The sequence below is a fragment of the Solanum lycopersicum genome, chromosome 5 (assembly GCF_036512215.1).
Source record: "Solanum lycopersicum chromosome 5, SLM_r2.1".
Lineage (NCBI taxonomy): Eukaryota > Viridiplantae > Streptophyta > Magnoliopsida > Solanales > Solanaceae > Solanum > Solanum lycopersicum.
Window position 1 is genome coordinate 25,969,605 of NC_090804.1, and position 72,089 is coordinate 26,041,693.

The following is a 72,089-nucleotide window of genomic DNA, read 5'->3' on the forward strand; positions in this document are numbered from 1 at the left end:
ATAATGTAAGACTTAAGTTCACATTCATCAAGTAAAAAAAGGGGTGATAAGTCATCCATTGATGTACGTTAAAGATACTCATATAAGAGGGTGTTAGAAATCGTGAGACAAGTCTCATTAACACCATGATGCTAATGTAAGGTTTAAGTTAACATTCATCAAGTAAAGAAAGGGATGACAAGGTATCCATAGAGTTAAGTAAACCACATAACTAGAAGCAAGCTTCCATAATGTATGAGTCAACTCTAAAAGTTATAAAGAAAAAGAAATTGAGCAATGCACTGATAGACTAGCAATGAGCTTGTGCAAGCACGTGTAGGACTCATGAGTTGAGGCTCCACCAAGGTGGATAAGAGTTTCCAAAAATCTCATAGTCTTCAAACTATGTTGCCAGCTTAGGAACTAGCCAGTAGATTCCACTCAATAGAGCTAGGTAGTATGTGGTTTCACTTTGGACGGTGAAACCACCCCTTTTTGGTGTGGGGCAGACACTGGATTTCACGTTTAGCTCACAATATCTATGTCGGTTAAATGCTCAAGAAAGTATTAGGTTTCAATTTAGTCGTGAACCATCTCTTTTCGGTGAGGGGAAGACACTGGACTTGGTTTCATTTTAGCCGGTGAACCAGCCCTTTTCGGTGTGGGGCAGACACTAGATTTCATGTTAACTCACATGATATAGGTTCACTTTGACTGATGAACCACCCCTTTTTAGTGTGAAGCAAATACTGGATTTCATGTTAGCTCACATGATCTTAATTCTAAGGATTTCTTTAAGAAGGTAAGAAAGAAAGTAGAAATGTTAGTTCAAAGTGAACTAAGAAAGTAAGAGCTTAAGAATATCAATCATCATTTTTGATAATAATGAAGTTGTTAACAAGTTATAGGCATAGCTAATAAATATTGACTTATAATGACCTCTTATATCATGACAAAACATAATGGCTAATCAATGCCACATAATCTTTATATCATGCATGTGATCAAGTAATTGGCATGGCCAATAATCTTTATATTATGTCAATGATCAAATAATGGGAATAGCCAATAAAAAGAACAAAACATAACGACTCAATCATTTGATGTTTGAATATATGCCCAACATCTTTATATTATGAAAATTATTAAATAATGGGCATGGCCAATAAAGATTGGCTTATAAAGACTTCATGCCCAATTTAATAAGAATGGAAAATATAACTTGAACCTAAGGTAGCCATATAATTTCCTTAGTCTTTTGGATTACTTACTCGATTCATTGTAGGTATGGAACTACAATGAAACATTGCAATTGTAAGTAAAATATAAGATCAAAGGAGATCATTGAACTAAACAACAGAAAGAGGAAAAAAGGATTGAAAAATAAACTAAGGCTGGAAGAAAGAGCTTTCGGCCTAAGGAAGCAATTTTTTAAGTTTTGTTTAAGTTGTTCTAAAATTATGTTGATGATACCAACGTCTTATGTTCATATAGAAAATGAGTTGTCTGATATAAATGCATGACAACATGTCATATTCATAGCATGAAATAGAAATAATGAATTAAGAAAGTAAAGTGATTAAATTTTTAGAAACGACATGTTGCTTTAGGAAGAGCTTTACTTGATCATGCATAGTCCTTATGTGTTAATGTGCATGCACCCATACTTAGTACAAGTGTGTACTTGCCCCATATATTATTACTATTTTATAGGTGCAGGTTCTAGAGAAGATTAAAAATTCGATGAAGCAGTTTGGATTAGTAATCTCCAGACTTTGGTAGGTCCTCATGAGTTCGGGGATGCTACACTTTATTATTCTAGCTTTAGTACAATAGACATAGCTGGTAGATGTAGTCCCTAGTGTTTGATTTCAAACATTTGTTCAAGCGTTTCTAATAAGGCCGATTGGCAAACTATTATTATTATTATTATTATTATTATTATTATTATTATTATTATTATTATTATTATTATTATTATGATGATGATTCTCTATTTTGATTGTTTAATATTTCATAGATGGTTGCTTTAGTTTGAGTCGTAGCATATAACTCTTCTGTAGTAATTATATGAAGTCTAAGTATACTTCATTAAGTTTAAAAAGTTTTAAATTTTCTGCAAATTTAATTGTATGATTGTGATGAAAGCTAAGAAGAAGCTTATCTGCGACCTCTAAGAGGTTAATGACGCCGGTCACATTTGGTTTCCAGAATCTGGGTGTGACAAACTTGGTATCAGATCATGAAATTAAATTATCTAGGAACAAAGTCTTAAAAAAACCAAGTTGCATAGTTTCTAAATTAAGATTGTGAAGTGCACCACAATCATGACTTAGAGATTAGGTGATTTTCAGAACCATCCCTTCTTGTACTCTTTACCGTGTCGTGTAGAGCTTTGACATTTGTGTCATTCTAGTATCAAACTTCCTTTTTTTTTGTGAATGTATAAAATGAACAGAATAAGATACGCATGCAGGAGAGTTGGAGAAGCAGCTGCTAGGGGAAACCAAGCTCCTCCTCAAGCCACAGTTGCTGGAGTGCAAGTGCCCGTCAACCCAGCTGCTTTGACGAATGGACTAGTGAGAGATGCACTAGTTCAGATGGCCCAAACCATCACTACTCAACCACAGTCTATCACAGCCCAGACACTAGAGAGGGTGCTCCCAAGGAGAACCCAGATGCTAGCACCATGGCTAGCAGACTGAGGGATTTCACCAGAATGAATCCTCTAGTCTATTTTGGGTCCAGAACTAATGAGATCCCTAAGAGTTTGTGGATGAGGTCTACAAAATATTTTGTGACATGGGTGTTAATGAAAAGGAGAAGGTTGAGTTGGCTGCATACCAGTTCAAGGATGTGGCTCATGTATGGTACAAAAATTGTTCAGATGGTCGAGTTGGTCTAAGGCTCCAGATTAAGGGTTCTATGCTTTGAAAGGTAGAGAGTAGAAGGAGAATTCAGCTGATGTGGTCACTGGTACCTTGCATGCCTTTTTTTTCCTATGTATGAATTGTTAGATCTAAGATCCACCTTATCTTTTGTTACTCCTCTAGTAGCTAGTAAATTGGACTTGCTTCCTGAGATCTTGCATGAACCTTTTCTAGTAAGTACTCACATAGGAGACAACATTAGAGCTGAAAGGGTATATAGTGATTTCCCCATAAGTGTTCTTGATACAGTTACCCATGCTGACCTAATAGAATTAACAATGCTTGACTTTGATATAAATTGGGTATAGATTGGCTCCATGAATGTTACACTACCATAGATTGTTGAACCATGGTAGTAAGGTTTTAGTTTCCTCATGAGTTAGAGCTTGAATGGGAAGGGTGTATTTCAAATCCAACATGCCAAATAGTTTCCCATCATAAAGCCAATGAGATGTTATCTAAGGGGTGATTATACCACTTAATCAGAGTCGATGACTTAGAACATGAAGTTCCTTCCATAGACTCTGTGTCCATAGTGAATGAGTTTCAAGATGTATCATGATCACAAGGAGATATATTGGTGGGAAGGTATGAAGCGAGATATTTCTAAGTTTGTGGAGGATTTCCCGAATTGCCAAAAGGTTAAGGCCGAACACCTTAAGCCTGGAGAACACACCCAGTCAATTGAGATCCCGTTACCCTCACTTTTTAAGTTCTTGAGGTTAGATATACTCTTCCTAAGTCTGATTTTGTTTATGAAACTCTAAATTTTAGTGCATTAGTCGGTTTTGGTATTTTAAGTCCATAACTGTGTGTTTTATACTTGCACTATATGAATTAATATTAGTTCATGCTTGCATTCATGTTGCTATTTTGTATAGCGGTGACATGATTTTGTGTTGCATGAGTTGTGATGTGCTTTGAGTTAAAGTGAGATTGATAAGGAAGTTCCTCAATCTCATAAATGAAGCTTCAGATAAGCATTGAGTGATGTGCATCATCAAGAGTAAGTTGTTAATCAGATATTCACAAAGAGAAAAGTTTCAAGTATGTTGATGTGTTTTTTCGAAAATACCCTCTTTGATTAAAAATAATGTGTAGTGTCATTCCATGATAAATGTTCCTAAGGGGGGATAATGTAACATTCGAGAAAATGTACTCCTCTAGTGAAGAGTCTATTTAATTTTTAAGAATGCGTATTGGGGTATATAGGCATCCCAATTTCCAAAATTGAGAAATATTGGGCATATTATAGAATATTGACTTAAGGGTGTTAGCCAATTTCTATGTATACACAAGTAGTTAAAATATAATCCAATCTTGTCTAACAATCGTACCTGCAATGAAGACCCTAAGAGAAAATATTGATTAATTTAACACATTACGTACAAGCATCCTGGTGTCAAGGCTAGGTACCATAGCACATGATTATATAAAATGATCATGTAGAGTAAGCAGTGCCCAAGGATATAGTGAGGATCCTTGGGACAACATAAATGGGCAGCAACACATGTGCAAGCACATGTGCTAATCGGCCAAGAGACAAGCCCAACCGAATTTGGTTAGGGCAGTTAGGGGAAGGCACACATGTGGGGGTCAATCCATATGGGGTTGAGCTTCCTAACCAACTCTAGGCTATAAATAACTTACCTAACTAGCTAACTAATCTAGGACAAATCAAAATTAACTAACTAGTGCACCCGACAACCTAAAACACTTAATTAATTAAATTAGCAACTTAAATAATTAATTAAAATTCATTATGTTAGTCAAGACACTTAGGAAAATTTCACATTTGACTAAGCAGAATGTTCTCCTATATCTAGTCAATTTAGGAGGAGGGTTTTAGTAATTAAATAATTGATTTATTAATTAAGCTAATTATTCTAGATTTGAATTATTCCATATTAGTTCTTAATACCTAGAACTCACGATTATTCACTTAGAAATGCGGCTGAAAGGCAGTAAGTAAAACGTAGAAAGACAAAACTTCTCTTAGGCGATTTCAAGGTATTCTTCAAGGTTTTCGTGCAAAGTGATCTACATAGATTCAATTCTACATAAGGTATGGGTTTTATATCTTGGTTTCCTTTCCCCAAGAGGCTTTTTAAACGTTTCAAATTCAAGAGATCTGAAACTAGGGTTGTTCCCACTGAAACTTTCGAATGTTCATCTCCCTAGTTCTCCCTATTTTCGATTTCTAGTAGTATGTATAATGCAAAATCTCGAGCATGTTGTTGGTATGTGGTGCTAAATTATAATTATGTGTAGGTTTCTATGATTTAATAATGTCGAATGACACATATAGGTTAAATCCATATAATAAATACCCAATTGTGTTTGAGAAGATGAAATTGTTATAAGTTGTTTATGAAATTCAATTTACTGTTGAAAGGGATGAAGATTTTGATTACTAATTGTTTTTTAAAAAATATGTGTAAGTGTTTAGAATGCGATGTTTCCAAGAAGAAATAAGAATGAGAATCAAAACTAGATAATGAATCTCCAATGCCAATTTAACATAGTAGATTAGCCAAAATAAGCACTCAATTGTTCTGATGATCTAATCAAAACAAATGTTAAAAGTTGGCTTGCTCAAAATAAACGTATAGATTACCATAGTATATGAAATTTTGGCTTATGCCAATAAATTGGCTAACAATATTTTAGATTATCATAATATGTGAAAGTTTGGCTTATGCCAATAAATTGGCAAATAATATTCTAGATTACCATAATATGTGAAAGTTTGGTCTATGCCAATAAATTGGCTTGCAATGTTATTTCCAGAATATCATATAAAATTGGATAATAAATAAGTTATACCAAATTATGCATGACCAATGTAACTTAATGAATTAATAACCAATGGTATTCCAATCATCGGGACAAGTTCCAACATACCCTTTCCAAATGAACTATGAATATAGACATACATTGAATAAGTTTATAACTTTCATAAAGAATTGTATAAGGCTGCCAAATGACATTGAGCAATATAAGGTTAGTAATGACATATCTAAAAGCTTATGAGTTATGAAATTGATATAGAATGGGGTGTTAATGGAAGTGAGAAAAGTTCCACTTACACCTAAACAATTATGCTACAGATACTCACATAAGAGGGTGTTAGAATTAATGAGACAAGTCTCACTCACACCATAATGATAATGTGAGACTTAAGTTCACATTCATCAAGTAAAGAAAGGGGTGACAAGTCATCCATTGAGCTACGTTAAAAATTCTCAGATAACAGGGTGTTAGAAATTGTGAGACAAGTCTCAGTAATACCATGATGATAATGTAAGGTTTAATTTCACATTCATCAAGTAAAGAAAGAGATGACAAGTTATCCATAGAGTTAAGTAAACCTCATAACTAGAAGCAAGCTTCCATAATGTTTGAGTCCACTCTAAAAGTTATAAAGAAAAAGAAATTGTGCAAAGCACCGAAAGACTAGCAATAAGGTTGTGCAAGAACGTGTAAGCCTCATGAGATGAGGCTCCACCAAGGTGGATAAGAGTCTCCGAAAATCTCCTAGTCTTTGAACAATGTTGCCAGCATAAGAACTAGATAGTGGATTCCACCTAAGAGAGCTAGTTAGTATGCGGTTTCACTTTGGCCAGTGAAACCACCCTTTTTCGGTGTGGGGCGGACACTGGAGTTCATGTTTAGCTCACATGAACTATGTCAGTTTAATGCTCAAGAAAGTATCGGTTTCACTCTAGTCATAAAGCACCTCTTTTCGGTGTGGGGAAGACACTGGACCTGGTTTAACTTTAGCCGGTGAACCACCCCTTTTCGGTGTGGGGAGAACACTGGATTTCATGTTAAATCACATGATCTAGGTTCACTTTGAATGGTGAACCACCCCTTTTCAGTGTGAGGAAGACACTAGATTTCATGTTACCTCACATGATCATAATGCTAAATATTTCTTTAAGAAAGTAAGAAAGAAAGAAGAAGAATTTTTTGTTCAAAGTGAACTAAGAAAGCAAGAGCTTAAGAATATCAATCATCAGTTTTGATATGAATAAAGTTTTTAACAACTTATGGGCATAGCCAATAAAGATTAGCTTATAATGACTTCTTATATCATGCCAATAAAGGGAGAAAAACATAATGACTAATCGATGCCCCATAATCTTTATATCATGCAAGTGATCAAATAATTGGCATGGCCAATAATATTTATATTATGTGAATGATCAAATAATGGGCATAGCAAATAAATATATGCCAATAAAGAGAGCAAAACATAATGACTCAATCATTTGAAGTTTGAATATATGCCCCAACATCTTTATATTACTCAAATGATCAAATAATGGGCATAGCCAATAAAGATTGGCTTATAAAGACTTCATACCCAATTTATTAAGAATGGAAAATATAACATGTAACTAAGGTAGCCAAATCATTTCCTTAGTCTTTTGGATTACTTACGCGATTCATTGTAGGTATGGGACTACAATGAAACATTGCACTTGTAAGTACAAAATAAGATCAAAGGATATCATTGAACTACACAATAGAAAGAAGAAAAAAAATAAAAATAAAATAAGGCTGGAGGGAAGAGCTCCGGCCTAAGGGAGCAATTTCTTAAGTTCTGTTTAAGTTTTTCTAAAATTATGTCCATGATTTCAAGGTCTTATGTTCATATAGAAAATTAGTTGTGTTCTTTAAATGCATGAAATCCTGTCATATTCATAGCATGAAATAGAAATATCAATTTAAAAAGTAAAGTTACTTAACTTTCCAGAAACAACATGTTGCTTTAGGAAGATCTTTCCTTGATCGTGCATAGTCCTTATGTGTTAATGTCCATACACCCATACTTAGTACAAGTTTTTACTAACCCCGTATATTATTACTATTTTTATAGGTGCGGTTTCTAGAGAAGATTGAAGATTCAACTATGTAGTTTGGATTAGCGATCTCCAGACTTTGTTAGGTCCTCTTGAGTTCGAGGATATTACACTTTATTGTTCTAGCTTTAGTACAATAGACCGCTGGTGGATGTAGTCCCTAGCATTTCATTTCAAACATTTGTTCAAGCGTTTGTAATAAGGCTGATTGGTTAACTATAATTATTATTATGATGATGATTATTATTCTCTATTTCGATTGTTTATTCTTTAATAGATGGTTGCATTAGTTTGAGCCGTAGATTATCACTCTTATGCAGTAATTATATGAAGTCTAAGTATACTTCATTAAATTTTAAATAGTATTAAATTTTTTCACAAATTTAACTGTACAATTGTGATAAAAGCTAAGAAGAGGCTTGTCTGCGACCTCTAAGAGGTTAACGACGCCGGTTGCATTTGGATTCAAAAATATGGGTGTGACAATAAGGCATGTAGAATAAAGAGGGTTCCAACTATATCTCCTAGTTTTTGAACTATATTTCTCCCATAGGAATACTAGCTAGTGGATCCACATATGTGCTATGTTCATGTTTTGATACTACCCTTGCAAGTAGTCTACCTTTTTTCGGTGTAGGGTTCCATGACACCGGATTCCATATTAGCTCGCGTGGTCTATGTTGGTTAGGCCAAGATATTCCCAAAAGGTAAAATTAACTAAAGGATTGGACTCTAACTTGTAACGACCTGTTTAGTCGTTTGGAGCAACAGATTTTATTTATGAAAAACTGTCTTGATCGACGGATCTCACGATGGACCATCATGGGCACGATGGACCGTCGAGGGGGTCTCGTTCCAAAACACTTAGATTTCTAAAATTTGGGTACTGAAATCGACTCTCTGAACTTCGTGACGGAATGGCAGGACGGACTGTCACAGGCGTGACGGGCCGTCACAGATCCTTTAGTGAAATTTAGTCTCTGAACATTGTGACGGAAGCAGCAGGACGGACTGTCGCAGGCACGACGGGCCGTCACAGACTGCCTAATCCCAGGCTGAGTCGGATTTCTGCGAAATGTTTTAAGGGGTGTTTTGGACTATTCCTGCTATAATTATAAATCTAGTGGGTTAATGCTAATAATTTAACTACTGGAGGGTTAAAGGAGATAACTTTGAATTAATTTATGGGTTGATTCATCATCTTTTATACTTAATTATATGCTAATTAGGCTAAAAGAAAAAGGGTTTGAATAAGAAAGATAGAAAGAACAGAGAGAGGGAGAAGAACGATCGAGAGAGAGGAGAAACGAAGAGGAAAACAAAGCTTGGGGGAATTTTCTTGCTTGATCACTAATCTTCGGTGGAGGTAGGTTATCGTTTTTATGTTATTTCATAGTAAACTCTTAATAGTGAATGATATGTATTAGGTGGTATTGTAAACCCTTCTATATGCTTAATTGTGTGTTTGCATGATGTGATGATATAATTGTGATGAAATAAGCATTATGAAACTATTGAATCCTAAATCCTGAAAAACCTCTTGTTAATGATGATGCCTTGGCATAAAAGAAGGCTTGATGAACTAAAAGAATGAGGTTAGGGGATCGGGTGTCACGAACCGACACGTATTAATAGGGGGATTGGGTGTCACGAATCGACCGTAGTATTAGGGGGATCGGGTGTCACGAACCGACATGTAGTATTAGGGGGATCGGGTGTCACGAACCGACACGTAGTATTAGGGGGGATCGGGTGTCACGAACCGACACGTAGTATTAGGGGGATCGGGTGTCACGAACCGATACGTAGTATTAGGGGATCAGAGTGTCACGTTCCGACACAAAAGGAATAAAGAGAGGGAATCTTGAATTATGGTAATATACTCAGATTTAATGAACCTATTCCCCAAATGAGTATGGTATAGAGGCTTGCGTCCTAATGGGTGTACTCGGCGTTATTATCAATGATTCTTGTACTTGTTATTGCTACCTGTTGAGTATTGTAGTTGATTTTATGATATTATCTGATATATACTATTTTCTATTTTGAGTTAACCGATGATATCTACTCAGTACTCGTGTTTTGTACTGACCCCTACTTGTATGATTTCCTTTTGTTCATTGTGGAGTGCAGCAAATGTACCGTCGTCTTCAATCCAACCGCAACTCTAGCCAGTCTTCATCACGTCAGATTTCAGGGTGAGCTAAAGCTTCTAGTTTGGACTGGATCTTCTTCTTCATGTCTTGATGCCTTGATGTTCTGGCATAGACTAGCTATTATTTATGTTTAGTTTCTTAGATACTCTTAGCTTTAGTAAATTGAGGATAGATGTTCTTGTGATGATGACTTCCAGATTTTAGGGATAATAATAAGTGTTTGAGTTTTAGAAGTTATTAATCCGTTTTTATTAATGAGTTTTAAGTCTTCCGAATTGTATTCTGTTTATTATGGTTAAATGTTGGGGTTTATATTGGTTGGTTCTCTCACATAGGAGGATAAATATGGGTGCCACTCACGGCTCGATTTGGGTCGTGACAAACTTGGTATCAGAGCATTAGGTTCGTTGGTCTCATCACACAAGAACGAGTCTAGTAGAGTCTTAAGGAACGGTAGGGGGACGCCTTTACTTTTCTTTGAGAGGCTATAAGACTTTAGGAAAATTCCATTCTTTCTTTCTTTCGTGCTATTACTTGGATCCAATTGGTATATAGGTGATACAAATTGGTATCTGACCATATTCACTCTATTTCGCAGATGGTTAGAACTAGAGAAACAACTACGCCAACACCAGCACCGGCAGGACAGGGTGCATCTGAGCCAGCCACTGAGACTGTAGCTCGAAGAGGAGCAGCGGCAAGAGGCCGTGGTAGAGGTCGTGGTAGGACGTCCTCTAGAGGAAGAGGACAAACACCTGGCCCATCTAGTACTAGGGCGGTGACTCCTCCACCGACTGAGGAAGTAGTAAGAGAGGGGGAGGAAGGGGAGAATGAACAAGTGCAGAATGAGGAATTACCACCCCAACCTACCCTAGAGATGATCAATCAGGTTCTTGCTTATCTTAGCGGGTTATCTGATCAAGGCCAGACGCCTCCAGTGTTTTCTGCACAAGCACCTCAGGTTCCGGAGGTTCAACATGCAGCTAATGTGGCTCCCCGCATGGATGCCTCATTGGAAATAGGGCACGTTTCCTCGGTTGACTACAGGGCCTATAATCACAAGTGATCAGCATGAACTTTTCAGTAAGTTCTTGAAATTGAAACCCCCAGTCTTGAAGGGTGCCGAATCTAAGGATGCCTATGATTTTCTGGTTGATTGTCATGAGCTACTACACAACATGGGTATAGTAGAACGATTTGGCGTTGAGTTTGTGACTTATCAGTTTCAAGGGAATGCCAAATTGTGGTGGCGGTCACATGTTGAGTGTCAACCAATAGAGGCACCACCTATGACTTGGGCATCATTCTCTAGCTTATTTATGGAGAAGTAGATACCCCGTACTTTGAGGGATAGGAGGAGAGATGAGTTCTTGAGCCTAGAGCAAGGTAGGATGTCGGTTACTGCGTATGAGGCTAAGTTTCGCGCATTTTCCAGGTATGGCACCCAGCTTTGTTTCAGCCCACAAGAGCGGATTCGCCGTTTTGTGAAGGGGTTGAGGTCAGACTTGCGGATTTCAGCCTTACAGGTAGCGGCTACAGTGAAATCCTTTCAGGAAGTGGTAGACTTCGTGATAGAGGTGGAGGGAGTAAAGCCGGATGACTTCACCTTGGCATCGACATCTAAAAGGTTTCGTAAGGGAGGTGAGTTTAATGGTTCTTGCTCCAGAGGGAAGGGTTCAGGAGGTTATCTAGCCCGACCTATTCAGTCTTCACTACAGGCTGTAGCTGGGGGTCCACCGCAGACCGGTCAACATTTTTCTGAGTTTGGAAGTTATCCTTAGACTCTGTCGTTCTCACAAGGACCTATGCTTGAATCCAGAGAATGTTATGGATGTAGAGAGACTGGACATATTAGGAGGAATTGTCCAAAACCGAGTTACAGACCCCCAATAATCAGAGGTAGAGGTGGTCATGGAAGAGGCCATTATTCGGAAGGACGTGGTGGCCGAGATAATGGTGGTCACCAGAACGGCCAGGGTAACGGGCAAACTGGAACTACTGCAGCGCAACATGGTAGGGGCCACGGGCAGACAGGTGATAGGGCCCATTGTTATGCTTTCCCAGGGACAGATCCGTTAGTGTGGGAGGGTGACTACACTTCCAATCCGGTTCGTATCGTCTCCTTTCTTCGTGCTAAGAGAATGGTTTGTAAGGGTTGTTTAGCTTTCTTGGCACACCTCAGGGATGATACTACCCAAGTACCTTCAATTGAGTCGGTTTCGATAGTCCGCGAGTTTTTAGATGTGTTTCCTGCAGACCTTCCTGGTATGCCACCGAATAGAGATATTGACTTCTGCATCGATATTGAACCGGGTACTCGCCCCATTTCTATACCCCATATAGAATGGCTCCCACTGAGTTAATGGAGTTAAAGGCCCAACTTCAAGAGTTGTTGAGCAAAGGCTTCATTAGACCAAGTGCATCCCCTTGGGGTGCTCCTGTTTTGTTTGTGAAGAAGAACGATGGAAGCTTTCGGATGTACATAGACTACAGACAACTGAATAAGGTAACGGTTAAGAACAAGTATCCTCTTCCTCGCATTGATAATTTATTCAATCAGTTACAAGGTGCTTGTACCTTCTCAAAAATTGACTTGAGATCTGGTTATTGTCAATTAAAAATATGGGCAGCAGATGTGCCCACGACTTCTTTTCGGACCAGGTATTGGCATTATGAGTTCTTAGTAATGTCTTTTGGGCTTACGAATGCCCCTGCTGCTTTCATGATCTTGATGAATGAGATTTTTAAGCCATATCTGGATCTCTTTGTCATTGTATTCATTGATGATATACTGGTATACTCAAAGACCAAGAAAGAACATGAGGAGAACTTGAGAATTGTGTTGGAAATGTTGAGGGAGAGAAAGCTTTATGCCAAATTCTCTAAGTGTGAGTTTTGGCTAGATTCAGTGTCCTTCTTAGGGCACGTAGTTTCTAAGGATGGAGTGATGGTGGATCCATCTAAGATTGAAATAGTGAGGAATTGGGTAAGACCTACTAATGTGTCAGAAGTAAGGAGCTTTGTTGGTTTAGCTAGCTACTACTGCCGATTTGTCAAGGGGTTCTCTTCTATTGCTTCCTAGTTGACAAGCTTGACTAAGCAGAATATTTCATTTGTATGGTCGAACGAGTGCGAAGAAAGCTTTCAGAAACTCAAGACTTTGTTGACTACTGCACCCATTCTCACCTTGCCAGTGGAAGGTAAGAACTTCATTGTTTATTGTGATGCATCTTATTCGGGTTTGGGTGCAGTGCTAATGCAAGAGAAGAATGTAATTGCTTATGCTTCAAGGCAATTAAAGATGCACGAACGCAATTACCCGACCCATGATTTGGAGTTGGCCGCGGTAATATTTGCGTTAAAGCAATGGAGGCACTATCTATATGGGGTTAAGTGTGAAGTCTATATGGATCATCGTAGCCTACAGTATGTTTTTACGCAGAAGGATTTGAACTTGAGACAGAGGAGATGGATGGAATTACTGAAGGACTACGATATCACTATCTTGTATCATCCGGGAAAAGCTAATGTTGTGGCAGATGCTTTAAGTAGAAAGGCAGGGAGCATGGGAAGTCTAGCCCACTTGCAAGTTTCAAGATGCCCATTGGCTAGAGAGGTCCAGATTCTGGCTAATGACTTAATGAGGCAAGAAATAAATGAGAAGGGAGGATTTTTGGCCTGTGTGGAGGCGAGATCTTCCTTTCTTGACAAGATTAAGGGAAAGCAGTTTAATGATGAGAAGCTGATTTGGATTCGAGATTAGGTGTTGCGAGGAGAGGCTAAAGAAGCAAAAATCGATGAGGAAGGTGTTTTGAGAATTAAGGGAAGGGTATGTGTACCCCGTGTCGATGATTTGATGCACACTATTCTTACAGAGGCTCATAGCTCAAGGTATTCTATACATCCGGGTGGAACCAAGATGTATCGTGATCTAAAGCAATATTTTTGGTGGAGTAGGATGAAGCGTGACATTGTTGAGTTTGTTGCTCAATGCCCGAATTGTCAGCAAGTAAAGTATGAACACCAGAGGCCCGAAGGAACACTTCAAAGAATGCCCATTCCTGAATGGAAGTGGGAGAGAATTGCGAAGGACTTCATGGTTGGTCTTCCAAAGACATTGGGTAAGTTTGACTCTTTTTGGGTAATTGTGGACAGATTGACTAAGTCTGCTCACTTCATTCCGGTCAAGGTGACTTACAATGCATAGAAGTTAGCCAAACTCTATATCTCATAAATTGTTCGATTGCATGGAGTTCCACTCTTTATCATATCAGATAGAGGTACGCAGCTTACTTCTAAGTTTTGGAAAACATTGCATGCCGAATTGGGTACTAGGTTGGATCTTAGTACTGCATTTCACCCTCAGACTGATGGTCAGTTTGAGCGAATGATTCAGGTTTTGGAAGATATGCTTCGTGCATGTGTGATAGAATTTGGTGGTCATTGGGATAATTTCTTACCCTTAGCAGAGTTCTCATACAACAATAGTTATCACTCAAGTATCGACATGGCCCCATTTGAGGCACTGTATGGGAGAAGATGTAGGTCTCCCATTGGGTGGTTTGATGCATTTGAGATTAGACCTTGGGGTACTGACCTTCTGCGGGAATCGTTAGATAAAGTGAAATGCATTCAAGAAAAGCTTCTAGCGGCTCAAAGTAGGCAAAAAGAATATGCAGATCGAAAGGTTAGAGACTTGGAGTTTATGGAGGGTGAGCAAGTCTTGCTAAAGGTTTCGCCCATGAAAGGGGTGATGCGGTTTGGTAAGCGAGGTAAGCTCAGTCCGAGGTATATTGGTCCATTTGAAGTTCTGAAGCGCGTGGGGGAGGTAGCTTATGAATTAGCCTTACCCCCAGGGCTGTCATGTGTCTATGTTGAAAAGGTACCATGGGGATGGAAACTACCTCATTCCTGGGGATTCAGTTCTGCTTGATGAGAATTTGTCTTATGAGGAGGAGCCTGTTGTTATTTTAGATAGAGAAGACCGCAAGTTGAGGTCGAGGGAGATTGCATCCATTAAGGTTCAATGGAAGAATCGGCCGGTTGAAGAGTCCACTTGGGAGAAGGAGGCTGATATGCAAGAAAGATACCCACATCTGTTTACAGATTCAGGTACTCCCTTTCGCCTTTGTTTTTCTTCTCGTGATCGTTCGGGGATGAACGATGGGTAAATTGGTAGTTATTGTAACGACCTGTTTAGTCATTTTGAGCAACAGATTTTATTTCTGAAAAAACTGTCTTGATCGACGAATCCCACGACGGACCGTCGAGGGGGTCTCATTCCAAAACACTTAGATTTCTAAAATTTGGGTACTGAAATCGACTCTCTGAACTTCGTGACGGAATGGCAGGACGGACCGTCACAGGCGTGACGGGCCCTCACAGATCCTTTAGTGAAATTTAGTCTCTGAACTTTGTGATGGAAGCAGTAGGACGGACCGTCGCAGGCACGACGGGCCGTCACAGACTGCATAATCCCAGGCTGAGTCGGATTTCTGTTAAATGTTTTAAGGGGAGTTTTTGACTATTCCTTCTATAATTATAAATCTAGTGGGTTAATGTTAATAATTTAACTACTGGAGGGTTAAAGGAGATAACCTTGAATTAATTTATGGGTTGATTCATCATCTTTTATACTTAATTATATGCTAATTAGGGTAAAAGAAAAAAGGGTTTGAATAAGAAAGATAGAAAGAACAGAGAGAGGGAGAAGAATGATCGAGAGAGAGGAGAAACGAAGAGGAAAACAAAGCTTGGGGGAATTTGCTTGATTAATCACTAATCTTCGGTGGAGGTAGGTTATGGTTTTTATGTTATTTCATAGTAAACTCTTAATAGCGAATGATATGTATTGGGTAGTATTGTAAACCCTTCTATATGCTTAATTGTGTGTTTGCATGATGTGATGATATAATTGTGATGAAATAAGCATGATGAAGCTATTGAATCCGAAATCTTGAAAACCTCTTGTTAACGATGATGCCTTGGTATAAAAGAAGGCTTGATGAACTAAAAGAATGAGGTTGGGGGATGGTGTGTCACGAACCGACACATAGTAATTGGGGGATCGGGTGTCACGAACCGACACGTAGTATTAGGGGGATTGGATTTCACGAACTGACACGTAGTATTAGGGGGATCGGGTGTCACGAACCGACACGTAGTATTAGGGGGGATCGGGTGTCACGAACCGACACATAGTATTAGGGGGATCGGGTGTCACGAACCGACACGTAGTATTAGGGGATCGGAGTGTCACGTTCCAGCACAAGAGGAATAAAGAGAGGGAATCTTGAATTATGGTAATATACTCAGATTTAATGAACCTATTTCCCAAATGAGTATGGTATAGAGGCTTGCGTCCTAATGGGTGTACTCGGTGTTATTATCAATGATTCTTGTACTTGTTTTTGCTACCTGTTGAGTATTGTAGTTGATTTTATGATATTATCTGATATATACTGTTTTCTATTTTGAGTTGACCGATGATATCTACTCAGTACTCGTATTTTGTACTGACCCTTACTTGTATGTTTTCCTTTGTTTCATTGTGGAGTGTAGCAAACGTACCGTCGTCTTCAATCCAACCGCAACTCTTGGGGGTGCCCTGAGTTACTCTAGCAAGTGGTGTCGGTGTTTGTATGCCTGGGGCACGCATTCTGGATCACTCTCATCATCGAACGAGCCAATCAGGCACCGGGATGGTGCCACAGACTTAGACCGTCCCCTGGAATAGACAATATCCGGTTCGGGGTCCATGAGTACCTGAAAAAGAAGTTGTTTGTTTCATTGTGATCACCCGACATACACAATATAAGATAAAAAATTCTGGAAACATAGGACATATGTTAGTGTAGAACTGCAGACTCAGAAGACTGGCACCAACGATGACCCATTGATAAAACCACAGTTCGTCGATGGACACCTAGCGAATTTCAGAATTCATCTTTCCTCGGAACTTTCAGCTAGAAACGATGAACATGCAAAACGGCCCATCGATCAATCGATAGACCATAGTCCATTCCGTCGTTTGAATCTTTGAATAATTTTTTAAAATCTCACAAAGCAAAGTTTCAAACAAAAACGATGGATGTGCAGAATGGCTCGTCGATCAATCGACGGACCCTAGTCCACTTCTGTCATTCAACAGTTGGCAGTTTTCAAGGTGAACCATCGACGGACCCCATCGACGGTCCGTCCATCAACTGACGGTCTGTAGACGGGGTCTCGTTCTATTGGTCAGAGAAAGGATTGGGGCTTGGTTTTTACCCCACAAATGAGCACTTTCAAGCAAAAACTAGTACACCCAACATGCAATATCAATCAAAAGACTAATTCATCATTCCTAGGGCTTCGATTTTGCCAATTTCAGCCATGAATTCTAAGAGACTAACAAGCCCTAAGTCAAAAAAAAAACTACAAGCTACTAAATTGTACACAGATTCCACCCCCAACCCATTCACTTTCTATCATCTAAGGGACATAAAACCCATTTTTAGAAAGTTTAACATTCAATTATGTCCCTAAGTAAAGTCCCACAAATAACAAATTTAATTCCATAAGCAAATGTCGAGAATTCATTGAGCAAAGGAACATGAAATACCTGAGAGTTGTAGTGCAGTGGAGTGAGTGGTTGATCTTGCATCACAAACTTACTTGCCCGCCTTCAAACACTAACCGGGAAAGCAATGAAAATGGATGAGAACTTGGGGACTAGGGTTTTGGGATTTCTGACAGTTTGGAAGAATTGGAAATCTGAAAGAAATTTGAGTGGGTGATTGTGGGAGTTCAATTGGGAGTTAATGGAATAACGGAGGGAAAAGGATGGGGGGAATTTGAAAAGGTGTGGGAGGGTAAATGAATAGTTATAATCTTATATAGCCAGTTGGGTCGAGTCGGGTCACTGGATTTTGTGAACTGATGATACCCCGTCGACGATCCGTAATTGAAATGATGATCTGTCGATATAACGATGGCCCATTGATTGATCCGTAAATTTGTGCACCAGACCAATTTCTGCAAAATTTTTGTGGTTTGGTCCTGCATATTTAGCACTCGTTAAGCCATTCTTTTTGTGTTTTCTAGACACTTTTTTAGACACGGACCCTAAACTACTCTCTAGCCAACAAACTAAAAACAATAAAAGAAAATTACACATGACATTGAGTAAATCAAAACGAAACAAATGCAATTGTTCCTACAAAGAAAAGAAAAACATATTGTTGGCTAGAGGATACACATTGGATTGCCTTCAAAGAAGTGCCTGATTTAACGTCGCGGCACGACGCAAGACCCTTGATTACTCAGACTTCATAAAGGTAATATGCCTCAACAACTTCATGGGCACTCTCCGCTACCCGAGGTAGATCTTAATTCTCTGTCAGTTTACCGTGAACCTTGCACCCTCCTTGTTCTCCAACTCAACTGCTCCATGTGGGAACTCTTTAGTGATCAAGAACTGACTAGTCTATTTGGACTTGAGTTTGCCCGGAAACAAGTACATCCTAGAATTAAACAAAAGTACTAAATTCCTAACTACAAATTTGTGCTTCTCAATTTTTTGGTCATGGTGCTTCTTCATCTTTTCTTTGTAGAGGTCTGAATTTTCATATGCTTTTAGGCTAAACTCATCAAGCTCATTTAACCCATTTAGTCTCTTCTCCACTGCTTTATTCCAATCCATCTTCAGTTTCTTCATTGCCCACATGGCCTTGTTCTCTAACTCAACCGGCAAGTGACAAGCCTTCCTATATACAAGTTGGTACTCAGACATACCTATGGGAGTCTTATATGCTATATGGTAAGCCCAAAGATCATCATCAAGCCTCCTAGACCAATCCATTCTACTAGCATTTACCGTTTTTGACAGGATCTGCTTGATTTCTCTGTTGGACACCTCAACAGGCCCACTAGTTTGTGAATGGTACGGAGTGGCTACATTGTGGCGAACCCTCTCCAATAAACCTTTAAATAACTTGTTAGCGCAAGTGGGATCCCCCATCACTAATAATGGCCCTAGGTGTGCCAAATCTAGAGAAGATGTTCTTTTTCGAGAATGTGTTGACACTCTTCCTTTCATTGTTAGCAAGTGCTATGGATTACACCCATTTTGACACATAATCCACCGCCATAAGAATATATCCAATGGAACTCACAAACGGACCCATATAACTAATGCCCCATACATCAAATAACTCGATAACTAGAATAGGATTTAAATAGAGCTCTTGCCTTCTCGAAATACCTCCATCTCTTTGGAACCTATCACATGCCTTGGCAAACTCATGAGCATCTTTGTGAATGGTTTGCCAATAGTACCCACATTGCAAGATCTTATGGGATGTCCGTATACAACTATGATGCCCACCCACAGGTGAGGAATGGCATGCCTCCAAAACACTTAGCATCTTAACTTCTGGCACTCAACAAAGAATAATCCCATCAACACAACTTCAGCATAAGTAAGGATCATCCCAAAAGAACTTTTTCACATCATGCATGAACTTTTTCCTCTGATGGAAGGACAAGTCTGATGGGACTATATCACTATCTAGATGATTTACAAAATAGGCAAACCATGGAATCAAGTCTTGAAAAGCGATTAATACATGCTCATCAGGGAAGGTGTCATCAATTTCAGCCTTTTCACCCAACTCTTGCATAGCTTCATCCTCTAATCTGGACTAGTGATCGGCAACTTGATTTTTGGTCCCTTTTCAATCTTTCACCTCAAAATCAAACTCTTGCAACAGTAGTACACATCTAACCAACCTTGGTTTTGCATCTTTCTTTGCCATCAAAAATCTTAAAGCGAAGTGGTTCGTATGCACTATGACCCTTGTGCCAAGCATATAGGAGTGGAATTTTTCAAAAGCAAATACCATCGCAAGGAGATCTTGTTCAGTAACAGTGTAATTCTTTTGTGCTTCATTTAAGGCCTTACTAGCATAATAAATGGGGTGAATTTTATCCCTTCTTTTCCCAACACCACACAAAGAGCAACCCCACTAGCATCACACATCACCTCAAATGGATTACTCCAATTCGGGGAAATAATTATGGGTGCAGACACCAACTTCGCCTTCAACTCTCCAAAATAAAATTTACATTTCTTCTCAAGTAAATTGCACAGAGGATGTGCAATTTTTGAGAAATCCTTAATGAACCTCCGGCCAGAAGCCTGCATGCCCAAGAAAACATCTCACACCTTTTACAAAGATGGGTGGAGGAAATCACTCTATTAACTTTACTTTGACTTGATCAACCTTTATCCCCTTATCTGAGATGTGATGGCCAATATAATATCCCCTTTCACCATAAAGTGACATTTTTCTCAATTTAGCACAAGGTTGCAATCATCACATCTTTTGAGAACTTGGCCAAGTGACTCAAACAACGATAAAAAAGAATCGCCAACAACTAAAAAAATCATCCCTAAACACCTCAATAGTGTCCTCCACCATATCAGCGAATATTGACATCATACATCTCTAAAATGTAACAAGTGCATTACACAACCTAAAAGGCATCATATAGAATGTGAATGTCCCATAAGGGCAAGTAAAGGTGGTTTTCTCTTGATCCTCTGGTGCAATAGAGATTTGATTGTAACCTAAATAACCATCAAGAAAATGGTACCACCCATTTCCTGCAAGGGTATCTAACATCTGGTCCATGAAGGGCATAGGAAAATGGTCTTTCTCAGTCCATGCATTCAACTTCAAGTAATCCATATAAAATCTCCATCCGGTCACCGTCCTCATTGGGACAAGCTCATATTTCTCATTAGGGACCACAGTCATATCTCCCTTTTTGGGCACAGACTGAACAGGACATACCCAACTACTATCTTTGATAGTATATATGACTCCGGCATCCAACCACTTAATAATCTCCTTCTTAACTACCAATGGCATAGGGGGATTCAAACGTCTTTGGTGCTCAATACTAGGCTTGTGTTTGGGCATGAGTTGGATTTTGTGTTAACCAATACCAAGTGGGATCCCAATAATATCCGCAATAGTCCAACCAATGGTTCGTTTGAACCTTTTTAACACTTCTACCAAACACTCTACTTGTTATACATTCATATTCGATTTAATGATTACCGGCAAAGTGTCATCTATTCCCAAGAATACATATCTCAGATGAGGTGGTAGAGCCATAAGCTCTAATTTTGGGGCCGCCTCAATAAATGGTTTCGCGCGTGGAGACTCGCGATGCTTCATATCTAACTCCAATTACTTTTGTTTGAACTGAACATCACCTCGATCAAGTGCCACAACCAATGACCCATACTCCTCAATACCATCACTCTCAAAATTCATTATCACCTCCGCTAGTGCCTCAACACCAAGGCGCTCTTTGATTTGTACCTCAGACGTACTCTCAACCCTGTACGATATAGCAGATACCGTTTAGATCTCACCACTCTGCTTTATGGACCTACAAATGCGTAAAGTGGCTTCTTCATTATTTAACCTAAACTTCATTTACCCTTTTTTAGATGTCAACCAAGGTGCGACCCGTAGCAAGGAACGGCCTCTCAAGAATAATAGGCACCTTAAAATCCAACTCATAGTCAAGAATTAGAAAGTCAGCCGGAAATATAAACGACTCCACTTTCACTAACACATCGTGGATTATCCCAATAGGCCTCTTCATTATTCGATTGGACATCAATAATCGCATCGCTGTGGGCTTACGATCATCCAAACCCAACTTCTTGTAAATCGAGAGAGGCATGAGATTTATGCTTGAACCAAGATTACATAGTGCTTTACCAAAGTGTAACAATGCGATGGTACATGGAATAGTGAAAGCGCTCGGATCTTATCTCTTTTGCACAAGAGACCTTGTAGCAATATCACTACAATGTTGCATTCGGTCGTTATCCTCAAAACTTATCAATCTCGTCTTAGTAACCATATCTTTCATAAATTTGGCATAACTGGGCATTTATTCAAGAGCTTCTATCAAATGAAAAATGATAAAAGGCTTATTGAACATAGAAGTAAAATGTCGATATTTACCATCCTCAGTGTTCTTTACCAATATTTGCAGAAATGGTAGTGGTGGTCTAGGAACGGGAATCACCTTTTGGGGTATCTCCACTTCTTTCACAACTTTATCTACCAACTCACAATTATCTTCCACTACCTCATTATCTTTTCTCACCTCATCTTCTACACCAGACGGCATCGGTGGATCAATGGTTTGCTTACCCCCTTGAGTAGTGACTACCATACAATGTCAATCATTGTTCGGATTTTTGACAGTATTGCTAGGATGAGTACCCGGTTGGCGTGGGTTCATAGTAGAAGATAATTGGGCCACTTGCAACTCAAGATGCTTGATTGAGATTACATGTGCATCTATCTTTTGCCCGATATTAGCCAAATCACCTCTCAACTCTTTACCATGCTCATCACTAGCATCGAACCTCCTCATCATCTTTTTCAACATCTCCTTATCTCGCACCATACTAACTCCACAATCCCTAGGAGAAACTTCCCAATTTTAAGGTGGAACTTAGGACCCACTCTGATCGTTTCTGTTACCATAGTAACCTCAGTTGAAGTTGTTGTTGCGGTTATAGTTTCCATCTTGAACAAAATGACCCTCTTGATTGTAATTCCCATAGTTCTGATCTTGATTTCCTTGACCTTGGCGCCAATTATCCTTATTAGAGCCTTCGGAGTTCGGTCGAGAACCCCCCGTCTGCTCATTCACTGCGTAAGAATCCTCTACATAGTAGAATTCATCTATTTGTGGTGGTGGTTTAGTCAAATAATTTACGGCATTCACTTTCTCCACACCTCTAGTGATACGTTTCAATACCAACTCGAGCTCAGTTCTCATATGAGCCATCTATTCCGAATCTCATCTGAGGCCAGGTTGTGTGTAGCTTACACTTTAAAGGTGTTTCTCCCAGTGTCTGACTTCCTAGTGCTCTAAGCCTTATTGTTGCAACAAAAAATTCTCCAACTTCTCTGCGATATCTGCGTATGTGCACTCACCATAAGAACCACCCGCAATAGTATCAAGTACTTTCTTATTATTATCATCTTACCCCTTATAAAAGTACTCTTTCAACGACTCATCATGAATGCGGTGGTTTGGGACACTTCTCACAAATGAAGTGAACATATCCCAAGAGATACTTACCGACTCCCCAGGCAATGCCACAAGTTGTTCACTCTATATTTGTGGTTGAGCTTTTTAGACACCGGGTAATACCGTGCTAGGAATGCATCCCTTAACTGCTCCCAAGTATAGATCGAATTATAGGGCAACTCAGTAAATCAAATTGCTGCCTCTCCCGTCAGTGAGAAAGGGAACACCCTTGATCCAATGACATCCATGTCTAAGTCTGGCCTCCCTACACAAATCTAACACACCAACCTCAGTTTGGCGATGTGAGCATGTGGATTCTCAAATGGTAGCCCCGAAAACAAACCTTTAGCGGTAAGCATCTGCATAAAACTACTAGGTACCACGAATGTATGACCCTGTGGTAGAGGAGGTAGGACAAGAGGCCCATCAGAATCTGTGATGTTAACATTGCCCCTATAGTACTCTAAAATGCGTGGGGTGGGAGGTTGTATACTCAAAGCATCATCACCAAGATTAGCTTGATTGTGTGGATCGTTCATTCTACGGAGTGTACGGTTTAGTTCTGGATCAAATGGAAGTATTGGTTCTCCTGACTCCGTGTACTTGGCAAACAGTAGAGCTAGACCTGAAAGACACAAAAAAAAGAGAAAAAGTAAAAATTAGGAAATTGTTGACTAAAACTAAGTAATTGATATTAAAGTTAATCTAAAAGCCACTTTCCCCGATAGCGGCGCCAAAATTTGATAAGCTCAAATTACACTCCCTAAAGAAGTATAAGCGGTCGTATCAAGTAAAGAACCCAACTATTAGGTTAGGGTCGATCCCACGAGAAAAATAATTTAGACTTAACTTTAATGTACGATTACCTCTATTTAGTCAAGTTCTTTCCGAAAAGTGGTGATAAAGGGGGACGGGGTTTGTGAAACAAAAATGTTGTAATGGTGTGAAATCTAACAAGTGGCAACAATAAATTGTTGGTGATTATCATGTTATGAGAGAAATTAGGGTGTAAGTATTTCCCATAGGTTCGTAACGCCATATTCCTAGCTTATAACAATTCTTTCCTAAGGTTTGCATGCAAAGTCATAAGTTATGTATCTCTAAATCCTTGGTCCGACAATTAGAGAATTTCACCCCGTACCGTGGTCCATCTACGTGTTTCTAAGTTACTAACCCTTTCCTTTATATTTCATATTAAGCATCATATCCGATGTTTTGCTTAGTTATTACCTCACACCGATCGACACTAGCTAATTATATAGTATCCACTAAATCTATGTCGATAATTCTTTTCCTATTAACTACCCCCTTGGTCCGACAAGTAGCAATAAGGTGAGTTCTAACATGTGCACTCGTTAAAATGACTTCTAGACGAAAGAATTATCCATGCTTGCAATAACCTAGTTGAGAATTGTTAATTAGCTAGGCTTATTTTGTTAATTACCCATGGTTCCCACAACCCTAGTTGTAGATTTAGTTACCCATGCTTAGAAGAACACAATTCATATTTGTTGAATAATAAATCATGAACTTACTTTGAAAAGTTAGAAGAAAACCCAAAAATTATGATTGAAACAACAAAATTCACTTGAAAATTGATTCCGGAAACTTGAATTAATTGTCTGAGTTGGAAAGTAAAATATCCAAGAACAAAAGAATGAAAAATAATAAAAGATCCAACCCCAAAAATGAGGTTTTAAACCCTATTTATAAAGACATTGTCCTAAAATAAAAGGAAAACAATTAAGGAAAGTTTTTCCAAAAAAAGCGGCTTCAATCGACGACCCCACTGACGCTCCGTCGATCAAACGACGGACCGTCGACTGCCTCCATTGATCTATACATTGAATCTTTTCAAAGCCTGCACGTTTCATCTTCTCTGATCCAATCGATGGACCAATAGTACGGTCCGTCGATGCATATCATCATTCCATACTTAGCTTTTTCTTCAACACCGGGTACTGGGACATCCTATGATCTCATCAACTATTTGCCAGGATGGTCCGTCGATCAGTCGACGGACCGTTGGTCCTTTTGTAATCCCTATACTTAGTTAGTATTCCCCGAGTTTCTACAGATACTTGAACCTCCAATCGAAGATCTGATAAGATCAAGCTTACTTCTCAAATAAAAAGTAAAGCGGTCATATCAAGTAAAGAACCCAACTAATGAGGTTGGGGTCGATCCTACGAAGAAAATAGTTCAGACTTAACTTTATTCTATTATTGCTATTATTTAGTCAACTATTTCCTTAGAAAACAAAAGGCAGAAAAGGGGGTTTTTAACTCTATATTAATGAAAATAATTAACTAAATTAAAGTAACCAACTAACAGATTCAAATCTCGAAGCTTAATCAATTAATAAAACAAACTAGGGCTTAAGTTTTCCCCACAGGTTCCTAACTTGATAATTCTAACTATAACAATTCTTTCCTAGTATCTTGCATGTAAAGTGATAAGTTATGTATCTCTAAATCCTTGGTCCAGCATCTAGAAATTTTCACTCTGCACCTTGGTCCGGCTACGTGCGTTGCTATACTAACCCTTACCTTTTCCTCATATTAAGCATTGTATTCGATATTTGACTAAGATATTACCTCGTACCAACCGACACTAGCCTATTAGATAGTGTACACTAAATCTATGTTGATAATTCTTTTCCTATTATCTACCTCCTTGGTCTGGCAAGTAGCATTAAGGCGAGTTCTAACGTTGGCCATCCGTTAAACAGACTTCTAAACGAAAGAATTATCAATACATGCAAGAGACTATTCTAGAATTGCTATTTTATTTAGATTTTACCTCATTTTCACCCATGGTTCCCACAACCCTTGTTATGGGGTTTAGTTACCCATGGTCATAATAACACTATTCATATATTTAATACAAGAAGTCATGTAGTTACTTTAATGAGAGAGAAAAAAATCCAGAAGTTCACTTGATTGATCAACAAAATCACCAACAATCAATTCCATAAAAAGTGTATCAATTATTGAAATTAATCCTTCAATACTTGAACAAGAGAACTAAAGATTATCGAAAAGTCTAACCGTCTAACCAAAAGTCTAACCCCAAAAACGAGGTTTTTAAAATATTTATAATAAAAACAAAACCTAATAAAAGAAGGATTCTAATTACTAAAAATCTGTCAAAACGCGTCTGAGTCTACGGACCTCGTGACAGGACCATCCTGGTCACGACGGGCCGTCATGGCCTCCGTCATCCCATACTTCACAAATTCTTCTGCTGCTTTCTTCATTACCCTCAACATACAGGTATGTCGGTCCGTCGAGGGTCTCCGTTCCATAATACTTTAACTTCTTTGAATTTGGGTACTGGAACTACTCTCTAATCATTACGACGAACCAGCAAGACTCACCGTCGTGGTTATGACGGTCCGTCATGGACTTCCGTAATTCCACACTAGGTTAGACTTATCCATCTTCCTTTAACAGCTTCTCTCCTCACTAAGATTCCACCTAAGGACCGTCACAGACTCGATGGACCGTCATAAGTCCGTAGGTGGTCTCTTCTGTATTTCTCGCTAAAAAACTTCTGTGTTCATCTTTGGACAAATTTCCTTCAAATAAGGAGAAACTTACATAAAATCAATACAAAAAGGATTTTGGACACAAACTAAACTTATGGAAAAAGTATTAAAAGTATTGTGAAACCATGGTACATCAACACCCTCAACATAAATTTGTTGCTTGTCCTCAAGCGACGCACTATGAGTCACTAAAAAATCTTTGTACAGGAGTATCCATATTTTAACTTTTGCAGTCATTTGGATATCAACCACGATCATTCTCATCATGTTTATGTGTGTTATCACTGTTAAGCTTGAATTATGTGGAACTAGACCATGAAACAAACTCACCACGCACTGACACCCATCCTCTTCAATTTCACACCAAGGTGCTAATATTTCCGGTATTTCAACTAGTGTCCTCACTTCAAAACAACATCCTCATTTTTCACACAATGATTTCAGTTTGAGTATAAGGATTACTTTTAAACACTCACTATCTAGAACAAATTCACAACTCATTCATACATATTGCCATAAGCTTGCCCTTATTTTCACTGTTGTAAGTTCACCATACAACTCTTAGGATCACGATAGGACTTTCTTATCTTGTAACATAGGCTTAGGGTTAGGTAGGGTATATTTAGGTATACTTTAGTGACTTGTTGCCATCCTTGAAATATCGGCTAAATGTACCACCTTTTTTATCGTTTTATTTGGCCCAATTTCTCAATTTTCTTTTTATGTTGTTGTTTTCATTTTCTTATCCTTATATGTAAGTGACTTTTTTAGTCACTTCTTTTTTGTTCTTTATTTATCTTCATTCTTTCAACCCCACTTTCCGGCGTATTCCTTATAACAGCCACCCTCAACACATGACTTTGCCAAGAGTCAAGGTTTACAATAACCATGGTTGGGTTAGGGCCACGACAAGGTTGTTTTGTGCATTAGCCACCATCAACTTAGACTTTTGGCATAAACTGAAGTGCACATGTCCAAGGAGGGACAGGGCCAACACATTGTTCCCAGAGAATATCAGTTGGGGTGATAAAGAAAGATCTGTTTTTAGGCTCAAATCATTTGGATCAATATGGGATTAACTTCATTTGGTTTTTTTATTTGGGCTCAAGATTGACTATTTCGAACAAAGTACTATGATCCTTTCCTAATTTTTCATTTTGGCTTACTTTTAGCAAGACTAACCAGGCAAGTTCTAGCTCAGTCTCAATGGTGGATCCTTCAAATTTTCCTCACACTCACTTGACATTCATTACATTCCCAGATTATTAGACACCTACTTCGAGTATTAGATTCAAGGTCATGTTGTAGTATCTCTATGTCATGTTTAGAGCCACACAATTATCAATTACTATGCCTAGTCATGCATCATTTTCATATTGGGATATCATATTTATTTTAGCCATCATGCTTCAGAGTTATACTATGTACACAATATATAACATGTCGGTTCAACAATAAAAGTGATCAGTCTTTTGGGGAAAAATAACACAGTCAAGAAAACCCCAAAAGAGGATCTTGAATTGGGCTAGACTTCATCCTAACATTCACTTTCCATTTACCCCACCCCCAATAAAAAGATATGAAATTGTCCCCAATGCATTAAAATTGGAATACGAGAGTGGTAGGTGAAGCAAACCTGAGTCGCAAAGCGGCGGCGATCAGCAAGTTGATGGGTCCGGTTCCCTGAAACCCACTACCTCTGTAGTCTGGACACCCTCAGTAGTGTCCTCATCAGCAACAGCACTATCAGTCGTGCCTCCCGTTGTCTCCACATCTCTGTAGCTAGAAGCCCCGGCAGCTAACTCTACAGCTCAAATCTTACGCGCCTCCTCATCAGCAATCGAGGCTCTCCTCGTAGACTCCATCTCACGGGGCTCCTTCTTCCTTGCCCTTGCCTCATCTTTTTCTCGACCCCTGCGCCTCTTGTCATGATCTCGAGGGGGAGGTGGTGGAATATCAGAAGTGGCAAATAAAGCAGCAAACAATGTGTCCTCAGCAGGCTCTATAGAAGGGGCCTCAGACTCAGGCACTCTAGCCTCAAGGATCATATCAAGATCTTCTCGCGAACTCTCAACCACAGCTTGAAGGGTCGACACATCCATCGAATGTGTTGTCCGGGCTGGAACCCACAACTCAAAAGTGTCTAAGTGCTGATGAACCTCCACAGTCTTCCTCTCTGTGTGTTGTTCCATCTTACGCTCCAAGCGGTCCTCTACCTAAGCAATAGACCTCTGCATCCAAGGCTGGATGTGATGCACAAGTGTGGCAATCTGAGCCTCTAGTTTCTGGACCCTAGCAAGCGGGACCAGAGCGGGGGAAGGTGTTGAATGAGAGGAGCTTGGGGCAGTTCTTCTACCGGAGATAGACTCGACTGGGTTAGTGTCAGTGGGTGCTAAAGTAGCATGCGTAGCCGTTCGAGCATGCGCTACAGTATCAGCCAGATTCTCATCAAGTGGAGGCACCTCTGGACGAGGCCTTCTGTGTGGAGCCAACTCATTAGCCTCATCCCTGATGAGGCCGATATCAACATACCCATGCGGAGTCTTGAGCTGATCAATGTGACAGATAGGCACACCCGCGGACCTGCATAATGAAAATACCATGCATGGAAAAGGGTAAGTAGTGGTGACCTTGAAAGCCCTCTCGTGCATGACCGCCTAAAGAAGCCAAGCAAAGTTAACCTCAAACCCAGCCATCATTGTTGCCATCAGAACTGCGCGATCCCATGTAACTATATTATCTGCAGCCGTGGGGGAGAGGCAGTGACGGACAATCAACAATAGAAACATAGCCATGAAGGTCAAGTTAGCTTTCTTGATGGCTCCCTTCGGCTCCATTACCTAGTAGGCAGCCTCTCCATCAATACATAAGTGCTAGGCCATCCACCTCTTGGTGGTCTCTATCAACGTTGGCTCACACAAGAATCGGCCATCTTTAACAATTTGCCACCGCTAGTCGAACTCGATGGTGAGAGGGTTCCTGGTGGTATCAACATCCTTGCCGTACAGATACCGGTGGATGGAGTGTAGGGAGATGTCGACCTGTATGCCGCGTACTGTGACGTGCTCAAGTTGGTCCTGTTTGGCGGGGGCATCCCGCCTATCGATCTGTGATCGGACAGTAGCCACATAATAGGCGTAAAACTCTCGAACCAACTCCTCACTATAGTGTCCCAAAGAACGGGCTATCCACTCTAGCCAGTGTCTGCTGAAGAGAGTGTGGATATCTGGCATAGTGGGGAGACTTACCGTAAGGACCTACCTCTCTAATGTAAGGGTCCGTGTCATGACGCCTTTATCATTTAGAAGCTTGGCGTCTGAATACACTTGGTATTTCCCGTCGATACACCACAGGTTGGGCTGATCGCAAACCAGGGCGGGAACTCTAGTCGGTGAGCCTGGAGTAGAATCAAGTCTGCCAGCCTCATCAGACGAGGCAGACTGTGCAATCGTAGTGGGTCCAGAGACTTCTGCGGACCCGGAGGCTTCCTTCGACCACGAGACTCCTAAGGAACCAGACACTCCTTCTTCTTGTGTAGCTGAACCATAAGGTGTGCCGGTCAGTGTTCGCTCCTCATCAGAAAAACAAGTAAGTGAGGCACTCAGCTATCAAGAGCAGAAACACAATAGTAGACTCCGACTAGTAGAAAGGAGATTTCGGGATTTCGGGATTTCGGGAAGTGATGTGGATCAGTTTATGGAGAAGAGGATGAGAGAGGCAGGAAGTTGGAAAGGGAGGAAATGGGAGAAAGAGGGAAAGAAATGGTTTAAATGAAGGGGTAGGGAGTTTAAAAGGTTGAAAACTTTTTAAAATCCCATACGGGTTGGGTCGAATTGCTGGTTAATGACACAACGAGTCCCCGATGATGGTTCATTGCAGATGTGATGGTCTGTCATGGGTTCCGTTGCGGATGCCCTAATTTTGAAAGTAAATGAAAAACATACCTGGCACAACGGATTCATGCGACAGACCGTCGAGAGCATGATGGTTCTTCGATGTATATCAGTGAATGTTGCGGAGTGATTTTTTGTAAAATTTCCTAGTGATGTGTTGCGTATTGGGTTGCCTCCTAACCAACGCCTAATTTAACGTCGCGGCACGACTGAAGACACATGATTACTCATACTTCATCAAGATGGTATGCCTAGATCACTTTATTCGCCGATTAAGCATGCCCGAAATGGATTTTTATTCGTTGTCCATTCACCTTAAATTGCACACCCTCCTTGGTTTCCAACTCAACTACTCCATGAGGGAATAGTTGGGTAATGAAGTAAGGGCCAATCTATTTGGACTTGAGCTTGCCCGAAAACAAGCACAACCTAGAATTGTATAAAAGCACCAAATCCCCAACCATAAACTCTCGTTTTTCGATTTTTAGGTCATGGAACTTCTTCAACTTTTCTTTGTAGAGGGTTGAGCTTTCATAAGCTTTCAGGAGAAATTCATTGAGTTCATTCAACCTAGTTAACCGTTGTTCCGCAGTTTAGTTCCAATCCATTTTCAACTTCTTCATCCCACATGGCTTTATATTCTAATTCAACCGGAAGATGACAAGTTTTCCCATATACAAGTTGATATAGGACATACCTATGGGAGTCTTATACGCTGTCCGGTAGGCCCAAAGAGCATCATCAAGCCTCCTTGACAAATCCGTTCTACTAGCATTCACTGTTTTTGACAATATATATTTGATTTCCCTATTTGACACTTTAACTTGCCCACTATTTGGAGGATAGTAAGGAGTGGCCACATTATGGCGAACCCCATATTTCTCCAATAATCCCTTAAACAATTTGTTGAAAAAGTGGGATCCCCCATCACTAATAATTGCCCTTGGGGTACCAAATCGAGAGAATATTTTTTTTCAAGAACGCAATGACACTCTTCCCTTCATTATTTGCGAGGGCGATAGCTTCCACCCATCTAGATACATAATCAACCGCTACTAAAATATACTTCATTCCATGAGAACTCACAAAAGGACCCATAAAGTCAATACCCTAAACATCAAATAACTCAATCACAAGAATGGGGTTTAGAGGGAGTTCTTGCTTTCGTGAAATGTCGCCATCTCTTTGGCATCTATCACATGCTTTGCCAAAATCATGAGCATCTCGATGAATAGTTGGCCAATAGTAACCACATTGTAATATCTTATGAGCGGTTCGGGTACCACTATGATGTCCACCAACGGCTGAGGAATGGCATGCCTCTAAAACACTCAACATCTCAACTTCTGGCACACAACGTCGAATAAGCCCATCGGCAACTGCTTCTATATAAGTATGGTTCATCCCAAAAGAACTTCTTCACATCATACATGAATTTTTTTCTTTGATGAAAGGACAAGTCATATGGAACAATATCGCTAGCCAGATAGTTCACAAAATCTGTGAACCATAGAATCAAGTCTTATGAGGCAGCCAATACATGCTCATTGGGGAAAGTATCATCAATATCAGTCTTATCCCCTAACTCTCTCATAGAATCATCTTCTAGACGGGACAAGTTATTAGCAAGTTGATTTTTGGTCCCTTTTCTATCCCTCACCTCAAAGTAAAATTCTTGTAGCAGTAATACCCAATGAATCAACCTCGGTTTCACATCCTTCTTTGCCATCAAATATCTCAATGCTGAATGGTCAATATGCACTATAACGTTACTACCTAGCAAATAGGAGAAAAAATTTTCAAAAGCAAAGACTACTGCAAGGATTTCTTAGTAATTCATTGTGTAGTTCTTCTGGGCTTCATTTAGGGCTTTACTAACATAGTAAATGGGGTGAAGGATTTTGTTTCTTCTTTGTCCCAATACAACACCAAGAGCAACCCCACTAGCATCGCACATCACCTCAAATGGAATGTTCCAATCTAGAGAAATAACAATAGGTGCTGACACCAATTTTCTTTTAACTCGCCGAATACTTTAAGACAAGATTCATCAAAATAAAATTTACAATTTTTCTCCAACAATTTGCACAACAGATGCACAATTTTTGAAAAATCTTTGATGAATCTCCGGTAAAAACCTGCATGCCAAAGAATGTTTCTCACACCTTTTACAGAGATAGGTGGGGGAAGTCTCTCTATTACCTCGACTTTAGCTTGATCAACCTCTATGCCTTTTCTAAAATGTGATGACCCAAAACGATACCTTCTTTCACCATGAAGTAGCATTTTTCCCAATTTAGTACTAAATTGCAGTCTTCACATCTATTAAGGACTTCAAATAAATGGCTCAAACACTGCTCGAAGGATTCACCAACCACAGAAAAATCATCCATAAAAACTACAATAGTATCTTCCACCATGTCGGAGAATATCGACATCATACATCTCTGAAATGTGGCGGGTGCATTGCACAACCCAAACGGCATTCTCTTCAATGCAAAGGTCCCATATGGACAAGTAAAGGTGATTTTCTCTTGATCTTCTGGTGCAATATGAATCTGATTATACCCCGAATATCCATCAAGAAAACAGTATCACCCTTTTCCGGCAAGTCTATCCAAAATCTAATCCATGAAGGGCATAGGAAAATGGTTTTTTTCTGTCCATGCATTTAATTTACGATAATCTATACACACCCTTCATCCAGTAACCGGTCTCATTGGAACAAGTTCACTTTTCTCATTGGGGACCACAGTCATTCCCCCTTTCTTAGGTACACACTAAACAGGGCATACCCAACTACTATCGGCGACCGGATATATTACTCCGGCATCCAACCATTTAATGATTTCCTTCTTCACGACCTCTTGCATAGGTGTATTTAAGTGTCTCTGGTGCTCAGTACTTGGCTTATGATCGGGTATGAGTTGGATTTTATGAGAAAAAATACAAGGAGGGATCCCAATAATGTCTGCAATAGTCTACCCAGTGGCTCGTTTGACCTTTTTAGCACTTTCACCAAACTCTCAACTTGTTGTTCATTCAGGTCTGATGCAATTATTACCGGCATAGTGTCACCATTTTCTAAGAATTCACACCTGAGATGAGGTGGGAGAGCTTTAGTTCTAACTTTGGAGCCTCCTCTATAGACGGTTTCGCGGGTGGAGACTCCCGATTCTTCATGTATAATTCATATTTCTTTGACTTAAACCGAACATCACCACAATCAAGAGCCGCGAATAATGACCTATACTCTTCAATGCAATCGTTATCAAAATTCATTATCACTCCTGCTAATGTTTCTACACCTAGACGTTCTTTAATTTGTGTCTCGGATGACTTACCAACTTTATAGGATATAGCAAATACCGATTGGAGCTCACCGCTCTGCCTCATAGACCTATAAATGTTGAAGGTCACTTCTACATTGTTCAACAAAAATTTCATCTGCCCCTTTTCCATATCAACTAAGGCTCTACCCGTATAAAGGAATGACCTCTCAAGAATAATAGGTACTTCAAAATCGACTTTATAATCAAGAATAACAAAATCTGCCAAAAATATGAACGACTCCACTTTTACTAGCACATCTGGAGTATCCCTATAGGACTTTTTACTATTCGATCGGCCATCAGCAGCCGCATCACAGTGGTCTTTGGATCACCCAAACCCAACTTCTTGTAAATCGAGAGGGGCATAAGATTTATGCTTGCCCCCACCTCACATAATGCTTTCACAAAATGTAATAACCCGATTGTACAAGGAATAGTGAACGCACCCGGATCTATTTTCTTTTGTACTAGAGATCTTATAGCAATAGCACTGCAATGCTGCACTCTATCATCATCCTCAAAAGTGACCGATCTTTTCTTTGTAACCAGATCTTTTGTTCTAAAGCTTCTACAAAATGGACATTAATAGAAAGTTGCTTCAACATTGTTATAAAACGTTGATATTTACCATCCTCAGTCTTTTTCACTAATCTCTTAGGAAAGAGGCGGGGTCTAGGCATGGGAGTTACCTTTTTAGGCACTTCAGCATCGTTTCCAATGTTATCTTCTACTTTACCACTAACCTCTACCACTTTATCATTATCTTTTTTCACCTTTTCCTTATTAGACGGCATAAGTGGATCAATGGTTTGCTTATCACCCCGAGTAGTGATTGTTATATAGTGTCCATCATTTTTCGGACTTTAGACAGTGTTTCTAGGAAGAGTGCCCGGTTGCCGTGTGTTCACAGTCGCAGATAATTGGGCCATTTGCAATTCAAGGTGCTTAATCGATATTGCATGTGTATCGAATTTCTACCCAATACCCGCTAAATCACTCCTTAACTCTTTAGTGTGCTCATCACTAGCATCAAACCTCCTTATCATTTTGTGCAACATATCCTCAACTCGCGCCATACTACCTCCACCATCCCTAGGATCAACTTCACGATTTTGAGGAGGAACATAGGGCTCATTCCTATCATTTTTGTTACTATAGTTACCCCTGTTGAAGTTGTTGTCGCGGTTGTAGTTTTTATCGCGGACATAATTACCCTCACAATTATAGTTACCATAGTTCCGACCTTTGTTTCCTTGACCTTGGCGCTAATTCTCCTGATTTGAGCCTTGGGCATTCGATCGAAAACCCCCGTCTGCTCATTTACCGCATAGGAATCCTCCTCATAATAATATTCATCATTTGGTGGTAGTGGTTTAGGCAAGTAGTTCATTGCATTTATCTTTTTTGCACACCTAGTGACATGTTTTAATACCAACCCAAGCTCAGTTCTCATCTGAGCCATCTCTTCACAAATCTCATCTGTGGTTGGGTTGTTTGTGGATTGCACTGCGAAGGTATTTCTTCCAGCATCTGACTTCCTAGTACTCCAAGCTTTATTATTCTGGGAAATTTTCTCTAACTTTTTGTTAATCTAAGCATAAGGGCACTCTCTATAAGAACCACCCGCTATAGTATCCAATACCGCTTTATTATTATCATCCTTTCACCGATAGAAGTATTCCTTCAGTGACTCATCATCTATGCGGTGATTGGAGACACTTCTCAAGAATGAAGTGAATCTATCCCAAGAACTACTAACTGACTCTCCTTGTAGTGCCACAAAGTTATTCACTCTGTCTTTGTGATTTAGTTTCTTGGAGAACAGGTAGTAACGTGCTAAAAAAACGTCCCTTAGTTGGTTCCAAGTGAAAATTGAGTTATAAGGGAGCTTAGTGAACCAAATAGCAGCCTTTCCCGTCAGTGAAAGAGGAAATACTCTTAGCCATATCACATCAAAATTCAAATCAGGCCTCGCTACATAGATTTTATACACTGCCCTTACCTTAGCTATATGGACATGTGGTTCATCAGAAGGTAGCCCTGAAAACAAATCTCTAGCAGTGAGTATTTGCATCCGACTACTAGTTACCACAAAGGTCTGGCCTTGTGGTAGAGGGGGCAAGACAAGTGGCCCATCAGAGTCTACAATATTGTCATAACCTCTGTAGTATTCTTGAGGACGTGGAGCGGGATTTTATCCCCTTTGTTGATTTTCACCATGATCATCGAGTAATAACTGACCATGAGCATCAACTGGATCTAGGATGTTCTGGTTTGGATCATCATCGTTAGTACCCAAGTTTTGATTCATATTGCATAGTGTACGCTCTAATTCATGGTCGTAGAAAAATAAGGGTTCTCTTCCTCTCCGTGTATTTGGCATACAAGGAAGTTAGTTCTGCAAGAATAAAAAACAATAGAAAAGTAAAATAAAGAAAATATTGACCAAACTTTATTAACAAGTTTAAGTTAACCTAAAAGTTTTTTGCTCCGGCAGCGGCGCAAAAATTTGATAAGCTCAAACTTAATTCTCAACTAAGAAGTAAAGTGGTCGTATCAAGTAAAGAACCCAACTAATGAGGTTGGGGTCGATCCCACGAAGAAAATAGTTCAGACTTAACTTTACTCTATTATTACTATTATTTAGTCAACTATTTCTTTAGAAAACAAAAGACAAAAAAGGGGGTTTTAAACTCTAAATTAGTAAAAATAATTAACTAAATTAAAGTAACCAACTAACCAATTCAAATCTCGAAGCTTAATCAATTAATAAAAGTATTTAGGACTTAAGTGTTCCCCACAGGTTCTTAATTTGATAATTCTAACTATAACAATTCTTTCCTAGTATCTTGCATGTAAAGTGATAAGTTATATATCTCTAAATCCTTGGTCCAGCATCTAGAAATTTTCACTCCGCACCTTGGTCCGACTACGTGCATTGCTATACTAACCCTTACCTTTACCTCATATTAAGCATTGTATTCGATATTTGACTAAGTTATTACCTCGTACCAACCGACACTAGTCTATTAGATAGTGTACACTAAATCTATGTTGATAATTCTTTTCTTATTATCTACCTCCTTGGTCCAGCGAGTAGCATTAAGGCGAGTTATAACGTTGGTCATCCGTTAAAAGGACTTCTAAACGAAAGAATTATCAATACATGCAAGAGACTATTCTAGAATTAATATTTTAGTTTGATTTTACCTCATTATTCACCCATGGTTCCCACAACCCTAGTTATGGAGTTTAGTTACCCATGGTCATAATCACACTATTCAAATATTTTATATAAGAATTCATGCACTTACTTTAATGAGAAAGAATAAAATCCAAAAATTCACTTGATTAATCAACAAAAGCACCAATAATCGATTCCAGAAAGAGTGTATCAATCACTGAAATTAATCCTTCAAAACTTGAACAAGAGAACTAAATATTCGAAAAGTCTTACCGTCTAACCCCAAAAACGAGGTTTTTCAAACTATTTATAATAAAAATAAAAATCTAATAAAAGAAGGATTCTAATTACTGAAAATCTGTCAAAACGCGTCTGAGTCGACGGACCTCGTGACGGACCTTCGTGGTCACGATGGGCTGTCATGGCCTCCGTCATCCTATACTTCAAAAATTCTTCTACTGCTTTTTTCATTACCCTCAACGAACAGGTATGACGAACCATTTCAAGCACGACGGTCCGTCGAGGGTATCCATTCCATAATACTTTAACTTCTTGGAGTTTGGGTACTGGACTACTCTCTGATCATTACGACGAACCAACAGGACGGACCGTCATGGACTTCTGTAATCCAACACTTAGTCAGACTTCCCATCTTTCTTCAGCAGCTTTTCTCCTCACTACGATACCACCTATGGACCATCACAGACTCGACGGAACGTCATAAGCTCGTAGGTGGTCTTTTCTGCATTTCTTGCTCAAAAATTTATGTGTTCATCTTTGGACAGATTTCCTGCATATAAGGAGAAACTTAAATAAAAATCAATACAAAAAGACTTCTGGACACACACTAAACTTGATGAAAAAGTATTAAAAGTATCGTGAAACCACGGTACATCAACGATAACCACCTACGGTCCGTTGATGGAATTATGGGCCGTCGATGGCTTCGTGGATAACTTCTATGCTGATTTATACATCTCCGCTTTGGACAACTTTTCTGCAAACACAGATAGAATACATTAAAATTACTACAAAAAGGCCCTAGAAACAAACTGAATTTAAGGAAAAAGCATTAAAAGTACCATGAAACCACGGTACCTCAGTACAACTATGAATTTGTATATGAAATGTACTAAGTATGGGTAAATAGATAAAAAGACATAAACATCATCATATGAAGATTTAAACATGATATACACAACCAAGGTCAAACATGAGTCAAATCTTTAAAGGATCGTAAGTCATAAACAAGATCAATGCATTCTTAAAACATAATGAACCTTTTCATAAAACATTTAAAACTAACATACTTTGTTTTTTTGGGATTTTTACCATTGATAGACACTAAGATCATGCGAGATATAACATTGAATTTATGTAACCCTCACATAAAAAAAGATTCTACTTGCCAAGGTAGTCTCAGTAACACTCATTCATATGTTTTTTTATTGATCCACTAGTTTTATCATTTAGGACAATCATACAGGGGTACATAGTTTGGGACAAAGATACTGCTTTAAGGCACCCAGCCTCTGCTAATGGGAGAGCCTTTATATCAAGGTTCTCTCGGTGCTAAGTAAAATCCTAATAGAATTAGTCATCATAATATTTATATTATCATACTTGGAAAGACACGATTGAACAACCAATCCAGTCCTAAGTCATCATAGAGTAGCTCCTAAAAATTATGATTCAAACATGTGTGTGAAAAACTTTCACAACCATGATTTCATAATATGTTATATACCCTTTTAAAATTCATCAATACACATTTCATAAGCATTCTTAGTTTATAAACATTGTTTTTCATTAAAAAAATACATAAATTTCATAAATCATACACCATAAGCTTTACTCATAAAGTCATCATCATAATCAAGTAAAAAACATGGGTTTATATGAAATAAATTGTAAATCATGTGGTTCAATCAATTCATGAAACAAGTAAAATCAAGTAAGACTTATGGAGATTGCATGAAACCCTAATCAAATTAGGTTAAATTGAGTTAGAATCTTGAAAATTATTTGGAACTCTTAGTGAATTGTCACGTACCTTAGTAATCAATGCCTAGCGAAGAAAGAGATAAGGGGAGACTTGGAGCTTGGAACACTAGCTTTTTCCTTGAACATGAGAGAAAATTGGAGAGGATGAACTTGATTATGAATTCGGATTTGAGAGAATGAAAGGGTTTGGGTAGTTGTAGTAGTTTAAAGGTATTTATAGCTCCTATAATTTAGGTCAAAATGACATTATATAGGTATCAAATGCATAGAAAAATAACAAAATATCTTTAAGAAATAACTCGGAGTGACCTACGGGTGGGACCTACAGTTCGTAGGACTTTCTATGCTTATTCAGGTCAACTGTAGAGTCACTTACTAGGGCCTAAAAATCCATTCAACTTCCACGAGACCTTTCTATGTCTCGTAAAAACTTTCTACAGCTCGTAGAGCTAACATGTAAAACTCAAGTTTAAGCCCAAAATTTCAATAAGTCTGGAACATTCCTACGGATCTCATCTACGATTCGTAGTCCAAACGACAATTCATAATGTTCACTCGTAGGTCAATTTACCGGGACTTGACGAATTCCAAAACTCAACTCAAGTCCTACAGTTTCCTTTCTACGACCCGTAGAACTTTCTACGGTTCGTAGATAGGACTCGTAAATTACTGGTTCAGTGCCAAAACTGGACATGTCCTTTTAATTTAAACTTTCCAATTTGTTAGGTTTTACAGATACAAACTTCCAAAGAATTTCAAGTGTTGGTTTGCATCCTTTACTTCTTTACATCTTAATAGCCCCTTCATCTATAGTAGATGGAGAATCATAATAAACACTTGAAATATTGCTTTCCCTACCTCTGGTGGTAGGCAAATTGCACGATTCAAACCCAAATCCATAGGTGTTTCATCCATAGAAAATTCATTTGTAAAATCAGCCTCTCTTTCTTTTTCATCCTCTTGGCTCATCTTGCCCTATTTTGAGAAAGAACAACAGCACAAAACACAAATTCACAAGAACACAAAATGCACACAAGTTTGAATCTAGAAATTAATTAAAAAAATAGTTAACCAATCCCAGTAACGATGTCATTTGTTATAAATGCTCAATTACATCCTTTTTTCAAGGCATAGACAATCGTATGCAAAACAATTACCCAAGGTTATAGGTTGGGCTCGTACGCAAGGATTGAAGATGACAACCAACTAGGTTGGTCATAAAATATGAAAAATCTAAATTTGACAATTTGATATTTGGTAATCTAGTATTTAGAATAAAATTTTAGTATTATAGTACTCGGGTTTGGGTTTGGTATGAGACATTAGTACCACTTGGTATTTAGTATTTCCTAAATATCAAATTATTTACATAATGAATGTCATACATCAATATATTTATACTCATTGTACAAGTTCAAAGTGAAATTAGTTAAAGAATAAGCGTAAAGCATCCAAATACATGTCTTGTAGTTGTATCAAATTTTTTTCTTGTTGTCTTCTTAGTTATTAATATTCTATAATATTGTTTATCCACACAAAAAAATAAAAATAGTTGGAGAAATTAGTGTTAACTTTGTAACACAATCATTTATAACTTCAATATGGTATTACCGAATATCGTACTAAACCAAAGTTCAATTTACCATTTACCGATCTAATGAATCTAAACTTAAAATATTATTATCTACTTTTAAGTAACAATTACTGAATTATTGAAACAAACAACGGACGCCCACCCATAAGTTGAACTATAATAAGCTGAATAATCAAAATAAATTACATATATATAAGGGTTAACTGAACAAAAACTATACAACATAATATATATATATATATATATATATATATATATATATATATATATATATTGTCTAGGTAGTCTCTTATAGAGTCTTAAAAAATGTAAAACCAACACCCAGTTAAGGCAGGACCATAATACACCCAACTAGCACCCTCTAAACACAAACTAAGAGGCATAAGAGATATACTTGTTGGAAAATTATATTCACTATTGAAGCATATGAAAATTATATTGCTTACATGATTAACAACATTTAATTTATGCTAGAACACGTACAATCATGTTAGAACACATAAATTTTCTGAAATTTAATTCATGGATTACCTCTTGAAGCGGGAACATATACTTTCAAGTGAATCCACAAATTAGTCGACAAGGGAGAATCTTTAAACGAATCCACAAGCTAGTCCACAGTTCTGTGCTCTTCTACGGTGCTCTCCAATTAACTTCGGAACTTTCAATACTTGGATGAACAACTATCGTATAGAAAATTTTATCATTACAAGGATTAGAAGAATCCCTATTTAAAGAGATATCTTCCTTATCTAAGGTGGAGAAAAAAATACCGTGTCTTTCCTTAAAAAAGAAAAAAAAACATATACATCTCCCTTTCCTTAAAATAGAAAAATTCACGTCCTTCTCCCTTTCTTTAGAATAGAAAAAGTGATATACTTCTCCCTTGCCTTAGAATAGAGAATGACATATACTTCTCCCTTTTCTTAGAATAGAGAAAGACATATACTTCCCTTTTCTTAGAATAGAGAAATACACATACTTCACTCTTTTCCCTTATGAATAGATTATGAGTTCTAGTTAAATATGGGCACGGTGGGAATCACAATATTAATTACAGAGTCTTCTTATTATAGAAATAATTTCAAATAATTTTTTCAATTATTTTACCATATAAATTACAAATCATTTCACTAGAAATTTGTAATTGTAATCCTCTATTTATATTTCAAAATTTCCCATTAAACACATATGTAATTCCTCATGTTAAGATTACAGATATTGATCAATAAATTAAATTATTGATGAATTTAATTAAATGATCGATTTACTATAGATCACTATTTTACTTATTTCATGTATCGGATTCATAAATCCACTCGCAAGGTTTGACATGATGAAAAATTATAAGCTTCTCAAAAAGACATACAATCAGTCTCTATATCGAAATATAAATTCCATCAACTAAATTATTATTTCACCAATATATATATATTATTAATATCCAATCTACCAAGCATATTGACACATATTAGAATCTCAACTTTTAATAAATCAAAGTGATAGTTAACATATGCATATCATAATAGTTATATGGGGATTAAGAATATAAGTACATTTAATGGTTTAGAGAATATGTTTTTGTCAATGAGTCTAAAACAACTATATCTACTAGATCACGTTCAATATATACAAAATGCATTAGCACAAGAATCTATGCTACAATCCAACCAATGGCATGTTCGATTCGCATATTAGATTCTGAATGAAAAACTCATACTCATAAGAACCGATAATTTAATTCTCTATGAATAAGCTAAAACTTTATACACTAAATCATCTATTATATAAGTAAATAGACACTATCAAACGAACAAATGATCTATTAAAAATCAATAAATTATTATTCAATAATAAATATTATATCTAAGCACATTGTAAATATCAATGCTTGTAGACATTGATTGAATTATTTATCAATGTTTTGGCTTGAGAAAGCAAAATAGAGTTTTTCTGTGTGCTGCTACCGGTTGAAACTAATATAAATTCAGAGATAATGGCGGGCAAGACTCAATAGTGAAGATTTGTTGAAATTTACTATATGGGTTGAATCTAGGAATGAGATAATTCGAGTAATTTATCATTTAATGACATTATCTAGGGATAATATATCTATTCAAATGTTTGGTTGTTAATTTAAAAGGATCTTGGACTCCCAGAGAATCCAAGGGACATGCGTTTAAGGGTTTGGAAGAAAAGAAAATGGAGCCTAGTAGTCCAAACGCTATCCAAACATCAATTGATTTGCTTACGATCAGTCTTTGCCTATTTGAGTTGAAACCTAAATTGCCATGAACACAACCCTATAATATTTCCAAACTCGGTAGATAATATTCGTGTTTATTTCTTGTTATGTTACTCTGTTGCAGTGAATTTTAGTTGTACTAACCCCTCCCCCATTTGATATTTATAACAATGCGTGTTGAGACTTCAATTTGGTAGTTTCTTTGATTAGTAAAATCAAGAGAAGTTGATAACTTTGTTTTTACGTATCATAAACTATGTGTAATAATAACTAAATAAATAAATATTAATAGAGTTGTTTTGCTAACTTTGTTGTACGTATCATAAACTATATGTATAATAAATAAATATTAATTGTTATAAACAATTTGTATTATAGTGAATGTCTAATTATGTGCAGTCCTTGTAGAATATGGTTAGGAATTATACTTGGGGACCAAGTAAGGTTTTCCCTATAAATAAAGAGTTTTCCTTCATTGTAAATAAGATTTACGAATCCTGAATATACTTCAAGAGAAATAAGAAGTTTTTTCTCTTCTCCCTACTTTCTTCGTCTTTTAAATTTATATAGTTTCATAACACGTTATCAGCACGATTGTTCAATTCTTAAAGAATTATGAAGAAGATGGGAAAAGTGCAAAAGAGATCTTGCATAAGTTATGCAATAAGGTACTTATATCTTCAAGGTATGATTTATCTTTATGGTATAATTATTTATGTAACAAATCTGGAGGTACCATATAAAGTAAGTATTTAAAGAGACTTGTCGACTTTCTATACACTTAATTTTGATCAACTGGAAGAGAATTCCTTAATTTATTTAATAATTAAATAAGCACAATTTAGTGAAAGGTATGTTTTCACCTTTATATGAGGTATATGATCTATTAAGCCATATTTATTAACTACTAATGTTGATTATAATAAATCAATAATCTCAATTTTGTGTGTAATTATAATGTATGATCATATTAATGATCATCAAAAGTGATAAAATTACAATTATTTTGAAGGCTTGAGCTTGAGCCTCATTATGAGTAAGACGATAGATTTAAGTTTTACCGCACCAAAAGAATAAGACGATGAATTTATGTCCAATCGCAAAAAGAGGATAAGCATTAGGTTAAAGTCCTGATGCACCATGATGATAAGATATGGGTTCAAGATCCATCGATTTATGACCTAAGACGCTTTTCTATGGATAAGACATTGAATGTGAGTCTCAATGAACCATATTGATGATATAATAATGACTAAAGAAAAACTAATATATTTTTAATGAGAAGTCATGAAATCTACTAAATTTGCTCCATTACATAAAGTGAATATGATTGTAGTGCATAATATGTCTGAAAGAAGACAAGTGATTGAATAATGCACATAGATATTGAATGAGGTACTGAAGCTATCATTATTTGATATGCTCACATATTTGTGTTTCATTCATGAAGAATGAGAAATTTTGATAAATGGTAAAAATACAGATCTATTCTTTAGAGTGAATGAGCTGATAAGCCACCATACTAGACATGAATTTTCTTGTACTGCTTGTTAACAAGACAAGTTAATTGTGAGATCATCATAAACGAAAGTTGAGATTGAATTCTCTGCGTTCTAGGAACGTATACAGAAATTTGTGGACCTAGTCATCCACTTAGTGGATTGTTTAGATATTTAATGGTCCTAATAAATGTTTCTTCTATATGGTCTCATGTGTGCCTATTATTATTTCGCAACTTGATGTTTGCAACAATGTTGGCACAAATAATATGTTGCACAATTTTCTTCAGATTAGTTCATTCAATGAGGTGAAGTAATTGAGAAAAAATAAATCTAAAAATTACTCTTGGATTAATAAAATTGAAATTTACGCATATAATATTGAATCAAAAATTTACTAAATCAAAAGGCACATGACGTAGTAAACTTGGAGTTTACGAGCACTAATAATTTTATCAGTTGGCAAGAATAATTTGGTCATCCCAAAGATGTGCATACTGAGTAATGGACATACATTGAAAAACTAGAAGATTCTTCAAGAATTCTTTTGTTGTTTATTCTTATTACAAGTTGATTGGATCAACTAATGTTGAGATTAAATCTCTAAATTCTGAAAAGTATAAAAGGTGAATATGAGTCCGTTCACCTATCATGTGACATGATAAAAAGATGCATCTATAAGATAATCACATGTGCGTTTGTTGTCAACCAGTAGTTTGACATTCACAAAATTGTTTGTGCAAAAATAATTGAGTTAAGAGTACAATCTCTAAATATGTAATCAAGACAATTTATCTTGATAGTATTGATAAACACTCAAGATGATGTGACACTAAATGTCTCAAATAGTAAAATCATTGTTTTTGAAAATAAAGCTTCATATGTTGATATGAAATACGATATTGCATACACAAGTAGTACGCATCAGACCGATAAATTATGATCAAATTTTCTTTCAATCGATTTATGGTCAAGGACCAAATATTTTTCGTCTGATTATTTTGGTATGTAGTATATAATCAACGAATATACAATGATGCACAAAGACATATTCTCCAAAAGATTGAGATATATATAAGTTTGTCTCACATAAGGGGGAGACTAGAAGCAACAGAAGAATTGTAAATACTCTTATTGAATGTCCCTTAATGATAAATTCTATGATAGACTAATCACTAAATAAAATAATCCTTGAAAAAGGGGGAGGATCAAAGAATCAAAATGATCATAAATAAGAAGATAATGTGCTCTTGGAGAGACTACGACATAAAACTTTATGAAACCTCATGAAAGGGGTAGCTAACTAAAAATAATTAAGAGATGAGATCTGAATGATTTTTGTCGTATTGTGAATCGATATGAAATGATATATCATTGACGACATCTTTGATACGATTGCGCGCAATATTGTAAAAGATAATGAGGATATGAATTCTAGATCTATTAAAACATGCTTGTGTAGAAATAATTATCAAGTGAAAAGTGGAATGATGCATCTTGGTAAGCGTAAATCTTATTTGACTTGCAATCTAGGCACTAGAAGATGTCATACATCTAATATCGAATGTTGTCACTTGACAAAACTAATATGAAAATATCCAATGGGTTCGAAATCTAGCATATACAAGGTTTTGAAAAAGTTGTTTATCATCCTCATAAGGATTAAATAGATTTAAAATGCATAGAGCATATACAAGTATAATTATGCAAGTTGATGACTAGAATTGAAACTCTAGAAGAGTTTTCAAAAGGCAATAGATTATTTCCGTAAAGAAGTTAAAGTAAAAAACTTGCAGAAATCTTTAATCTTGAGGGATGTTTCATAAAAACAGATAGAAGAAAGCATATTTCGTCAAGGTTTTTCTACACTCATGAGCTCCGAAGAAAGGTGATATCAACATGCAACATGTTTGTTCAAGTAATACTATAATTGATATATCTACCAAGTCTCTACCAACTACAACTTTCAAGAAGATGATGCTCAAGATTGGAAAACGAAGATTCAAGTATGTGAATTGATGTTGTCATTAAGGAAGTTAATACGCGATATACTATTTTTTCCTCACAAGATTTTGTCCCACTGGGTTTTCCTTGTAAGGTTTTTAATGAGGCATCCATAATGCGTATTATTGGATATATGTACTCTTTTTCATTCACTAGATTTTTTTCCCACTGGGTTTTATCTAGTAATGTTTTAACGAGACACATAATCTACGACATTCAAGGGGAGTGTTATAAACAATTTGTATTATAGTGAATGTCTAATTATATGGAGTCCTTGTAGGATATAATTAGGAATCCTACCTGGGGACCAAGTAAGGTTTTTCCTATAAATAAAGGATTTTCTTTCATTGTAAATAGGATTTGTGAAAGATTTATAAATCGTGAATATAGTTCAACAGAAATAAAAAATCTTTTCTCTTCTCCCTACTTTCTTCCTCTTCTAATTTATATAGTTTCATGACATTAATAGAGTTATTTTTTGCCTTTTTGGGGCTGGGCTTGACATAATAAACCTTCAAATGAAAAAGAGAATAATAAATAATAAATAAAATGCAGGGGAAATGAAAAAAACCAAACAGGGCCTTATATAGACCGGAGTGAATATAAAAATAAGGTGAGCAGCTAGGTTTTGTTTCTGATAAAGAGAGCGAGCAAGGGAGAGAAGAGCTTAAATTGAGGCGCTTAGTAACTTCTCCCTCTCTCTTTGTTGGCTTGTTGAATCTCCTTCAGGTTCAGTTCCACTCATCATTCATTATGAGCAACGGGAAGGACAACTTCAGTGTTGCCGATCTCAGCGCTGGTAAAACCCCTTATCCCTTTATATACTCTTTTCCATATTTGGCATCAGCCCCCACTTATTTGTTCTTTCTTGTTATATATCTCTAATTAATATCTTTTCTGCAGCTTTGAATGCGGGGGACCGAGCAGACCTTGTCAATGTACTCAAAGTGAGTTGAGTCTTTTTAATACGTCTTTTAAATGTATGAATTTTTGGCTGACGTTGTGGTGCGTTTTATTTGAAGAGTAAACTTCAGGATCTTACTGGGAAACACTCAGATGTACTTGAAAATTTGTCCCCCATTGTCAGGAAGCGTGTTGAGGTTCTCAGGGAGATTCAGGCACGTTCAAAACTTTTATTTTATGCCACTTCACTCTTATTATCCTGTACATTTCTTATCTACCTACAACTCTACTCTATTGGGAATTATTTTACGTATTTCACTTTCAAATTTGTTCTGTACTGCCAGATAGTTGCAAATTAGTTCGTTGCTAATTTGTTCTGTGCCAGATATTTTATGCATCTATGTTATGAACCTGCAACGTTTAAATCAGACATCACCAGAAGTTTGATTTAACCATTTTAAAAATATTGTTTTTCCTATTTTGTGCATAATGAATTTTTTATCTTTCGCACTCCTTGTCGTGGACCTTGTTCAAAATCCTCTGTAATTGAAGAGTTTACTTAAAGAATAGTTCTTCACTCGGTTTTTATACAACACATATTCTCTTTGTGCATGATAAATTAGCTTGAGAATTTGTTTTATTTGAACAAGCATCCATGGAAAATGTTATATCAAGTCAAAGCACCTGACTAATTGGAAGGACTTGGATATCTTAATTAGATTATCGCTATGCTATCTTTCATTGATTAGTTTTGTTTCTGATGTTACACCAAATGTTTGTGTTTTATTCTCTAAATGAAAGAAAAAAGTTTGTTTTTTATTCTTTGACTTAGACTGAAGCACAATTTTGCATTGTACTGTGAAGTGGTTATCCAAGGATAACCTTTGCTGATACTCCGTTCAGATAAAAGTTAAGTCTGTAGTCTTCTCTTACAACAGGACTATATTACTAAGAAGTTAAGTCTGTAGTCTTCTCTTAAAATAGGACTATATTACTAAGCTGACTTTCAGAGGCGTATTTAACTACAATGCAGATAACATGGAACACTTGGATTAGTCATAATGTGCACTTTAGTGTCTCATTAGTTTACTGTTTATTATGTGCATTAGTTTTCAAGTTCTGTTTAACTTAAAACTGAATTTGGATACCCTTAGAAATGTTGTTATTTCTGGAGGCAATCTTCTTGATGCTCAAACTTTGTGTTTATCTGGGTTGTTGGCTTTCTTTTAAACGTTCTTGCTTTTGTGTGATTTTTATATTTGTGATCAGGTGTGATGAGTTCTTCCTCTTTCTTAATTGTGCAGACTCAACATGACGATTTGGAGGCAAAATTTTTTGAAGAGAGAGCTGCACTTGAAGCCAAATACCAGAAGCTTTATCAACCATTATACACAAAGGTTTGTGCCACAGGATATACATTTAACACTAGTACAACATATGCGTTGTTTCTGTGGTATGGGATGTATAGTCAATGTTGTTAAAATACTCATTTGCAGAGATTTGAAATTGTGAATGGGGTTATTGAAGTTGAAGGGGCAACAACCGAGGCTGCAGTAGCAGACCAGCAAGTGGATAAGGATGCAGTGGGTATGTTAACTAACTATGACATTTGAGTTGATTGATTCTTTGGTATGGTCAGTATTTAATCCAGTTGGCTTTTAATAGAGAAAGGTGTCCCTGATTTTTGGATCACGGCTATGAAAAATAACGATGTGCTATCTGAGGAGGTAATTGTTAGGTGCTTTACTGTTGTTACTACAACAGTTCCATTAATTGTCAGTCCACTCATATCAATATGGTCTGTTTTTGTCAATGCAGATTACCGAGCGAGATGAAGAAGCTCTCAAATTCCTCAGGGATATAAAGTGGTCCAAGATTGATGATCCAAAGGGTTTCAAGCTTGAATTCTTCTTCGAGGCTAATCCTTACTTCAAAAACACTTTGCTGACTAAAACCTATCACATGATTGATGAAGATGAACCAATTCTGGAGAAGGCGATTGGGTGTGTCACTACATTATTATCTGCACCGCAACCAAAGTTTATTGATTGATTGATTTTTGACATAATTATTGTCTCCCAGCGGTTTCTCATGTGTTCTCCTCAATCTATAGGACTGAGATAGAATGGTATCCTGGAAAATGCTTGACACAGAAGATTCTAAAAAAGAAGCCAAAGAAGGGGTCAAAGAATGCCAAGCCTATCACTAAAACAGAGCAGTGTGAAAGTTTCTTCAACTTCTTTTGTCCTCCTCAAGTACCGGAGGATGAAGAGGATATTGATGAAGATGCTGTAAGTACTGCTATATGCCTATATCCTTTGTTACATATCTCTTTTGGAGTTCAATTTATCTATAACTATATCCTTATATTGACAGGCTGAAGAACTTCAGAATTTGATGGAACAAGATTATGATGTTGGGTAAGTCTATCTGATGGTAATTTACACAAACATATATTATGACTGTAAGAAAGTGGTGCTGATGATCTTTGTTTTTTCTCCTATAAATTCATGAAGGTCAACAATTCGAGATAAAATCATTCCACATGCAGTTTCATGGTTCACTGGGGAAGCTGCTGAGGATGATGATTATGCTGACTTGGAAGATGACGAGGATGAAGATGATGAAGAGAATGAGGAGGATGAAGAAGATGAGGATGAAGAAGAAGATGAGGACGAAGAGGAGGAAGAAGAAGATACCAAGACCAAGAAGAAGGTACTTAGTTTAACTTTTCCTGCTTCAATTTTTAGCAAGTAAATAATCTTTTGGAAATGAAATGATTATGAAAGCTAACACCTTTCCTCCGTTGCTTGAAATGTCACTGCAGTCAGCTGCTGCTCGCAAGGTACGATCTATGAACTCATATTTTTTTGTTAATTTCATTCAAGATTCTGTCTTGCATACCTTGATAGGAACCTAATTGTTGATATTCATAACATCACAGAAGAGTGGAAGAGCTCCTGTTGGAGATGGTCAGTCTGGTGAGAGGCCACCAGAGTGCAAGCAACAGTAGCTCTTCTTAATGAAGAATGGTTGGATATGATAGTGTCTTGAGAAGTTGGATGAGATAGTAAAAAATTTGTGCAATTTTGATGGTTGGCTTGTTATATATGGAGTTGTGCTTAGAACAATCTGTTAGAATCATTTTTCTTTTAATATTATCTTTTATTCGTTCCCAGTCATTTTTGGTCTTTTTATATTCCTTCAATTTTCGAGGGAGATAGAATGTGATTGAGAATAGCATAACCTATTTTTGTGATTTGTTCTTGGATTTGGATAATTCAATTTTTTCATGAGGTTTTATTTGACGAGTCAATTTATAGTCCGTACAATTTCTTGGTTTTGGTTGGAGATGAAATTCTAATTATATTAGTTTTGAAACAACGTCAAAATTTTTATGAAATCATTTTTACAAGTCGGATACAGGGTGTGTTTGGTATGGAGGAAAATGTTTTCCTACTCTCTTTTGTTTGGTTGCAACATATTTTGTTGGAAAAACATTTTCCTAAGCGACTTGTTTTCCTTAAATCAGCGGAAAACGACTTCTGGAGTGATGTTTTTCCATTATTTCTCCAGCTTGTTTCTCTCCAAGTTTAGGTTTTCCGTTCTTTTCATTCATATTCCTATAAGAATTTTGATGGTATGCGTTTAATAATTATAGTATGGTTTTTGATTGCGAAGTTCTTCAAGATATTCATCTTTCACTTGCTTTTTGCTGAAATAGTTGCTCGTGTTTGAATTTGACTTTATTTGGTGAATTTGTTTATTGAATTTGATATTTTTTGGTTAACCTATGAATTGAGGTCTTTTGTTATTGATTATTTCATATTTTTCTGAGATTTGACTCAAGTATGTTTGATTGTGTGTGATGTTATCTGTTCACTCTTTGATAGTTGAACCAGAGATATGTAGATCTGAAATAGGATTTTAGATTCTAGTTTGTGGATTCTAAAGGGAAAGTTGAAAAGATTTATTGGGTAATTTGGAGGAAAGACATTTTTAATTATGTGCTGGTTTTGGTATTGATTTCCTCAAAATTGATCAGTTGTTCCTATATGCCTTGACAAATTTTCTTATTATGTTCTTTTCTTTTTTATATCATAGACGCAGTTGGAACAAATGGATATGACAAACAAAAATGAAGATGATGCAATAGTTGGAGCTGTAGATATATCTATTTTAGCTTTCGGAGTTGCAATTAATGTGCCTATGAAAATTAAAGTAGTATATATGGAGAACCTTATACGAATAACGATCAAGAAAGGGAATTTTACATGAACAGTATTTTGGATGGAAGTGATGTAAATTGCATACGACATATAAGGATGAGCAAACATGTGTTTTATGAACTATGCAATGCTCTTAGAAGAAATAATTTGTTGCTTTCAACCAAAGCGTGTATATTCAAGAACAAAGTATTAATATTTTTAGAGATTGTTGGTTTTAATGAACGATTTCGCAAGGTTGGATCACACTTCTATAGGTCAATCAAATCTATTCTTCGATGCTTTCATATGATACTTCAAGTAATTTTGAAGCTCTACCCTTTTCTTATAAGACCACCAGATGGTACTATTCAACTGGAGATAAGGAAAAACTATCGATATTATCCATGGTTTGCTGTAACTGACATACTAAAATTTCAAAACTTAAATCATTTTATGAAAAGTAGTACATAATATTAACTTAGTTGTATATAAAATTGTGTAGGAGCAATTATTGACACACATGTAGTTGCATCTGTTCCCATTGAACAACAAAGTAGATTTCATGGTCGAAAAAGCACATAGAGGTAAGAAATGAATCGAACCATAGACGCTAAGCTACTATCCTTTCATTCTAAGATTGGTTCAACTGGAAACTGAAAATGAATAATCCTAGTTCTACAATCAACTGAGGCATAACACGAATGTAACCAATCCATGCCTAGAATGACATCAAAGTCTACCAGTTTTAATTCTACAACATCTGCTGAGGTTATTTTTTGGGAAGGTGTGACATGACGATTTTTGTGTACCTGTCTAGCTATAACTGGGTCAATGGCTGGAGTAGAGACCGAGAATGGTTCTGAGAGTGTTTCTGAAATAAGACTAAACTTTCCTGTTATATATGGAGTTACAAAGCAAAGAGTAGCCCCTGTATCAAACAAAATATAAAAATCGAGATTAAAGACTCATAATGTACCAGTGACTACATCACAAGAATCTTCCTGATCTTTGCAAGCCTTAAGAGCATACAATCTGTTCTGGCACTGATCGCCACTTGTACCAGATGAGTTACCTTGCTAAGTCGGGTGGCCTGCTAATGCTGCTGAAGTTGTAGATTGAGTTCTACTAGCATTGCCTTCTTAACCCTGTTTAGAAGGACAATCCCTCAACTTGTGGCCAAACTGACCACACCCAAAGCATTCTTCCTTTCTTGCATAACACTCGCCCGGATGGTTCTCACTACACTTAGGGCAAATTGGGTAGGTTTTGGTACCTGGAACACTTCCCATTTACTTAGAGCCTGATGCCCTACCTTTCTTATCATAATTGTTCTTGGAGGTCGGAACACTAGCTGATGAAGGGGCTGGAGTTGAAACTTCTGCTGACACTGCGAGCGACTTCCACCACCCAATTTTCGTTGAGAATAATCATAATTCCTAGTCCTAGCCTTCTTGTTCTCCTTTAATTGTTCCCTAAGCTTATCACCCTCAACTTGCTAAGCATGAGTCATAAGCCTAGCAATGTTCATATCTCCCAATAATATATCATTTCTGCACTCTATATTCTCTAAATATGAAACTCATACAAGAACTTATTCATCTCATCTCTTGAATCAACAACCATATGAGGATCATACCAAGAGAGTTGGGTAAACTTGAGCCCATACTCGTGGACCATCATATTAACTTGTCTCAGGTTAATAATTCCTGATCTTTTGCCTCTCTTAAATCTCTTTGAAAGAACTTGTCTAGAAGGTTTCGCTGAAGCAATCCTAAGTAATAGAAGCGGCATTTGTACCCCTGTTCTCTTTCCATTGCCACATATTTCAGCTAGTAAGATATGAACTCAACCCAAACATTTCCAGTGACCTGCATGACCTCAAATATCTTCTTGATCTTATCTAGGAAATTTTGGGGATCTCAACTTGTCTATGATCCTAAGAACTTAGGCGGATTCATCCTAACAAAGTCACGGACCCTCACTTCCGCTGATCCACCATTTGCATTCACAAGATCTTGAACCCGCTAAATGTTCTGGTTTGCCACTCTCTAAGACAACATCTGGATGACATTCCTAAATTAATCATTTGAAACGTCTTGATCTGGGACTGGAGGAGCTAGATTTGTGTACCTCATATTAGCTCTATGAGGAGACATGATCACTGAAACATAGAACATCAAATGATAATGGAATTACATCATACCTTACACACAATAGGAGCAACAAGAAAATGAAGATTTTTCCTAAAATACTTTGTACCCTCCCTATCATTAGCTGTGATGCACTTCACACACATGAACGGACTCTACTTAGTGTGACTTTTCAGACATCCTAGGACACTTAAACCTAGTTCTTTGATACGAGTTTGTCAAGCCCCGAGCTACCTAAGACACGGACACGGGACCTACTATCATAACTAACTCCAAATTAACCTTGCTGGCATAATCATGAGCATACTAATGATAAACTGAGAAATAAGACTGTTGTATAAGCTAATAATAAGTAAATCTGAAATAATAGGAAATACCCATATACTAAATTGAGTATATAAAATCCGAGAGTTTCAATACAAAAAAAATATCAAACGCAAAAGACGAAGTTGAATCTATGTCTCAATTAAGCCTTTAAATTGACTAGAAATGTTGGGACATGCCCAACTAGATCTAGCAAAATTAAAATTAAAGACTAAAAGTGATAAAGATAAACATGTCACTAGTCCTCAAAGAATAAGGACTCAACACAACTGTTGTTAAACTGAAGTTCTGGAACTGATCTGAGTGTGATTCGTATGTTGAGAACCTAAACCTACATGACGAAAAGATGTAACACAGAGTGTGCATCAGTAATTGAAGGGTACAAATCATTTAGGATAAAATAAGGCTGAAATATCATATAACTAAACAAAACAATAAAGCAATGATATAATCTTAAAATGATATAGATATTGAATATTGAACTAATTGAATAAGATGATCAATTTATAAAATCTGAAACTAAATAATGAATGTACTGATAATTGGTCAATGCAATAGAATTTGATTGAATTTTGGGAGCTACTAATAACTAGTAATAAAACCACATAAGCTAAATGTGGAGTATGATTTATACACCCCATCGAGAGGACCCAATAACCCGGCCAGAGGTGTAGAGGGATGCTAGTGTGATCACTAAAATGATCCCACATAGGGGACATACAACCTACGTACCTGGTAGTTATGGAACTTTATGGGGGACTGACCCTTGCCTAACTAGGTATTATGCTACTCCCCATAGATTAAGTGGTGAACGCATTATGACTGGAATTCTATAACACTGAATAACTCAAAAATGAACATGCAAACTAAGAAGGCAACAATTAGTTTGGTAATGATGCATTGATAACTATTGAGACCTAACTTTTGTAATTCAAAAACTAAATAAATACATAGACAGGGTTTTGAAATTCATTCAATAAACTTATTTATAACATGCTAAACTAATTTGTATCATTTATATAAGTAATTCATGATAATCTTCTGAAATTCTAGAAACCCTAGGTTTGTTCCTAATAATGGAATCAAGAAACTGACTGAATTCTAGGGTCCTAATGGATAAAAGGAATCCACTAGTGAAATCGCACATACTTGTTGATAAATTACATGGAGAAATCTTTCGATTTCGGGGCTAGAACTGATGGATCCTTGTTGCATTCTTGCACTAAAGTTCTTGACCTCTTTTCTCCTCTTACGCAATAAGTTTCTAAGTTTCGATGAATGAATTGACTTAGGTAAGTTCTAGTTATGTTTCTAGGATAAAACTAAACAAAATCGCGTAATTTAGGAGTCCAACACATAAGGAAAAGACCAAAATACCCCTGACTTCAAATTTGCTAAAGTGACCTACAGACTTATCAAAGATCCATCGATGGATCCACGGTCCGTCCTGTCAATCCGTCAATGACATCAAAAACTAGGTTCTGAGGGTCTCGACCTAAAAAATGACCAAATATCGCTCGATGGATCCACAATCCGTCAAGTCCATTTGTCGATCAACTTTAGAGATCACGTTCTGAAGGCCTTGACCTAAGGATTGATCGACGATCCGTCGGTAGATCCACGATCCATCATGTCAGCTCATAGGTCATGCCTTAGAATGGTTTTCATCTAAATTTCTTGGATGGTTGCAGATGCAAACCACAGACCATCAGCATGGGCCGTGGGTGGCAATTGTGGGTTGCACTTGAAACTTATGGAAATTTTCATTCAGTTTCTATTTTCCGATGCAAAGTGTTACATTCCCATTATTTTCCCCTTCTTTACGAACCTCATAAAATCCTTTGTGGGTGAAACCTTCAAATACACCAAATTATCCTCCTCAAACTCTAAGTCTTTTCTCCTAACATCGATATAGAATTTCTAAAAAATCTGCGTTGTTTCAACCTGCCTTGAATAGTCTTAACGTTCTCCATGGATTGATGAACCAAGTCTTTTCCTATCAACCCACCCTCACCAACTTCAAATCATCCAATATAAGATCTACATCTTTTTCCGTAAATAACATCATATGGAGGTATCTCGATGCTAGAGTGATAAATGTTCTTGGAAGCAAACTCGACAAGAGGTATCTGAGCATCTCAATTAACCTGAAATATATTGCACACACACTCAACATATCCTCTAAAGTCTCAATTGTACGCTCTACTTGACCATCAATATGAGGATGGAAAGAAGTTCTCAAATTTACCTTCGAACCCAAACTTTTCTGGAAACAATTTCCAAATTGTGTGGTGAATTACGCACCTTTATATGAAATAATGGACAATATGCCAAATCTAATCATGATGCATGTGAGACCAAGGTAAAACAATAAAGTGATCAATAATAATCATCTCCAACTTCCATTTCGGATGTTCTATGTTATGAGCGATACCACTGGCCTCTTATGATTTACCTTGACTTTTTTACAATTTGGGCACTTAAGAATGAACTATACAACACTTCTATTCATACTATTCAATCAATAGACGTCTCTCAAGTCTCGATATATCTTTGTGGAACCCGGATGGATAAAATATCTGGAGCTATGAGCTTTCTCCATGACTCTCCCTTGGAGTTCATCGACCCTTGGTACAACCAATATACCTTAATACCTCTATACTCCATTTACTCTTGTTCAAAATCTATCACTTTTGGCTTATGAACATTTGCCTTCAACTCAAGAAAAAGAGGGTCTTGGTCTTGTTTCTCTTTCAATTAAGATACTAGTGATGATTTAGCCCCATTCATCACCCCACGTCGCCTTCATTTGAATCCATTAACTAGACTCCTAATCGTGGAAGTTTGTGCATATCTTTGGGGAACTCTTTCTTGTCTTCCTCAACATGGGAAGTACTGTCAATAGACAACCTGCTCAATGCATCATAAACAATATTAGCCTAACCTAGGTTATAGAGAATACTTATGTCATAATCCTTGAGTAAATCTAACTACCTCCTCTATTTGTAAGCTCTTTCTGACGTAACACATACTGAAGACTCGTTGGATTGGTGAACAGATCAATATAAACACCATAAGAATAGTGGCGCCATATTTTCAGAGCGAATACTACAAGAGACAACTCTAGATCGTGTGTTGGTTAATTCATCTCGTGAATCTTAAGATGTCTCAAGGAATAATACATAACTTAGCATTTGTGCATCAGTACAAAACCGAATCCGACTCTGCATGCTTTCCAATAATCAACAATGCCTTACGTACCTTTTGTTCAGGTCAACACTGGGCACTAGTCGGCCTAGTTTTCAATTCCTGAAAGCTTTTGTCACAAGCTTTAGACCGTCAAAACTTAGCTATTTTTAGTCAACTTGGTCGACGATGATGAATAGATGAAAATCCCTCGACAAGCCTCATATAACAGCCAGCCGATTCCAAGGAACTCTTAAATCAGTTGAAGATATGGCTTAGGACAATTCATATTGCCTCGATCTTTTGAGTACTGACTCAAATTCAATCACCTAAAACAATGTGGCCTAAGAACGCCACTGACTCAAGACAAAACTCACTATCCTTGAGAGTTTGAAGAACTACTCTGAGTGACTAGCATATCCTCATGATTCCTTTGATAAATAAGATTGTCATTGATAAACACGATAACTAACATATCTAGAGAAGTCTTTAGTAGTCTTTTCTAAAAGATCCATGAACGTTGCAAGAGAATTAGTTAGGACAAAAGACATATTAAAAAACTCATAATGACCATAGGAGGTCCTTATATCTTTCTTAGGGATGTCATTTTCTCTTACTCTCAACTGATGATAGTCTATAAAAATTTAAGGAGAAAAATATTTCTTCCTCACAAATAAGACCAGAACGCCCCAAAGTGAAACAGTTGGTTCAATGAAACATCTCTGAAGAAGGTATTTCAACTGCTCTTCTAACTCTTTTAACTCAGTTCAAGCCATTATATATGGAAGAATAGAGATAGGACGAGTATCAGGAAAGACATATATGCTGGATTCTATTTCTCTCTCAAAATTAATATTGAGAAGATCATATGGGAAGACCTCTGGAACTCACTCATAACTGGAACTGACTGAATACGTGGCATCATAACACTAGAGTCATTAACTCATGCTAAGTGACAGATGCACCCGTTTGGAAATTAAATTTCATGCCTTAAGGTGTGAAATAAAATGAACTTTAGGTAGTGTTGATCTACTCTTCAACTCTATAGCTGACTCTCTAAGGAATCAAACTTAACCACTCGAGTTATACACTCAACTAAGACATATTAGGCATGAAGCCAATCATAACTAGAATAAATTAAAATGTACCATGTCTAACTTGAATAAGTTAGCCATGACATCCTTTTAATAGATGAAAATGGTACAATCACGATGAACTCTCACATCTAAAATAGACTCAACAACAGGTGTAGAAACACTGAGCGGCTCAAAAAGTTTATCGTAATTCATAGCAACATAAGGTGTCAGAAAAGATAAACTCGCACCTAGATCTTGCAACGCATAAGTACCAAAAGTAAAGACTTTTATCAAACAGTCACAACATTTGGCAAATTATCTTCCTCTTGGCAGCTTGTGATAACATACATATGGTTTTATCCTGCGCCTATACTGAAGTAGCTCTTCTAGGTGAAACTCTGTCTAGTGGAGTCATTATAGAAGATTGGTCTTTATTTCCCTCTGTTAAAACCTCCCTACCTATTCTTTGGACACTCTCTCATGAAGTGTCCATTCTAAACAAACTTTAATGAACTAGTGGAGCCCTCACAACACACTCCTAGGTGGTTTTTTTCATACTTAGCACATGTATCATGCCTGATTTGTTCCACACGACCTTGAGACTGTGCAGGTCTACCTCTGAAGTTCTGTAAATATAAATCTAGAGATCACATGTCTTCCTTGGTGCAGTCGCACTAGAAGATGATGGATCAGGTCAATTTGGCTTGTGTTGAAAGGATGACCGGTTAGCATTGCTCTTTTTCTGCCCGAACTCATTTCATGTTGTCTTTGACTTCATATTTTTGGAAATTTCCTCTATCTTTCAGGTTATCTTTCTCAACCTGTTACATGTGGATCATAAATCTTGCTATGTCCATATATCCTATCAACATAGATTCCTTACATTTTTTGCTTGACAAATGAGACAACCCAGAAACAAACAAGCTCATCCTTCACCTCATATCAACAACCATCTCCAGAGCATAGAAGGGAAGTTGGGTGAATTGTAGGTTAAACTAATGCACCCTCATGGATTCCCACTTAATAGTGAGGAGTTATCTGAACTTTGCCTCTATTATCTTAAGGGGAAAGAAACACCTATGAAGGCCTCTTCGAACACAATCCAAATCTCAATTGGTTCACTCTTAGCTCTACAATTCCATTAGTCATACCATACTCTAGAAACAACCTTCAGTTTGTATGCAACTAGTTCTACCTGCTATGCATCAATAATATGCTTAACCTTAAAAACCTTCAGTAATTGTTCCACAATGTTTTTTAGATACTCAGTGACACTTTAAATGTTGAATTCTAAAGGATTCGTCTTTAAGAACACACGAATCTTGGATGTATCAGCCACATCCTATTGATTTCCTCTCTGATAACTAGATTGGTTGTCCACCACTTGACTCAACATTCGGATAAAATCCCAGAACCTAGCATTAGTGTCCTCTCATGGGGGTCGAACCCCTAGATCTTCAACATTCCTAATAGCAGGATGACCTCGGTTTTCTCTTCGTGAAGGCATGATCTGAAAGATATACATAAGCACGAGTCAGGAGGTAACTTTATAGAGATGAACTCTATCACATGAAAAGACTATGAAAGAGTTAAGATAGTTCCTAAATGTCGCAGACTTCTTCTTATTGACATGGCACACTTCACACTGATAACTAAGCCTTTATAGATACAACTTCATGCAAACGCTAGAAATCTTGAACTTTGTGCTCTGATACAAAGTTGGTCACTCCCTGAGCCTATACCTTAGGGATGATCGGCACTCAAGAACCATTGCTGTCCTAAAGAAAATCTTTGGACTGACTCAAATCTCATCGTAAGACATAATCAACATAAAATAATCTAACTAAATTCAGAATATTGTAGAAATAAAACATCTACTACCAAAATATTCAACTCAAGTCTAGAAGCATTTATATTGGAAAATGAAAGGACTCATGAACTAGTACTGTTTATCTATCTATGAAGCCTCTACTAACTGAGATGGACATTGGGACAAGACCCACGACATCATAATAACAATACTAGAATGATAAAACATAAATGAGGGACCGTCTATTAGAAAGGAGACTCACCAAATAAATCTAGAACTTGTATGGATCAACGAAGTGCTGGATGATGATCAAGATAACCTGTATCTACATCAAAAATTTATACTGGACAAATGGTGCCAGTACATTGAATGTATGAGTATGTAAAAGGAAATCTAAAACATGACATGAGCTTAACTGGAACTGAACAAAACATACTCAGCTCATCTCAACTCAAAGGTACTCCACTTAAAAATACTCAAATCATTTCTATAGAAAAGCAAAAATAGGGATGCATTAGAAAGAATGCTTTTTAAAAAGTAGATAACAACTCAATGTATTTAATTATATACAATAATAACTCAGTTTGTATTTAAAGATAAGAAAATAATTGTGTTTACGAGATTCTCTAACTGACAACTAGCACAATGATCTATGTGATGATACAACGTCTCACCCACGATGCAAGAACTATCCTATACCTTTCTGGGGTAAAAACTCCCCAACTAAGTGGCCACTAAGCTATGCCTAAAAATAATGAGGAATCATGTAAAAAATATGACCCTTTCTACCAATGTTGACTTACATGGTTTTTGGGGGTTGTGAGTTCTCTGAACTCTTCCCCATATTGGTGTTCAATACTAATCCCAAAATATAACTTAGTTCATATGTTTAAGTAACAAAATTTCCTTATCATCAACTTTGAGATTATTACTCAAAAGGTTACTCTTAAAGGAGATAGTACTTAATACTCCTTTTGAACTCTTTTAGAAATCGTTGTTTCATCTCTTTTGAAATTTAAAAAAATTTACTCTTGCAATTACTTAGTTCACATACATTTATTTTAAAAAATGAAGCTCAACCCTGCTCTTTCTCAAACCCAATTACTTAAGTCTTAAACAAAGTTTGAAGGTTGTAAAATACTTCTCAAAATGACTGAAAAGATCTCTCAAGACCTTACTCTTAACTCTATATGAATTTGAATTATGGATTCAAGGGTTATGATTCATGTTATGAATGATCCTTGGTGATTAAATGAGTTCTAGATAGTTAATAATAAGAAGCGCGACGCGGAGATGAATTAAAATATTTGGTCGCAAAATAATTTTCGACATCGTGGAGTATGTGTTATCTCTGCAATGCAAAGAAAGAGATACCTTTGTACGCAGCAAGCCCTAGCACCTATTATCTGTCCGATGTTTTCTTTCTCTCTCAAAATCGATTCAACTCATACCCACTGAAATTCCAAGGTAAAAAAATCCTAGATTCTTATAACCCAAAACAATTTCAATGAAACTCACTGATGAACGATATGTTAACTCAACTCATTAACGAAATCATTTCTTCAAGAACTCAACAAAACATCAAAATTCACGAATTGAGAACAACACTTCAACAACACTCCTCAAGAACTTAATTTCTCAATATTTTTGGATGAATTTGGTTGTAAAATATGATTTGCATGTGGGTGAACGAACCCAACACTATGAAAACCTACATACCTCGACTTGGTGAAACATTCCCTAGATTCACAAGAGATCTCATTGGTTTTTCCTTTTCTCCTCCTTTCCTCTTCTTGAAGTTCTCTCAAAAATCCTAAGCATAAATTAGGATTGTAAAATTTACCAAAATTAGATTAAACCCCAAAATATTGGTTAAAGTCAATTTAAATATGATGGATAAGGAAAAGACCAAAATACTTCTCACTTATTGGGATAACTTTCTGTAACACCCTAGGATATTTTCTAACTAAGACTCGAACCATCCTTCATAGTGAGTGAAATTCTTGCAAGGGATCTAAAATTTCTTGAGTTTTAACGTTACTAGATGTAGCACCTTAGGTTCCAAGAAGAACCACAGAGAAAAGCATTCAAGTCATTCCTAAGTTCTTTTATGTTTTTGGTCAACTTCAAATGACTATAACTTTTAGTACAAAATGATTTAAGTCATTTATAAGATATTAAATTAAAGCACTTTAAGTCCTATTTCAAACGCCACCAACTTTGATCAATTATGAGCTTTGAGTCAAAAGTTATGATGAATTCACTAATGTCGCGCAAACCTGCCAGTAGCTTCGCGATGCGGAGCCAATACGGACTTCACTACCCAATGAAAAATAATTCCGACTTCCAACTCATTTTAACTACTTCTTTAGGGGTATTTAGTCATAAAATTCCTTAGAAGGTCAGTTAAATTTCTCTAAATGTGTAGAAAATCCATTTTCCCAAATCAAACCCTCTCTTCCCTCCAAAAGATTCTACGCTCAAGAAATTAAGGAAAATCTAAGGCAAAGATTCTTCTTTCCAGATTTTCCTTCAAGTTCTTCAAGAAGATGATTCTTTCATGTATGTAAGATTCCACAGTGTTCGATTTGTCTACCTACATGCCAATCATGTTAATTTCAGCTTTACATTCGTTTTAAAAGTTGAAGCTTTGATGTTCTTGATATGTATTCTTGAATCTTCTTTTGTTCTTAAATATGTCTGCAATCGATGAGTTCTTAAGCTTATTATGTCAATTTATAGAGATTTTAGAGTTAAATTCTAGTGTACATGTGTTGGGTATATGAATCTAAAGAGATATTGAGCAATAAAATTAATTTAGATGATTTTGAGGTTAGAAAATGAAGAAGGATAAAGTCGTGCGTGATCTGGCACGCAAGTCTGCGTAGAGGACTTTCTCCCCATGTGTACAAAAGTTTTCTCCACATCGCGTTTAGGACTCTAACTCCTCTGTCTCAAAATTTAATTTCACGAGTAAGTATTTAAAACATGTCCGCGTCGCGGACTTGTTCCTAGACGGTGACTTCGTGACCTTTTCTCATTATTAGCTATCGAAAAATAATCCTAAACATCACGAGATATTTCTTACCACAAATCACAACGTTGAATTCATAAATCACATTCAAGGTAGAGTTAAGAGTTAAGTATTATGAATTCATTCAAACATTTTAAGAGAGTCTCTTTGAGCCCTTTTCAGGAGTCTTCTACAACTTGTAGTATTTAGTTTCAAGGCTCGAGTAAGTGAGTAAGAGGATGAGTAAAAAGTGTCCATGAGTATACTTTTTCATTACGATATCTTTCATATAATGAACTAGAACTCTTGAATTCATAATTCCCAATCAAGAGAGATTAAGAGTGGAGTTCAAGAAAGACTTTGGGTCAATTGTGAATCCTTTGAGATCAACTATTGATTTGAGATACGGTTCGAGGAAGTAAGTAAGAGAATGAGAAGAGTTGTATGTTACTTCCAAGTATTTATGTTCCAAGTATTTATGTAGACCTTTGAGTGGAGTACGTAATGCCCATAAATTCCGCATGGACTCCACAAATTTGTGTATCATGGAGATGAGTAGTATCTTCAAGTTCTAAATCTTGAGTATTGTGTTCCTTATTCCCTTAGAGATTGTACTTCTAATCATGGGACTAATACATGTTTCCATGAATCCGTTGAGTTGAGTAGTTCATGCCCATAATTCTGCATAAACCCTATGATTCAAACAATATTGAGATTACAAGTGTGTTTGAGTCATCGAGTTGACTAGTTCAAGATCATCATTCCGCATGAACCCTCCAACTTGAAAATCATGAAATCATCCATAAACATGATATAACTAACCTTGAATCCATAATTAAATTCAAGGAAAACTCATAGCAAAGTTAAGAGTCAAGCCTAGAAGTTAATAACAAGTGAAGTGAAGTTACCAAAGATCTCAAGGGTCTTTTAAAAACGTTTTAAATTTGTTTTAAGACTAGAAGTTTCAAGTTAAACTATGTGTAAGGAGTTGAGTTCACTTCTCAAAAATCTATAGGGAACTAAGTATTCCCAAAGAATTTATAAATATTTCACATTTAAGATAAGAGGAGACTGAGATTTCCAAAAGAGTTTTGAGAAAGAACAGGAAATATCGATTCCAAGAGAGTTTTTAAGATAAGTGCTGAGTAATAATCTTAACCCAAAGAAACAAGTTTGTTTTAAAAAAAATAAGAGCTAAGCATATTTTGGGAGTAATATTGAGCACCATATAAGGATGCGAGTTCATATGAACTGAACTCTCCATAAAACCATGTATCCATCATGGGTAGTAAAAAATCATACTCTTTAGATGAATCCTTAAGTTAAGCTAGTGGATCCACTAAGTTAAGTAAGGTCCTATGTCGATGACAAGTATAGGATGTTCCTTGGCAATGTGAGATAAAAAGATGTACCATCACTTAGGCTCATAGTTGTGGTTGTCAATTAGAGAATCTCTCAAAAAAAATATTACTTCATTATATAACTAAAGTTGAGTTTGTTATTGCATTTTCTTTAACGAACTAAGTTTCTTTTTTTTTACCGTTTTATAAAACTTTCCATATGTTGCATCTTTTATTATTTCATCATCCTTGAGTATCATGAACTGAGTATTTTAAGTTGAGTATCTAATCTCTGAGTTGAGTGTATTTTATCCTTGAGTACTTCTAAGTTGAGTAAGTTTTAGTAGTTTCTAGTATCCTTGAGTTGAGTAAGTTTGAAAAGAGGCAAGTATGTTTTCATTTTTATCAATTTCAAACTTATGTTTATGTTCTAGAATTCCACTTACATGCTCGTACATTCTGTGTACTAAACCATTTGATACATCCGAAGGTTCGAGTTAGCTATGGTGAGACTCCTTTCTTTCGGAGGATTTCGTTTACTTTTCAGTTTAATAAGGATGTCATGGTTCTTGTGGCGACTTCTATCTTTATCAGTTAGGGGCTTCATCATTAGTCAGTATAATTGAGAAGTCTGTATTATTCATTTGTACTATTAAATGTTTTAATGACTAAAGTTACCTATTTCTAGCAAGTTGAATATGTTATAATATTAAGAATTTTTTCTTTTGAGTTAAAGTTTTGCATTTCAGTTTCATGGATTTTTTTTTGTTTTAAGCTTTTGCATGTTTATGTTAGTCTTCTGCTTGTAGTCAGCGAGGATGAGGCTTTGATTGGGGACTAGCAATGGTTCTTGAGTGCCGATCACGTCCAGGGTGTCGACTTAGGTCGTGACATTTTCCTTAACAAAACAAACGGGCATATATATCTCTCATACCAACTCAAAATATAGCAAACTTAGTTGCATTGTAAATAAGATTCCAAGACCTTTCATTTAATATCTTATAGGTTACCTAAATTATCCTCTACTGAATGTTATGGTCATTTGAAGTTGCCCAAAAACTCACAACTACATAACTTGCAAAATTTAAGATTTTGCTATTTCAAATTTACTTCTCTCTAAATTTAGCTCTTTCTAAGGCGTGATATTTCAACTTCTCTCTCTAACTATTATTCAAGACATTAGAATTTTTGAACTCTCTCTATTCTCTCTTTCTGGATAGTTATAATTTCACCTAAATTTGGCCTAAAATAAATGTGTGACCCATTGGGCGACAATATTCAGGCTCTCCGACAACAAAGGGCGGATCACTTACTGGTCTTTAGGTTGCCTTTCTCTTTCTCTAGGCTTCAGGTGTTTGAACCTCAATTAGTGAGCTTGTTCGAGTCTTCTGTTCACATTATCTCCTAGTACCACATTTATTCACCTTCCAACTCTTTAATTTTTCTCCTTGTACTGTTTCCTCCAGCGATGGTTAACATGTTCACATTTCTCATTCAACTAGTCGCCTTTCCATTTTGAGGTCACTACTTACTTAAATTAATTCAAGTATTGTGACTGTAAAGTTGTGCAAGATCGTACTCATTGTTACAATATTACCCTCCATCTACCTAATAAGTATAATCCGTTAGATATAAGTGTATTTTTTAGGCAAAAGTTTCAAGTCAAGGGTATTTTGAGGCCCAAAGGTGAATAGAGGGTAGCATTTTACCAAATCAAATAGTTGAGGGGCATTTTAGGCCCTTTTCTGTTGAATCAAATAACTCATAAGAAGATTTAAAATTAATAATTAAATAATGAAAGGAATCCATTTGTGAATTACCACATACTTTAATGATCAAAGCCCTAAAAATTCAATAAGAATTACATATTTAAGATTGAACCCTTGTTAATCACCTTGAATATCTTAAGAGAATTTTGGAGATTAAGACTTGAGGGATTTGAAGATAGTTTTTGTGAATGAGTGGGATAGGTTAGGTTTTGAAGAGTACAAATACGTAGAGGGGTAGTTATATCAAAAAATGGAGTAGTTTAGGGATCAGTTGGGTAGGAAAATATCAAAACACCTTTGATAAAAATTTACCGAAAGACCCCATGATTCTTACCTACGGTTCGTAAGACTTTCTATGGACTGTACTGGTCAATGGTGGATATAACTACTGAAACACAAAATTGAGTCAACTCTCCACGAATCTTGTCTACTAGTTATCAACCACTTCACGGTCCATAGACCTCTTCCGTAGGACCCAAATAAAGGTTCAAAATTTTAGCAAGTCTAGATCATTTCTACGAGTACCTCCTACGGCATATAGGACACCTTATGAGTCGTCATGTTCACTGATACGCTCAAACTTACTTCTCAAATAAGAAGTAAGGCGGTCGTGTCAAGTAAATAACCCAACTAGTGAGGTAGGGATCGTTCCCACGAGGAAAATAGTCTAGACTTAACTTCAACCTGTTATTATTATTGTTTGCTCAATGACTTCCTTGGAAAGTAAAAACAATAAAAGGGGGGTTTCTATTTCTAAATGAATGAGAATAACTAACTCAATTGAAAGAGACATTAACAACTTTGAATGTTGGATTTTAATCAATTAATCAAAGTAACTAAGGTTTACGTGTTCCCCACTGGTTCATAACTTGATAATTCTAACTATAACAATTCTTTTCTAGTATCCTGCATGCAAAGTGATAAGTTATGTATTTCTAAATCTTTGGTCCAGCATCTAGAAAATCTCACTCCGCACCTTGGTCCGGCTACGTGTGTTACTATCCTAACCCTTAACTTTACCTCATATTAAGCATCGTATTCAATATTTGACTAAGTTATTACCTCGTACAATTCAATACTAGCCTATTAGATAGTATATACTAAATCTATGTTGATAATTCTTTTCCTATTATCTACCTCCTTGGTCCGGCAAGTAGCATTAAGGCGAGTTCTAACGTTGGCCATCCGTTAAAAAGACTTCTAAGCGAAATAATTATTAATACATGCAAGACACCATTCTAGAATTGTTATTTTAGTTAGGTTGTATCTCATTATTTGCCTATGGTTCCCACAACCCTAGTTATGGAGTTTAGTTACTCATAGTCATAATCACAATATTCAAATATATTAAATAAGAATTCATGTACTTACTTCAATGAGAAAGAGTAAAATACGAGAGTTTGCTTGGTTAATCACCAAAAATCACCAACAATCAATGATAATCAAAAGTCTAACAATACAATGTTTACTAATACGGTGTCAAACAATACGGAGTCTAACAATGATCCAGAGTCTAACCCCAAAAATGAGGTTTTTCGAACTATTTATAAAAAATAAAAAACCTTATTAAACAAGGACTCTATTTGCTAGAAATCTGCCAAAACGTGGCTGGGTCGACGTACCTCGCGACGGATCGTCATGGTCATGACGGACCGTCATAGACTCCTTTGTCCCATACTTGTGCATTTTCTTCTGCTGCTCTTCTTTATTACCATCGACGGCAAGTATGACAGACCATCATAGGCACAACGGTCCGTAGAGGGTCTTCGTTCCAAAACACTTCAACTCTTGGAATATGGGTACTGGGATTACATCTCTGAACTTCACGACGAACCTGCAGGACGGACCGTCATAGACACGATGGACCGTCACAAGCTTCGTAACCCTACACTTGGTCAGACTTCCCCATATTCCTTCAGCAGCTGCACTACGCTGCCATCTACGAACCGTCACAACCACGATGGACCTTCATAAGCTCTGTAGGTGGTCTCTTCTGCATTTTTTCTCTCAAAATCTCCGCATTCAGCTTTGGACGGATTTCCTGCAAAATAAAAAGAAACTTATATAAACATTAGTACAAAAAGGCTTTTGGACACACTAAACTTAAAGAAATGTATTAATAATACCGTGAAACCACGGTATATCAACACCCTCAACTTAAAGTCATTGTTTGGCCTCAAGCGACGCACTATGACTCAATACAAAATCTTTGTACAATAGTATCCATGTTTTATCCTTTGCAATCATTTGGCTATCAATCCCGATTAATCTCATCAAATCTATGCATGCTATCACTATTAGGCTTGAATTATGTGGGATCGGAACATGACACAGACTCACTATGCACTAACACCTATCCTCTTTAATTTCTCACCGAGGTGCTAACAATTCCGGTATTGCAACTAGTGTCCTCACTTTAAAACAAAATCCTCCCCTTTCACATAATGATTTCAGTTTGAGTATAAGAATTACTTTCAAACACTCGCTCTCAGAACAAAGTCACACTCATTCATACCGATTGCCATAAGCTTGCCCTTATTTTCACTGTCTTAAGTTCTCTATACAACCCTTAGGATCACGATAGGACTTCTTTTAGCTAGTAACATAGGCTCAGGGTAAGGCAGGGTATATTTAGGTATAATTTATTGACTTTTTGCCCTCCTTGACATATCGGCTAAACCTTCCACTTTCTATCATTTTATCTAGCCCAGTTTCTCATATTCTTTCACCTTGCTATTTTCTCTTCTTTCTTCATTTGTGCAAGTGACTCTCTTCTTTTCTTAGTTGTATTTCTTGTATATTTTTCTTTTTCTTTACTTTTTTTTCAACGAATTCTTGAGTCACTTTACTTTTGTTCTTTCTCTCTCTTTGTTCTTTAAACCCCACTTTCTAGAGCATTCCTCATAATAGCCACCCTCAAACCCATGGCATTGCCATGAGTCTGTAACAATACCCAAAGTTGGGTCAGGGCTATAACGAAGGTTGTTTAATGCATTAGCCACCCTCAAATTATGCTTTTGGCATAAGCTGAGGTGCACATGTCCATGGAGGGACCAGGGCCAACACATTGTTCCCAGAAAAGATCAGTTGGGGTGAAAAAGAAAGGTCAAATTTAAGCTCAGATCATTTGGATCAAAGAAGGATAAATTTCATTTGGTTTCTTTTATTTAGGCTAGAAATTGGCTATATTGAATAGGGCCTATGATCCTTTCCTAATTTTCTATTATAGCTCACTTTTAGCAGGACTAACCAGGCAAGTTATAGCTCAGTACCAATAGTGGACTATTAAAATTTTCCTCACACTCACTTGACATCTAATCACTATACCAGATTATCAGACACCTAGTTCGAATTTTAGACTTAGGGTAATGCAATGGTGTACCTCTATGTCATGCTTAGGGCCACACAATTATCAGTTACTATGCCTAGTCATGCATCATTTTCCAGTTTATCAGGATATCATTTTAGCCATCATGCTCCAGAATTAAACTATGTACAAAATATATAAACATGCCGGTTCAACATAAAAAGTAATCAGTCTTTTGGGGAAAAAGAACACAGGCAAGAAAACCCCTAAAGAGGATAGTGAATTGGGCTACTCAGACTTCACCCTAACACTCACTTTCCATTTACCCCACCCCAACAAAAAAACATGCAATTGTCCCCAATGCATAAAAATTTAAATACTAGAGTGGTAGGTGAAGTAAACCTGTGGCACAAAGCGCCGTCTATCAGCAAGCTGGGGGGTCCGGTTCCCCGGAACCCACGTCCTCGGCAATTTGGACACCCTCAGTGGTGTCCTCAGTAACAACCGCACCATTAGTAGTGACTCCTGTTATCTCCACAGTGGGGGAGCTAGACGCCCCAGCCGCTAACTCTGATGCTCTCATCTGGTGCGCCTCCTCCTCAACAAGTGAGGCTCTCCTCGCAGCCTCCATCTCTCGGTGCTCCTTCTTCCGTGCTTGCGCCTCGTCCTATGCTCGAACCATGCGCCTCTTGGCATGCTCTCGAGGAGGAGGTGTGGAATCTTTGTAGTGGCAAATAGGGCCGCTGGCACTGTGTCCTCAACAGGCTCAACACAGGGGACTCAGACTCCGACACCCTAGCCTCTAAGATCGTGTTGATATCTGCACGAAAACTGTCAACTGCAGCCTGAAGAGTCGACATATCCACTGGAGGGGTTTATAGGGCTAGCACCCTCAACTCAAAGGCGTCCAAGTGCTGGTGAACATCGGTGATCTTCCGCTCTGTATACTGGACCATTTTCCGCTCTATGCGCTCTTCTGACTCTGAAATAGACTTCTGCATCCATGGATGGATATGATGCAGAAGTGTAGCCATTTGCGCCTCTAATTTTTGGACCCTAGCAAGTGGGACCAGCGCCGGTAGAGGGGCTGTGCGAGAGGAACTCGGGGCAGTGCTACTACCCGGGATAGACTCGACGTGGGTAGTGTCAGTGGACGCCGCCTGTGTAGCTGCGCGGGCCTGGGCTACCGTATTGAAAGGTCATCAGCAAGTGGGGGAAGCTCTAGGCGGGGCCCTCTGCGTGGAGCCAACTCATTGGCCTCATCTCTGATGAGGCCGACGTCAACAGTGCCCTGCGGAGTCTTGAGCTAATCTACGTGCCATATAGGCACACCTGCGGACCTGCAGAGAGAAAAGATCATGCACGGGGAAGGGTAAGTAGTAGTGACCTTGAAAGCCCTCTCGTGCATGACTGCCTGTAGAAGCCACGCAAAATCAACCTCGAACCCAGCAATCATCACCGCAATCAACACTGCTCGATCCCATGTAATGATATCATCAACAACTGTGGGGGAAAGGCAGTGACGGACAATCAGCCACAAAAACTTCGCCGTGAAAGTGAGGTTGGCCTTCTTGATGGCCCCCTTTGGCTCCGTTACCTACTCGGCACCCTCTCCATCAACTGACAGGTGCAGGGCCATCCACCTCTTGGTGGTCTCTCTCAGTGATGGCTCGCGCAGGAACTGGCCATCTTTAACTATCTGCAGCCGGTAGTCAAACTCGGTAGTGAGAGGGGTCCGAGTAGCATCAACACCCTCGCCGTATAGAAACCGGCGGATGGAAGGCAGGGAAATGACAACCTGTACACCCCGTACTCGGACCTGCTCCAGTGGGGCCTTTTTAGCAGGTGCAGCCCGCCTATCTATCTGTGATCGGAGAGTCGCTATGTAGGATGCGTAGAACTCTCGGACCATTTCTTCACTGTAACGTCCCAACGGACGTGCTGTCCACTCCAAGCGATGCCTGGTGAAAAGATTTTGGATCTCAGGCATCGTCGGGAGACTCCCTGTAAGGACCCGCCGCTCCAAGGTGAGTGTTCAAGTCATCACTCCTTTATCAGTCAAGAACTTGGCGTCAGAGTAGACTTGAAATTGCCCGTCGACACACCATCTGTTGGCTGGTCAGTGGCTAGGGTGGGGACCTGAGCTGGTGAACCTGATGTGGCTTCCAAACTGTCATCCTCATCAGACGAGGCCGACGCTGCAGCGGTAGCGGGTGCAGGAACCTCAGTAGAGTCGGAGGCTTCTTCTGACCACAATACTCCTAAGGAGCCAGACGCTCCGACTTCATTTGTGGCTGACCTAGAGGGTGTGCCGGTCAGTGTGCGCTCTTCATCACACTCAGAGGCAGTGACTACGTCGGACGCCACCTTTTTGGGTGTGGCTCTGGGAGCATGTGCATCACGAGAAGGGGTGGAAGTGCCTGGGGGCACATACTCGGGGTCACGCTCATCATCCGAGCCAATGACCATGTGGGCAGACGGGGCGACAAACTTCGATCGCCCGCGTGCGTAGATTCGGTCTTGCTTGGGTGCCATAGTAGATAGTACCTGTAAAGGATCAATATTAGTATGAGAAGTGACAAACAAGACAAGCAAAACCACAAAAACAATTAAAATAGTATTTCATTACTATGGTAACAAGGACACACG

General features: G+C 37.5%; 2 protein-coding genes and 1 long non-coding RNA gene across 8 annotated transcripts; 1 reads left to right on the top strand and 2 right to left on the bottom strand.

The window, feature by feature from the left end:
• Positions 1-18,400: 18,400 nt before the first annotated feature.
• LOC138348722 (uncharacterized) lies at positions 18,401-18,934 on the bottom strand. Its single transcript, XM_069298294.1, has one exon. The coding sequence runs from the start codon at positions 18,932-18,934 to the stop codon at positions 18,401-18,403; it is 534 nt and encodes a 177-aa protein (XP_069154395.1).
• Positions 18,935-37,160: 18,226 nt separating this feature from the next.
• On the bottom strand, positions 37,161-41,360 carry LOC101249359 (uncharacterized). Of its 4 annotated transcripts, none has more exons than XR_182740.5 (4): positions 41,138-41,292; positions 39,871-39,987; positions 37,917-38,005; positions 37,161-37,798 (listed from the first exon to the last, which is right to left on the bottom strand). It is a non-coding gene; the product is annotated as an uncharacterized lncRNA (long non-coding RNA). The 4 variants fall into 4 exon arrangements; XR_741497.4 differs by having other exon boundaries at positions 37,625-37,798; positions 37,921-38,005; XR_003246848.2 differs by having other exon boundaries at positions 37,644-37,798; positions 37,902-38,005.
• Positions 41,361-46,926: 5,566 nt separating this feature from the next.
• Positions 46,927-51,731, top strand: LOC101249078 (nucleosome assembly protein 1;2). 3 transcript variants are annotated; one of them, XM_010322780.4, is made up of 13 exons: positions 46,927-47,153; positions 47,258-47,301; positions 47,377-47,472; positions 48,562-48,654; positions 48,754-48,844; positions 48,923-48,984; positions 49,076-49,260; positions 49,371-49,548; positions 49,634-49,677; positions 49,774-49,972; positions 50,085-50,102; positions 50,202-50,289; positions 51,362-51,731. In XM_010322780.4, the coding sequence occupies exons 1-12, from the start codon at positions 47,108-47,110 to the stop codon at positions 50,268-50,270; spliced, it is 1,125 nt and encodes a 374-aa protein (XP_010321082.2). In that variant the 5' UTR covers positions 46,927-47,107; the 3' UTR covers positions 50,271-50,289; positions 51,362-51,731. The 3 variants fall into 3 exon arrangements, with proteins under 3 accessions (XP_010321082.2, XP_025886947.2, XP_010321080.2); XM_026031162.2 differs by having other exon boundaries at positions 50,202-50,238; XM_010322778.4 differs by lacking the exon at positions 50,202-50,289.
• Positions 51,732-72,089: the final 20,358 nt, after the last annotated feature.

Coding starts and splice junctions, on each gene's coding strand:
- LOC101249078 (XM_010322778.4), top strand. CDS start 47,108: ATGAGCAACGGGAAGGACAACTTCAGTGTTGCCGATCTCAGCGCTG. Junction 48,655..48,753: donor ATCAACCATTATACACAAAG/GTTTGTGCCACA, acceptor ACTCATTTGCAG/AGATTTGAAATTGTGAATGG. Junction 48,985..49,075: donor ACGATGTGCTATCTGAGGAG/GTAATTGTTAGG, acceptor TTGTCAATGCAG/ATTACCGAGCGAGATGAAGA.
- LOC138348722 (XM_069298294.1), bottom strand. CDS start 18,934: ATGGGGGATCCCACTTGCGCTAACAAGTTATTTAAAGGTTTATTGGAG.